Here is a 72,089-nt window from a genome sequence, read left to right as displayed (position 1 = left end):
TTAGGCGAAACTTCAAAATGGAGCCTTAAAAAAAAATTTAAGTAAAAAAAAAATATATTAATATTATTATTATATTAATTAAACACTAAGATTTCATGACTTTTAAGTTTAGCGCTAAGATTTTTCAAGTCATTAGTTCCTTCATTATCTAGTTGCATTCTATTTGGTTTTGAATTAAACAACTTCTAAACAAAAACAAAATATTCTATCTAAATCTTTTGAATAGACTAATCATTTTCTATTAAGTTTCTATTTGATAAGTTACCATGGGCTTATTATATTGGGGCCTTATTAAATTAAGTCCTTTTTTAAATTACTTATTTAGAGGCCTTAAGTTTTATGAATTTTTTTTTGGACCTTACTAAAAAAATTTTGGGCCTTAAATTAAAAAGAAAATTGGGCCTAGAATTTTTTTTTTTTTGGGCCCTATCAAATCGGGGGCCCTAGGCGAGTGCCTAACTCGACTAGGCTTTGAGCCGGCCCTACCTGTCGTGATTGCATATAATGCAATCGGTCGGTAACTGATTCCTCAATTCTTTGTCTGGCTCGGGGAGGAGAACTGTCTGAAGACATGGTTTCTAAATAAACAAAAAAAAAATCACAGACACAAATCCATGAAAGCATTAATTCCTGTTAGTCCAAAAAAAATTTAGGCATTATAACGGCTGTAAATTGGACTATCTAAAAATTTACAACATCAAGAAAACACAAGCCAAACATTTTGGAGAACCAAATAAACAAATCTCAACCCAACTAATAGCAATTTTGAGGAATAATACATATTAAACTCAAAATAGTAGAAACTCCAAAAACAACTTATTTTAATCATAGGAAGATTAAAATAAATTAGTAAAAGAGTACAAGAATATACCTGGGGTGGAGATAAAATCCAAAGACGACACGTGCACGTGAGAACTATGCATAAAAAACACTGAGAAAATGCACAAGACGACAAAAACTAACCAAAAGAGGCGAAAAAGTGGGCTGCGGCGCGGGGAGAAAGCAATTTAACCCTACAGGGTTCACCGTCCGGACAGAACATAAGTGACGTCCAGACGTGGTGCCATGTAAGAGATCGCAAAAACATGGCCGTCTGGACAAGAACCGTGAGTGTCCAAACGAAACACCCATATCGTCCGGACAAACAGAATCACCGTCTGGACATACAAGATAACCATCCGGACGCTTCACACAAAAAAATCTGAAAAAGAGAGGAAAAAGAGTAGAAAAATATTTTCCAAATAATTTCCAGAGCATGCATGTATATAACACTGATATCTTAGTTCAATTAGCATTTATAAAAAGTCAAAGATATAATTGAGAGTTATGTTTTAAACTCCACAATAATTTCCCTGTGGAAGAACATTTCAATAGTAAACTTAACTCAAGTAATGCGTGTGTGTGTGAAGGCTTTTTCAATAAAGTATGAAGTATGCTGATATGAATTAAAACACCCTAATATTTTAAAGAAGAGAGAAAATCAAGGTTAGATCAGTCAAAAGTCAAACTTTATTATGCTAGGGCCTAGTTAACCTCATCTGATACACTCCCTCTAAGCTACAACACTTTTCTTTTACTATGCCCTTTAGTGACCGTCTTTTTCCTCAATGATGTGGTCACTGACTGTTTCTTTAGGGACAAGATCAAGAACAGATTTAGCATAAGCAGTGGATCTTTATATTTATCCATTTGTATTCAGTTTTGAATGCCTTTTATCTCTTGGTGCTGCAACCTAGAAAGAATGCCAGAATTTATGGGTTCTAGGTTCAACTAGCGAGTTAGTCAATTTGACCATCTTGGCAAAACAAAATCTCTCCCATTTAAAAGATCATAAGCTAAAAGTCAGAGGAGAGATGCATCTACTTTAGGGGAGCCTTGGATAGTGCACATTTTTCATTACAAGAGAAAAACAACTTTTAGAATGGATGCCACTAGAAAACTTCGTAGATATAAAAAAAAACTCTCAGTTATATAAAGGCAAATGAATAAATGCATCAGAAACTGAGACATCAGTTAAACATTCATAAGATATCTGGAAGTTATAAAATAATAAACTTCTGCATCCTTTTAACCTTTTTTTTTAAAAAAAATAAAATAAAAAATAAACATGCTTTCAAAATAAAGAGAGTAGTGTTGACCAAGCATGTATAGTAAAAACAAACCTGACTCTGGGAGAGAGGCTTGACAGTAACAAGATAGAAAAAAAAAACAGCCGCTCAACGTGCTTTTACTATCATCCCTATTTAATACCTGCAGAATTTCCTTAAGACAACCCAAGAGGGAATATAGGGATAGAAAAGATGGTTCCATAACAACATGCAAAGTATTTATAAGATGACAAGACAAATTAAACTATGCAAGTGTACATGTCATGCTCTAGGATTTAGGAACCAAAATCCTAGGCATGTGTGACCTTACCTACTAGGTAGGTATGTTCCCCCTCGGGGAGTGGGTGTCCTTGTACTTGTCTTGTCCTTCGTTCTTCACCTGTAGTGCCAGAAATCTGACCAAATCTTGCATGAAGGAACTGGCGGAAGATGTTCCTTCATCAGAGATTTCCCTTATCCACTTTTAGGGGTGGAATATCGGGAATAACTGGCTTCACAAAAATGGTCTTGGAAGTAGAAGGAGTATCAGAAGTAGGAACATACCCGAGTCCGGTCTTGTCAATTGGGCACTTCTGAATGGAAAGCATGTGAGTGAGTTTCTCGTCTGAGACTCTCTCCAGTTGTAATTGTGTCTCCAATAGCCTCTCTTCTAACTCATTGATCTTTATGAGCATAAGGGTCTTTTCAGTTTTGAAACTTTTTAGCTCTAGTACCCGCTGCTCGTATTTCTCCCTCAGCTTTAGAAACTTTACATATTGAAGTTGATAGACTGACTGCATATCTTCTTCTTCACTGTTCTCAGAGTAGTAGGACCGAGAATCCTCCTTATCTTAATGTGGGGCCACGAAGGCCAGGAATTTTTCTTCCTTAGGAGTTTCTTCTTCCTTCTCAGACTCATCATTGAGAGTTGCATTAAAGGCTTTTCCTATTTGTTTCTTCAGATTTGCACATTCAGTCCTGATGTGCCCAAATCCTGAACATTCGAAGCACTGAGGACCCCTCGGATCTTTCTTCTCTGCTTCTTCTGTATCAGCTATATGAGGAGCCTTTCTTAATTTGTCAGAGAACTTGCTTTTGAATTTATTATTCTTCATTAACCGCTCGAAGTTCTTGGCTAACTTAGCCACTGCATCTTCATCAACATCGGAGTCTTCGTCAGATGAGACTACAGATTTCTTCTTTGATGCCTTAGATGCCATGAGGGCAATTGTCTTTGCCTTTCTGACCGGAAGTAAGGAATATTCGTATGTCTGAAGAGATCCTACTAGCTCTTCAATCTTCATTCCCTCCAGATCTTTACTTTCTTCTATTGTTGTCACCTTAATCCTGAAACGCTTAGGCAAAGATCTTAGTATCTTTCGGATGAGTTTTACATCCGAGATTTGCTTCCCAAGACTCACCATCGAGTTTCTTAGGTCGCTAATCTTAGTGTAGAACTCTCCGAATGTCTCATCTTCTAGCATCTTAATTTCTTCAAATTTAGAAATCAACATTTGAAGTTTGACAGATTTTACAAGTTTTGTGCCTTCATATGTTGTTTTTGGAATTTGCCATGCATCTTTAGCAATTTCACAATTTGAAATTCTCGCGGATTCAGATGGTGAAAGTGCTTGACATAGTGCATGGAGGGCTTTATCATTGGAAAGCCTTGCGCTTATTTGTGTAACAGTAATTTCGTCTGCTTCTTCTGGTTTAATCTAGCCAGTTTCAACAATTTTCCAGACGTCAATTGATTTTAAAAATAAGCGCATGCGGGCTTTCCAATAGCCATAGTTCGTCCCAACAAAGGACAGAACTGAATTAAGATTTTGAGACATAATAATCAAAAACAGAAGTCAAAAGGATACACTCAAGAAATAAATCTAAAACAGAGTGTACCAAGTTCTGATACCAATTGAAAATAATTTATTGACTTCTTAAACAAACCAAGTGTGTGTTTGTGAGCAAACAAATATCTTAAATGCGGAATTTAAATGAGACAAGATATTTGTTACGAAGTGGAAACTCTATGAAGAGAAAAAACCACTCCGGGGCAGCCAAACCCAGGAAATTCACTATCCAAAAACAACACTAGTTACAAGACACTCATACTCACACAACCCTATGCAGTAGTCATACCTTTAACTCTGACGTTTAGCCCAACACGAACACTTACCAACTTGATCTTCCATCTGAAGGGGTTTTTGATGGATTCCTTTACCTTAGGGCCGACCCCTGAGATAGACTTCACACGAACACTTGAGCACACACTGGCACCGGCTTTAGAGCTAGCAGATCTTCGATTCTCCCTAAACACCCTCTCAAAGCACTATGGAATTCACCACCGAATTCTGTACAAATATAGACCTAGAGCCCCGTATTTATAGGCTTTAAGAGACCTCAAAAACTACTGAAAATCGGACTCTGTCTGTCGAGCGTCCAGACGAAAGTTTGCCACGTCTGGACGGATTTCTGCGATTTCCTTCAAAAACAGCTTAATTCTATCCTTATCAGATTCGCATCCGGACGGCTTGTCCGAGCGTCCGAACGGTCTTCGCTAAAAACCTTTCCGCGTACGAATGAAATTCTGGAGTTATCTGAACTATTGGATATCGTCTGGACAGATTACAGAGACTTCCCAAACAGTGTCGACTTTTGAAAACAGACTCTTTGTTGAATAGTGATTGACTGAGCGTCCAAACGGTGTTGCTCTAACATCCGGACGTCTTCAATGTTTATCTGTAGGACACTGCAGGGCATCTGAACGCCTTAAAAGGCCGGTCTGGACGGTTGCACAGGAACTTGCTGATTTGTTTTGGTTTTTGCAAAGGACTCTTCATGGATAACTTCTAGAAGCTTGTGAACAGTAGATGTCTAAATATATGAAGATTCTGATTTGAAAACTGTCTGTCCGAATACATGAAGATTGAAAAACCGACTGTCTTGTTAAAACACAACCATTACATAAAGTGTTTTTGTTTTATCCAGAATGTAGCCAATAAAAATACTAAGATAGAGTTATTGTGCTGAGTTAGTCTCTCTTAAGCTGTTTGTTGTGTGTACTGTTGCTGCGTTGATCTAAAGTCTATCTTAGGGGTTGCCCTTAAGGTAAAAGATTCCATTGAAGACCCCTTCTGGTAGGAGACCTGGTTGGGAGGCGTTCGTGTTGAGTTACACGTTAGAGTTCAAGGTACGACCATTGCATCAGGGGTATATGAGTACTACTACTTTGTAACTAGTCTTGTCTTCTGAATAGTGGATATCTTGGGTTTGGCTGCCCTGGAGTGGTTTTTCTCTTGACTGAGTTTCCACTTCATTCACAAAATATCTGTCTCCTTTAATTTCGCATTTTGATATTTTGTTGCACACTATTGCACACACTTGATAAATTAGAAGTCATTTTAATATTTCAGTCTGTTTAAAGCTAAGTACACCTTTTCTTGAAGGTTAGGAGTCAATTTATAGAGACCAAGAAAGGCCTAAAATCTATAGGAATCCAAGAAAAATTGGAACTTAGTCTCTTAGTCCAAGTAAGAGATTGAAAATTCAATCCAAGTGGGAAAAGGATTCCAAATTCGTCCAGATTTGTGGTCTTTTATTGCGTGACAATTTTGCATAGGAAACGTCCGAATTAGGAAAAATATATTTATGATATATTTGTTGAATTGTTTATTAGCTTTCCAACGCCAACAATTTTATTTCAATCCGAGACATGAGAAGAAAGTTATCATCAAAACACTGAGACATGTGCAGAATCCAAATTTGAATCTAATTCGATTTTGACTATTATTGGAGAAATTCCGATTTAATCATTTCCTTGATTTGATTAAACTTAACCACATCTTCTAGGTCTTCTATTATGATTGGTTAAGCTTAACCATATCTTCTAGGTCTTCTCAAAGTGTGCTTTAAGCTCAAAATCAATGGAATTAATTGCATGTTTATTTAAAACCTGAAAACAATAAAACAACATAAAATCAAACAAATAACAATGCTAAAGAATTAACATATGCAAGTTAAGGAGCTTGAATGTGCAACATTCAACACTTATAACCAGTCTTACCATAGATAGATAGATAGATAGATGTCGTGAGACTTTAACTCGTGATACGGTCTAATCATTGCCGTGGGTATTTTACCATCTCCGGTCTTACCATAGATAGAGATATTTAGGTGCCATGGGTCTCTAACCAAACCGGTCTTATCCTATTTTTAGCGATTGCTGCCTTGGGACTTAAACCCTTAGTCTTTGCCATGGGACTTTAACCCTTAGTCTTTGCCTTGGGACTTTAACCCTCGCTCTAGCTGATTGATTGATGCCTTGGGACTTTAACCCTTGGTCTTATTTATTAACAGGTTCATAATCCATGGCAGTGAAATATGCAAGGTCAATGTATCACCAAGTACATTATTCATGACAATAAAATAGGCAAAATTCCAAACAAAACATATAAAATGCCAAACAATACGCATACAATTAAATAAAGTAGAAATCAAAACATTATTAAAGACAATCATGTATCATTCCCAGTGAGTAAGAAATACTCACTTATTAGCAGGTTCACATCTCATGACAGTAAAATATGCAATGCCATTTCATTAGCAGACTCACAATTCATAGCAATAAAATATGCAGAGTCCCAAACAAATCACATATAATTAAACATAGCAGGGATCACAAACCATAAAAATCAATATCACCATATTATGGAACCAGTATCACTCTCAGTAAGTATTCTAGAAATACTTACTTACACATATACCTAAACAAATGCATATCATTAAATAACCCATAAACCACCACATTAAAGAACTCAGTATCATTCTCAGTGAGTAGAATACTCATAGTTCTATCCTGCTTCAAACAATATTCACATAAATGCTCACTGCAATACAATTTTGTACATGTGATAGTGTGTTAGTACAAAATTGCTAAGAAACCTATTTTATCACGTTTATCACTTTTGTCTTCTAACCACTTAATTCAGTTTCTAATGTCGCTTAAATATTATAACGGCATATTAAATAAATCAATTATAATACCACATATCTAATGTGGGCATTATTACGGCGTTTATTAATTAACGTCTAAAATATATTTAAATTAAAATGGGCATACCACCGCATTAGTATTAAAAGCTTATATATTTTTTTTTCAAATAAACATAATAACTCCATTAATATAAACAATGGGTTTTATATTTTAAAATAACTGGATATCACAACGGTATAAATAAAAATAATCCTTATTTTAATCTTATAAAATTTGGACGGAGTAACGACGCTTTTGTAAAACATTACTTTTTACTAGGGCATCACAATGATGTGATTTATTATTTAAATACGCCACTTGGAATACCCTGTTTTAAAACACAGCTTAAAACATTAGAATACTTTAAAATAATAAAAACTATAAAATTACAAAGCATTAAAACAAAGCTAATAACTTAGAAATTACATAAAATAAATCAAAGTCTTATTTGGAAACTTACCGAATATCTCAAAATGGTATTTTGAGATATTAAAGGGACTAGGTTGGGATTTGTTCTTCTTTTATCCTATCCCTTTATTTCATTCCTTTTTATATTTTCCTTTTCTTTCCCTTTTATATTTTAGGATCCAGAAACTTTTTTCATTTTTTTTTTCTCTTTGTTTCTTTTCCTTTTTGTCTTTTCTTTTTCTTTCTTTCTATCTTCTCCTTTTGCTTTTTTCCTTTCCTCTTTTATATGTGTTGACCGAGAGAGAAAGGAGGAGACTTTTGAAAAGTCCTCTCTTTTCTTTATTTCCTTTCTTCTCTTTATCCTTTTTTTTTCTCTCTTTTCTTTTCCTGGACAGCCGTTCTTCTTTCTATTTCTTTTCTATTTTCCCTTTTCTTTTCTTAGACAGTCAGTCTCACTCACTCACACACACACACACACACACACACACACACACACACACACACAGAGAGAAAATCAGAGAGTTAAGAGAGAGACTTACCATGAGAGGGAGAAGAAGAGAGCTTTGGAGAGGATTTTCTTTCTTTCTTTCTTTCTTTCTTTTTTTTTTTCTTTTTTTTCTTTTTCTTTTTTATCTGGAGCTACTGTCCGAGTGAGAGTAGGAGAGAATTGAGTGTTTCAACAGAAGAGAAACAGAGAAGAAGGAAAAAGAGAAGAGAGCTTCTGCATCTACCATTTTTCTGTTGCACTGGCCGAAAGCTCTAAAGAAAGAGAGAGCTTGAGAGCTTCTCTTCTGGCTATTTGATAGACTAAGAAAACTCCATAGAGGAAAGAGAAGAGTTGCTTCTCAGCAAGGAGAAAAAGAGAGAGAGTAAGGAAGAAGAAGAGATGATGCGTGAATGAAGGGGGTCTGCCTCTCTATTTGTAGAAACTTTGAATGGGTGAGATCACTTTGGGCAAAAATGATCCAACATTTGGGAGCATCTCCTTTGGCAACAAGTTGATGAGTTTTGATGTGCTGAAAATCTAACGTAGGGAGCAAGTTTGGATGTTTGGAAAACAAAGTACAAAATATCTCTTATTTCTATTTAACGAATATTTAGTTTCTTACAAGTTTTCTTATTTGGTTACATATTAAACTGGGCATCTCCATGTGTGTCGTGTAGGCTATGTTCATTGTATGGCCAAGCTGTCTAGAGGTAAGTATTTATTATTTGCTTAATATCTCATAACTTTGAGTAGCTAAAATTGAGTTTAAATAAGTTTATAACTATACTAACTAGATTACATTTAATTGTTTTAGCCTTAATAATATTTAAGGGACGAATTGGGTTCATTTGAACTAAAAATCATCAATGGATAATGATGATTTTATTAAAAATCAGAGGCCTATTAATTAATCAATGAATATTTAATCTTATAAATATTTATATATATTCTTTTGCCTTTTTATTAGATCTTAAATTCTATTTTAAGAAGTTATATTTTATGTCTTAAAATCTAGGGCGCTACATGAGTATTCAACTTATTAAGAAAAGATACTATGTTTTGTGGTTTTAGAATATTACAAAATGTTATATTTGCCTAATCTTGAAGCGATGATATTTTGTGATATTATATGCTTTATGAATGCTTTCGATCTTGATGTGGTATGGAGTCAATAATAAGTAAAACCACTCACAATAGAACGAATCCTTGTAAGATAGGTCTATGTGAGGGTGTTGAACATCAACGATTGTTTGATTGTTGTTAAGTTATTGAAACTAACTCTAATCTAATTCAGAAAATATATTTGGTTTTTGTTATGTAATTGAAACTAAGTAAAAACATAAACGTACGATAGTATGAAGAAGATATAAGGGATTGATTCACCTCTAACCTCATCATAATGGTAAATTACATTAAACATGGGAATTTCACGTACATGAATATTAGGACTCGTGATTGTGTGTCAAGCACCCAACGATGTCATAAAGAAAGTACTTCTATTAAGAAATAAGCATAGCTCATCGATCAGCAAGGTATGAATCATCTACCTAAACTAGGGTGTAGAACAATTCATCCTTCCTAGGCATGAGCTATCAAATCAATTAATTAGCATACATATAATCAATGAATAAGCAAAAAACTCATCATTCGACAAGAACAATTTGATTTACCTAAATTAATAACTAAGGTGTAAACCATTTTATTCTTCCAAGGCATTGCTTATCAAACCCTCAAGATTTAGTGTCTATTAATACTATTGTAAAACCATCATTAACCCAATCATAGAAAATATGAACGTTGAGTTCAATCAAAATAAACAATTTTCTAAGACAAGATAAAAGGTTTATTAAAATCGAATTTAGACATTAAGAAATATTCTCAAGATTAAACAACTAATATTCATGATATGAAATTCTCAAGAGAAAACATAATTACACCATTACCACTTGGAAAGGACTATATCAATACCCTATGGAAGAATTAGCCACTCGTGGAGATGCTGAAAATCATCTTTGTTGAAGAGAAATCCATCCCAAATCATTGCTGGAAATTTGAAGCACTTTTCTCCTAAAACCTAGCCACTAATCCTATTGATTTATATTATGTAATGTGGCATACCCTTAAAGCACGAATTAGAGGTCCATTTATTGAGTAAAAGAGCAATCCTAGACGGATTTGTGCATATTAGAACATCTAATCCAAATAGAAATCATAAAACAATTCCTAAGTGAATTTGATATCTTGCTGGCAGTTTTGTCGTGCGTGTGCACTCGAACCCAGGTAGTTGGTGCACTCGAGCTCGGTGTTGCACTCAAGCCTAGTTGCTTCTACGCTCAAGCCTAGCTGCTTCTGATAAGCTCGAGCCTAGATGATGTGCGCTCGAGCGGAATGGTCCTACGCTAAAGTGTGTTTGGCAGTGCAAAATGCTGAATTGATTCTTGTGATAGATTTTAGCCTTTAAGTCCAGATAATTACTTGTGTTTTTCCCTTTGGTCTCGAGAATACCACTAACATAAAAAACATGCAAAACATCATATCACAACAAGCCTAAGAGGCTAATATATGTAAGCTAAGGGACTTGAATATCCAATATTCAATGTTCATCATACCCCCCAAACTTGTATATTGCTAGTCTCTTAGCAATACAAAACAAAACTTAAAGGGATAAAATACAACTACACTACTTCCTCTTTCGTGGGAACACGATTGTATTTAGCATATGCAACAAGCCATTTAAACTCTTAGGACTCCCTAGTGGACGAGTAAATTCTCATGAGGGTTTGCCACGGATGCTACCCACGAACATTATGCAAATCATGCTTTTCCTAAGAATAAAGTGTCATGAAAGCAATGAGTTTCTATTCATTAGCAAGTTTAACAAAATAAACTACATCTTCAAAACTTTTAAGAATTCCAAAATCTAAATATTTACCAATGGCTCACTAAGGCAACACAAGTTCAAATTGGTGTAAAGTGAACTAACACACAATTATAAGGCTTCAAATTAATTCCAATGTACAAGATCCAATATCTCAAAATTTACTGGGATCCTTATTAGATGAAATAACCAACGCATGATGATATTATTCATTGATTTCTTTTTTCTTTCTTTTTATTAGGTTGTGCAATGCTTAGATCACTTAAGCTTTCTAATTGACCCATGTATCGAGTGTTAAGCTAATGACTTCCAAACAAAATGGTTTTAGAGCACGAGGTGTAAAACACCCTAAAGACTTACTAATTCGAGTAAAAAAGGCTACAGAAAATTAAAAAACTTCTAATTTGCCATGTGTGTGTACACAATGTATAACAAAATATAGTAAATGCGAAATCTAAAGAACACATATATTTTGTTAACGAAGTGGAAACTCAATTAAGAGAAAAACCACTCTGGGGCAGCCAAACCCAAGAAATCCACTATCAGAAGACAAAGCTAGTACATAGACAGTAACACTCACATACCTGATGCAACGATCGTATCTAGCATTCTGACACGTAACCCAACGTGAACGCTTCCCAACCAAGTCTCTTACTTGAAGGGGTCTTCTACGAATTCCTTTATCTTAGGGCTCCTCCCTAAGATAGACTTCAATTATGAACACGGTAACAGCACCACAGCAACGGCTTGAGAGTTAGCAGATATTCACAATTTCTCGCTAAAATATACTCTCTAAGCTCTAGAGAATTTAATACTGAATTCTGTAAATAATACATGCCTAGAGGCTTCTATTTATAGGCTACAGAAGACCTAAATTGACACTGATTCGATTTTCTCTAGGCGGTGTCCGGACGGAAGCTGAGGCCATCCAAATGGACAACTATGCAACCGACTTTCCATAACGCCCTTCACGCAATACCATATCAGGGCTGCGTCCAGACAGTGTTGCCCTAGCGCCCGGAAGGTTGCACTTCTGCTACATGTAAACACCATAATAAGGACCGCGTCCGGATGGTGTTGCCCTGATGTCTGGAAGGTTGCAATTCTTCTCCACATCTTGCCTTATCAAGGATAGGGTCCGGACGGTGTTGCCCTGTCGTTCGGACGGATGTAGCTGTCTTCCCATATTTGTGTCTAAGAAGGAAATTCGATTTCTTGTCAAACTCTAATGAGCGTCTGGACATGTTGCCATGACGTTCGGACGGATGCAACCTTGGACTGTTCGAAACTTCTAGACACTGATGGGCGTCCAGCGCATGTCTGGGCCGTCCATTGGGATCCGACTTCTCTGACTTGGAATCTGAACAAAATTTTCTTTGAGCACCTTGAACCACTTTTCTAAAACGAAGACTCTGAAATAAACGGCATCCTTGATTATGTAGCAACATTACATAAGAGTGATTTTGTCAGACAGAATGCAGCCAATTACAAACTAATAGCTACGAAGCTAAACTTAGCCATTTTATTGTCTTTTGACGTGAATACTCAATGCTGAATGAGGCAAGCGGTCTAGTTAGTTAGTATTTTTTTTTTTTTTTCATGCCAAGGTCATTTTTCTAATAAGTCATCACTTCGTTTTAAGATATTGAAAACAGAAAATCGGTTTCACATGTCATACCTCACAAATTGTGTGCTAATGTGCTTGTGCAAATTCAAAGTGAAACATGTGAACTCTCATGTGCCAAAGGTAAATGCCAAGATCTAGATTCCCTAATGAAATGATCATGTGTTCAAAATTTTAAACTCCGCCCAATGAAATGCAAATCATAGTCAAAGTTCAATCAAAATCTTAAAAATAACATGATCAGGCATTCACAATATCTACAACAAAACAACAAAATGTTTTTCCTTACCCCCAAACTTAAACAATACATTTTTCCCATTGTATAGATAGAGATACAATACCGGGTAGAAAGGAAAAAGTGGGACGAAAGTACTCCCCCAAACCTCGACACAAGAACGCCTGTCCTGAAAAACAAAGCACTACTCCAGTTGTGTAATAAAAATAGGCATTATGAAAAAAAATAGGAGAAGTGTCATTAAGAAAAACTAAAAATAAAAATACAAATAAAAATAAACAAAAAGAAAGAGACAGGAATAAAGTGGGTTGCCTCAACAACCCTTAGTCAGACTGTCAGGAAGTGAATCTTCAACAAATTGTTTCAGTATTTCTAGGAAGAAACACTCATTCTTAGACAGTGGTGGTTGGGTGGCATGGAAGATGTTGAGCTGTACTCCAACTTTCTCAAAGGGCTCTTCGAGATGTTGAAGAAATGGATATTTGAGCTTATATTCCATCTCAAGAGGTACTGGGTATAGAATTGGATCTTCCAGGAGTTCAAAGTGCTCATTCTTCCTTTCCTCCATCTCGTTGTCAATTATCCTCTCACTCCTCAATGCGTTATTGGCCTGGATTAGTTCATAATGAGAACTGCTTGAAGTATCTTCGTCAATCATGTATTGTTCTTTAGGATTGGCCTCTTATTGACTCCAAAGCTCCTTTTCTTCTATCTGATTGATTGCATTAGCTATCTACTCCACTTGGAATTCGAGCTTGGCTAGGGATTGAGATTGAGAATTCAGCAGCTGCAGTATTTGATCATTAATTGCAAAAGTCTGGGGAGGAAGAGGGCCTGACTGACACTGATGGCTATATGGCAATGAATGCCATTGCAGGTGGTGAGGATGGAAGTCGGATGGTGGATAGAAAGCTTGATTGTTGAATTGCGGATTTGCTTGATTGTGCAGTCTGTGAGAGTATGGAGTTGAATTTCTCGTGGTTGGACCTTCCGAGGAGAAATTACAAGGGTTTCTCCATCCCGGGTCATAATGATGGTAGTAAGGATCATTCACCGGTCTGGAGAAAGCAACTGGCTCTAAATCAAAGTGATGAAACTCAAAGTGAGTTTGATAACCGTCATATGGGTCCATAGCCATGGTTTTAAGTCAATGTGACAAAGATTAATAGAAGTGACAAAGCATAGTGACCAATCATAACTAAGTAAAATAAATACAAATAAAAAATAAAATAAAATTTCAGAGGTTATAGCTTTTCATGGTTGTCACTGGTCTACTCTAGGCAATTGCGCTCGAGCTCAAAGGGTCTGCACTCGAGCACTTCTATGCAGCAGTGATGCGCTTGAGCTCAATTGGTTGCGCTTGAGCGGTTTCTGACAGTGCTGTATATACTAGACAAAAATATGGAAAATCAATATCTACAATATTCTAAACTTGGAATCAAATTAGATTCAATCCCAACAAATTAACGACTTAATCGTAACAATCTCAAACAACGACGCCAAAAATTGATGTGGTGTGGAGTCAATAATAGAACGAATCCTTGTAAGATAGGTTTTATGTTAGGGTGTCGAACCTCAAGGACTGTGTGGTCATTGTTAAGTTATTGAAACTAAGTCTAATCTAATTCAGAAAATATTTTTGATTTTTGTTTTGTAATTGAAACTAAGTAAAAAAATAAAAGTCAGATAGTATGAAGACTAGATATAGGGGATTGATTTCACGTCAAACCTCATCATATTGGTAAATTACGTTTAATATGAGAATTTCATGTACATGAATATAATAACTCATGAGCGTGTGTAAAAGGAGCTGAAGTTGCCTCTATAGTAAATAATATGAGCCGAAGTTTCCTCCTATTATGATGACATACATGGCATAAGTTTATGAAAAAGTTATGATGATGATTTATAAGGCTTCATGCTTAGATGTGCTTATATGCTTGTATTCTCCGAAGTTGTGGAATTCTTGCATTTGATTATAACTAAGTTATGATGTTGTTTGTTTCTATGCTAGATATGCATGTATGCTTGTACTCCCCGAAGTTGTGGAGTACTCGTATATGTGTATAGCTGGGTATTGTGATATCTATATGGCGCTGTATGGTTTCGTGCTTAGATATGCTCGTATATGCTAGTATTCCCCGAATTTGTGGAGTATTTGTGTACGAGTATAGCCAAGTTATGAAGTCATTCGCTTCTATGCTTAGATACGCATGTATGCCTGTATTTTCCCGAAATTCTTAAAAGCTTGTATATGAGTGTAGCTGAGCTATATGATACACTTATTTGTAAAATGTAGATGTGCTTATATATATGTGCTACCAAGCGGGAGATTGGAACATTTATATATATTCACAACTACGTAGTATGATTTTATTTGCTTATAAAACACCAATGTTTACCTTATCAGTTATGAAATATTTTAAAAGGGAAGTATTATACTAATGGTAGCTGTTATTGTAAACGTATGGTAGAAAGAGAAAAAATTTAGTAAGTTTTATACTGCTGAGACCATGGACTCACTATTCCACCTATGCGGACGTGGCTAACACCACGATCGTGTAAATGTTGTTTATGTTACAAGTTTAGGCATTATATGTGGTAGATCGTGTGCGAGCTTAGAAGGAAGTCACTGAAGGGATTCCTTCGTGATGCTGTTTGGTGAGACACTGACTTGACCTAAGTGAGTCTTTCTTTATACTGTAGTGACTTGTACATTATGATTGTAATTTGAGATGTAATGATTTTAGAAGTTGTTGGTTTGTAATTGGCTGCATTCTGTTGGACAAAATCACTTTCATGTAATGATGCTTTTATCACGGATTCAGTTATTTTCAAAGTCTTCATTTCAGTGTTACTTCTAAAAGATTTTGCACAGATTCCAAGTCAGAGAAATCGGATCCCTTGCATCCATCCGGACGACGTGATATTCCATCCGGATGCTCGACTATCAAAGTAACATCGGTCCGGACGACGAGAACTTTCCGTCCGGACCTTCCTCTGTGTCAAGAACCTTCAAACTATTCTAGCTTGCATTTGTCCAGACTTCTCAACAACATGTCCGGATGCCTTTCAGTGTTCGACAGGTTGAAAAATTTCTTTCCAAAACACAAATATGGGAAGAAAGCTGCAATCGTACGGAAGATGTGTGTTCCTGTTTGGACGCTATCCTTGATAAGGCAAGTCGTGCATACAAAGGTCAATCGTCCTGACGTTAGTCTTCATGGTCCAGACGCTCAAGCTTCATATATGGAAATTGTGTCCATCAGTTCAACCATCCGGACGTCAACCTTCATAATCCGGACGCTCAAAGCCTTGATATGGAAATTGCGTGCAGCTAAAGTGCGACCGTCCGGAAGCTAGAGCAACACCGTCTGGACGCGGCTCTATTTAGGAAAGAATTTCAAGCAAATTTGGAAAGCCAATCGTACAGTTGTCCGTCAGGACGCCTTCAACTACCATCCGGACGCCGCCTAGGTAATTCAAGTCAGATGCGAATTAGGATTCCTATAGCCTATAAATAGAGGCCCCTAGGCATGTTGTTTGTATGAATTCGATAGTGAATTCCGTAGAGCATAAAGAGTTTATTTTAGAGTTATTGTGCTGAACCATTCTCTCTGAAGCCGTTGCCAAGTGCTGTTACTGTGATGAACTGAAGTTTATCTTAGGGGTTGGCCCTAAGGTAAAGGATTCCATTGAAGACCCCTTCAAGTAGGTGACTTGGTTGGGAGACGTTCGTGTTGGGTTACACATCAAAGTGCTAGATACGATCGCTGCATCAGGTATGTGAGTGTTACTGTCTATGTACTAGCTTTGTCTTCTGAATAGTAGATATCCTGCATTTGGCTTCCCCATAGTGGTTTTTCTCTTAATTGAGTTTCCACTTCGTCAACAAAATATTTGTCTTTTTAATTTACGCATTGTGATATTTTGTCTCTATTGCACACACTTGGTAAATTAGAAGTCATAATAATTTTCAGAATTTCTAGTTAGTTTATTAGAAATTTTTATATGTCAATTCAAAGACAAAAATTATTCAGGTTTTTTGCTACGATGATTGTTTAAGGATTTAGAAGTAGCGTTTCGTGGTTAATTGATTAATTTTCTGTAATGTCCAAGAAAGTATAAGTGATATTTTAAGTTATAATAATAATAATAATAAATAAGTAAATAAAAGAAAATTGAAAAGAAAATTTGGAATAATAAAAAAAAAAGAAGAAAAAAAAGAAAGAAAAGGAATTAGAAATGAATTAAAAAGTAAAATAAAAAAAAAAAAAAAAAAACCAAGGCCTCACGGCCTTTGCTCAAAAGGCCATTCAGCCGTTTGAGCAAATGGCCGTTGGCCATTTTGTTTATGAAGGGCCTGATGGTCCTTCATTTAAAAAAAAAAAAAAGAAAAAAAAAGAAAAGAAAGAAAGCAAAGAAGTAAGTGTGAGGCGCACATGCGCCTCACTTAAACAAAAGGGGGAAAGAGGCCCCCTGCCTCTTTCCCATTAGTGCTGAGAAAAAACAAAAAAATTGGGGAGAGGTTTTTCTTAAGTCTTTTATATACGAAAATTGTGATTTTCGAAGATCCAACGGTCCGATCTTCGATCCGTCTTCGGGAACGTGATCCTTGCACTCAGATCTACATTCCTACCGTTCGCTTTGAGGTAAAACACTAAACTCAATGTTTTGTGATTTTTGGGTAAAATCCTATAAATGAGTTTAATCCTCTATGTTCTTTAGGTATTTGGGCTTGTTGGAAATTTCTTGAAGCTACCCAAACCATGGGTTTTGGTTTGGTGATCTTGTGGTGAGTTTTCCTCAAACCCTAACTTTAAGTTATTTGATTTTAGATGTATTTTAGGGGATTAAGCCTTAGTAAATGTTATGGGTTAATGATATTGTGATTAGGGTAGTGTTTTATAATTATGGGTTAAGTTTAGGAAACCCTAATTGAATGAGTCAAATTAAATTGGGGGTTTTGAAGTGTTTAAAACATAGATTATGAATTTATGGATTAATTGAATTAAAAGTGTAAATTAATTTCAAATCATCTATGGGTTTCATGAAAAATAGGCATTTATGAGATTAGGTTCTAAAAGTAGTAATTAGTATAAATTGGAGATTTTAATTGTAAATTTAGGAATATTTTTATGTATGGGTTTAGTCAAATAATGGGTAACTTCGTGTTATAGCATTTGAGCGATTCAAAGTGCTAATTATTATAGCTATTGGTTAAATAGCTAAATGGTGCATTGTGTTGTGATTAGAGCGGCACTTTACGGGTCAAACCTAGGATTGTTGAAATCGGGAGTACTAGCGATCCAAGGTGAGTATTCTACTCACTGAGAAACTATTATTTTCATATATTAATGAATTGCAAAATATATGATGTTTTATAAATCCGAACCAATTGTATGTTGATTATAATTGTTTTGGTTGTTTTAAGTACTTTTGAGTATATTGAAATTATGATGATGCTTTGAAGTAGAAAAAATAATATGTGGAGCTTGGAATGATTTTTGTGACCGTATGTTTGGTTGGGAATTTTGTAGACTATGGTTGCATTGTAAATGATTGGAATTTTTAGTGTGAGTTATAAAATTGGGACATGGTGCATTGCGTACTTAACGGCACAAACCTTGGGATATGGTCCCTGTTCTTTGGAGTTACGGACTCGACGTTAATATGGGATACGGTCCCTGTTCCATTTGAGTTATGAACTTTATGTTAACTTGGGATACAGTCCCTGTCCTTTGGGATACGGTCCCTGTTCCTTGGGATACTGCCCAGTTCGCTTGGCATATGCCTACATATATCATGGTGTGTTTGTGTGTGCTGTTTTTATGATATATATATATATATATATATATATATATATATATATATATATATATATATATATTTCTTGTTGCATGATTTAAAGGCATCGAGTTTTAGTATACCTAGATTGTACGCTACTGGATTGGGTGATGTAAGTGTCTTGCGACATGAAGTTACCTACATCTGGCAATGATGTTTCTTTGTATTACTGAGTAAGATGCCATTGTTTTACGCTTGATGTACCTAGATTGTACGTTACTAGATTGGGTAATATAAGTGTCTTTTGACATGAAGTTACCTACATCTGGCAATGCTGTTTCTTTGTACATTTGAGCCGCCATTTTTTTATGCTTGATGTACCCAGATTGTACGCTACTGGATTGGATAATGTAAGTGTCTTTTGACATGAAGTTACTTACATCTGGTAATGCTGTTTCTTTGTACATTTGAGCTGCCATTGTTTTATGCTTGATGTACCTAGATTGTATGCTACTGGATTGGGTAATGTAAGTGTCTTTTGACATGAAATTACCTACATTTGAGCCACCAAATACAAAAGTATTATAGTAGGTGAGAAGGTATGTAGTTGCTTCCAAGGTGGGATGACTGGAACTTCTATATATGTTCGCAGCTACATAGTATGCTTTAAATGTTTTCTATTAGTCGGTGTTTGCTATATTAGCTATGGAGATTTTCAAACAAAAGTTTATAAATTGGTAGCTATTATAGTGTATGCGAGACTAAAAATGAAAGGTTGGTTCTTTGCGAAAGCTCAGTGAATAGTATATCTCTAAGGTCTTAGTGTAATCATTTATGCTAAGACGGTAGGCTCATAATTCCACCTGTGCGGATGCGGTAACCCCCGCAATTGTGCAAATTTTGATGCTGTGACTGCAGGTACTCCTGAGCTAGATGATGACCCAGTGGTTTTATATTTGGGGTATTACGATTGAAGCCCACAGTGACGATCAGAATGTGTTGGACTATGGAGTCCTCTGTCTTTTGGATATTTTTGTATATGGCTTATGACGCATGTGTCACGTATTTTTGGTATAGCCATTCTTTTGTAATCGTAGTATATGTTGTATGCCTTAAACAGATAGACATGGGTAATTGGCTCTTTTGTATGGACCACAGACTAGTTATAGATGTGCTTTCCGTTATGATTGATTGGTATTAATATATTCTGCTGTGTTAGATGTTACTCTGAATATCAGGTACAGGTTATGAAACGTGTACTTTATGTTGGCTGAGCGACAAGTAGTCATGAACTGTGAGGATCCATTTTACGCTATATGCATGTTTTCAAAAATATATATATATATGGGTCGTCACAATTTCCCACTCCGTCCTTGAATTTAGGGCGGGACGTTACAGCTCATAACAAAATATTTATGCTCGAAAATATTAGTTTAATAGTTCACGTGAGAATCTACTCACCAAGCTCGTAATATCCCTCAAGGTTGTTATTTGTGTACTTGTCATCTCCATCGTCTCCTCCAAAAAAAAAAAAAAAAAACCCTCTTGTTCTCTTCTCTCATCTCCTCTCTCTCACTCAAGGGTTTTGGAAGGTTGGGGGTGAGCTAAAGGGTGCTTTTAGGGTTTTCCTCCAAAACATTTTGCTGAGGTGGACCATCACGACATCCTTTGGATCATCCAAATGTCTTTCCTATTTTCTCGTTATCTACCGTTTAAATGGTTTTCACTGGGAATTTTTCCTAAGTGTTTAAGATTACATTTTCTCATTCTTTTGGGATTCATGACTAATCCAACTCTACTATAAAACGTTAGGCACTAATTATGGTGTCCTTAATCCTATAGTAGTGTGGGGTATTACAAGCAAAATCTCTAATGAAGGTGTAACACCTTGCAGATGATTATGACAAAATTTGTTATAAAGAGTGGCAAACATCAGGTAAAAGAAGAATTTTGTGTCCTTCCTTCTAACTCTATTTTGCTTTCTCTACTAGTATTTCCATTGATCCATATTGACTTAAGCATTAAAGCTACCTCCCGTTTGGCCGCTCTGGCAAGATCTTTCGCTAATTTCTTCTTTCCTTATAGGAATTTTCGATCATTACCATGGCACACGGTCAATTTTCAAACCCCTCTCATTTCATTACATATTTGCCACATAATTGGAATCATGCAACCAAATATTTTTAGTATAATTTTTGGAAATTTGATTAATGCAGAGTGTTGTGTTTCTGATAGCTGGTGCGCAATTGCTGCACTGCCTAGTGTTTCAATGATTGAATCAGCTACATCTTACTGCTAAATGTTTTCTAATTTAGCCTATTAAGTTTCATTTGTTTTTTTAGGACCTGGGTCACTTCTAAAAATATTATATCATATGTAGGAATATGTTAATTTATTGTTTATAATTTTCTCCCCAAAAATATTTTACATTTTTAATGATTCTCCAATGTTCAGGAGAATAAGTTAGTTTATTGCTTACAATTTGTTTTCATAATTGTCAGTTGCACACTCAATTGAGTAGATTAAATGACTATTCAACAACCTTTATACTCAAGTGTTTCTGCGAGAGCTCGTTTACCAATGTGTATGTTTTTTTATTTTTTTGGTCATGAGATTTGAAGGGTTAGCTTTGTACCCTTCGCCTATTTCGACAATTTCAAAGGTTGTTTACAAATGAATAGTTTTCTTCAATTTACAAGTTATCTTCAATCGAATCAAATAGAGTCTTGTAGTTAAAGGGAGGCAAAATAGGCTTTAGGGTGCAACCAAGACCTATAAAAAGACCTCTCTCCATGAGTTCATGTTGAAATGGCTCTATTTGATTCGAATGGAAATTGTCACAAGTCGGACATTTTATAGTACTATTCAAACATGTTATATTACCGTTCGAATGTTTTGTTGAGTTGTACCATTGTACGGATCCAGGGAATGTTCGAATGATTATCTTGTTTCATCGTTACCCACTGTTTGAAAGCTATGCACATAAATCACCCTAAGTGTCCAAAAACTCAATTTTCTCCCCCTTTTGAGATTTAAGGCTAAACAAAGTCTACCAAACACACTTAAGCATAAATTAAAGTATCCTTAACCCTAATTTAGTATGGTGTGTTACATGGAAGGGGACTCTCTAGAAGTGATCCTCTCCATTCAGCATAATGACTTAACCAGAGATTGGAAGATAGCTCCATTGATATAAGACATTCTGGGACTACTCATGTAGTTCCCCAGATTATTAATAGGATTAAGTAGGTCTTCATTGGAAATTAGGACTTTTGACTTTCTACGTTGACCAAAAGTTCGCTGAGAACAATGAATGATCGAGCACAAATTATCATTCTTCTCACTTCGAACGATCGATTTTCGCACTCCGAACGATCATTTTTTCCACCACGAATGTTCGATGACGTGGTGTACTTTATGTCAAAAGGTACATTCCAAGCCGTTGGTATGTACGACAATAGTACACGAACGTTTGAGGATTGTACAATGAACGTTAAAAATAGTACACGAGCGTTTAATACCCGAGTACCAAACGTTCGACAGGTGGATATCAGTTCATCCTTATCCTCTACGATTTCTCCTCTATAAATACTTCCACACCCCTTCATTTTATTTTGTGTAATCCTACCCTTGGAGTTGGTGTTACTATACTGAGAGTGTGTGGGAGCATTTTGGTGTAAGGAAGAAGTGTTCACACTAAGAAGGTAATGCCCTTAGCATAAACTCGTTATTTTGTAGCCGTTATACTGTCGATTTATGTTTATAACCTAGGTTTAATCCTCTAGTCTCTATTGTGATCTTAATGCTAGCTCAATATTAGGTGTAGCATTTTGTTGTTTTAGGCGTTGTGTTTATTGCATGACATGGCGGTGAGGCTCAGGGTCGTATTAGTAGTGTTATAAAAATCGTAGGCCTTTCTTAGTAGTAGTTTAGATTAGATTTAGTTCGAATACAATTTCTGCTAGGGACGAATGTTCGATCCCCTTGGTTGAATGTTCAATCTCTCGTGCTTCAAACGATCGTTCCTCAAAGTACGAACATTTGAGTACCGTATCATGAATGTTCGACCCTTGAGCAGGAACATTCGTGGGTCAGGCAAAATACCTATTTTGACCTTGTTATGGCATAGGATTAGTTTTTAAGATGGGATTAAGGCTAATGTTAGGTTTTTCTCAGATTTAAAGGTTGTGGAGCCCAAGGAACAATTTTCGGAGGAGCTTTACGATACAAGTGAGTAAAAACTCATATGGATACTTGTTATTTTTCCCGCACAACATGATTATTTTGTATACTCAAACATGCATATTTACAACTTACATGAAATATACTTTTGAGTACTGTGAATTCCATTTGTAAAAATGAATGGTGCTTAATGGAATAATGAGACAAGAAATTATAAGAGTGTGCATGTAAAGTACATAAAAGATTAAATTGCATCGTATGACATTGTACACCGTCTTGTGCGGAATAACGGCTATGGGCTTATTATTATATGGGTTATTCTTTACGGTAAAAAGTTTATGATATGTCATGATGGGCCTTGGATCCAATGATTGTTATGGTTACCGGCGCACTATACTTGAATAGGGGTCACGGTTACAGCTTTGTTTGTAGTGTGGGCAACTCGAGGTCAAACTCGGCTGGGATTTTAGTATATGACGGTATGCGTACATATCCGGGCCACCAGTTTTGTATTATAGGTCCCTCGGGACATTGCCAAACTTGCCGAGAAGAGGTTAATATCCTATGTAGACCATGTGGAATTGAACTATGCCATGATTCTTGTTATAAGCATGTAATATATCTATATTGCATACACGACCATGTTATGAAATGAAGACTTATAATGATATTCTAATGCATGTGCCTTACATCTTAAATTGACTTTACCATATGATAACATGTATATCATGCATATTATTACTCTCTAAGTCATGGACTTAAACCTGTATCTTTCCACCTATTAAACATGCATTGTTTTGTAGATAGTTTTATTAATGACAACATCGGAGTGGCATATGATAGATAGATCCTTTTTGATTGGTTGGGATGTGGAGAAGAGATAGTGAATCTCGCCGAGATATGATAGATATTATATGTACTTTACCTTCTTAAGTGTAGGACTTGACTTTTGATGTTATTATGACTCTTAGATCTTTTGGCTCTGAATATGTATTATATTTGATGATTGGTCTTTTAACCGTACTTTAAGAGATTTGGCTATCTATGTTATGATGTTTTAGTTTTACCTTAACTTTTATCGTTGTGATTGTGGATTTTAGATTGCTACATTTTGTTTAAGTGAAAGTCTTCTGCTTCAAACTCTCTTCGAAGAAGATGAGATCTGTGTGGTCTTATTCTTCCTAGAATAAGTCTGGAAGATGAACCATGGAATTAGTTACCAGTTAGTTAATTTCACTGGAGCGTTACAACTTACCACCTTCAAGTCCTTGTCATTTTTCAAGGTTTATAGGAGCGACAACCTGTTTGCTTCTAATCTAGATAGATGGGCCACTTCGACCATTTCCCTAGCATCATTGTATCTAGCATGTTCCCCATTAGATCTTTCCCTTGATAGTGGCAACAATGCACCGTTGTAAAATGTACTGTTTGTACTCAAATCTTTTTTTTTTTTTCTTTTTTAAGAAAAAAAGAAAAAGAAAAAAAGTGCAATAGCATTTACAGGGATCAAAGGTTAATCATACCACTTGTTCGGATACAGAGAGACGATGACATAAAGCAGGAGCTTGTCCTTTCGATCCGATGGGCATAAGCTAGATAGATTGTTGGTGTTTGCCTGTCAATTAAGTTGCTGGCATGGCTTTTGATGGGCAATGAAGTGTCCCATACATATAGCCCAGCAAGTCATAGCCTATGAGAACAATGATAAATTGGGCATTCCATGAAGAAAATTTTGTGGGTGTGAGTTTAATTAATGGGCAATTGTTCAATAGCATTTGTAGAGACAAAAGGTGGATTGTAGGAGTTGGTGGGATTTCAGCCATAACAACCTTTCGGGACATGGTCTGAGTATTCTCTGCCGTGAAGAGTGCATCAGGATCAATAATCTTGTGAGAGAAGATGCTCTATTACTATATCAAATTTTAAACAAATAAAAATAATTGAAGGAATTTCCTTTCAAAAATTTGATTCTCTGTTAATCACATGTACTTAATTATAATTACAAGACGTGGGTATGTATAGGAAAGTTCAAGACATAAAAATTCTATTAAAGGATTCATACAATCTCAATCAAGCTGATTTATTGATATTATGTCTAATGATCCGTACTGACTTAAGCATCAAAATTATTTTCCGATGGTCTGCTCCAACAAGCTCTTTTGTCAATTTCTTCTCTCTTTACAGACATTTCCGATCGTTACCTCGACTCACGGTCTACTTTTCTACCCCCTCTCATTTCATTACATATTTGCTACATATTTGAATCATGCGACATACTACTTCTAATAAAAGTTGTAGCCTAACATTTATGCAATTGTGGTAGTTATAACTTAAGCCAAGCTGTAGTTATATTTGCTTTATATCACATCTATCACTTTTTATAATTTCAAAATTAACAACCTACTACTCTATAAAGACATGTCAATTTCCATTAAAGATGTGTGTACTGGAAATTGTTAAAGTATTTTCAAAATTAATATGTATATATATTTATTTTGTGTCTTGGGAATGATTTAAAAGGAAGGTGTTAAAGAGCATTAAATGAAGATAGTCCCACATGGGAAAAAGAGAAACTGAAGTTGGCATTTATAAGGACCAACACACTTTAAGCATTTAAAGTAATGCTTGGGTGTATACTCTAGTACGGTGCGAAGCACTGGACGCACACGCACACGCGCGCGCGCGCGTGTGGCAGTGGGCTGTAGGGCGCTAGTGGCGCTTTGATGGAGCACTTGGCACTTAGCACGAAGCATCGGAGCTCGGAGCGATCTAATCATGACCTTTTGATTTTGGATGGTCCTGATCAATCGATCTAGTGGTTTAATCTAAACCATAGGATGCTTCTTAGGTAAATCCAGTGGTTGGATTTACTGGACAATCAAATAAATAAACTGTAAGGTCAAATCACATTTGATCTAATGGTTGAGATTAATAAATAATTACAGAAATAACTGCTGTACAATGTTTAATAAAAGAAATAATAAAATTTCTTTTATCTTCAATGCCTTTTTCTGATACCTTTTGTATTTAAAATTAAAAAGTCTCTGTCTGTCTCTTGATATAATAGAAAAATCTGAAAGTGTTCGGTTTTAATTTTTTCGTAAGTGCAAAATGAGATTAAAACAAACAGAGGTTTCTGGGCTCCATTGTATCCTGGAGAAATATTTGCTGTAACCTTTTTGCATACTTTTCTGGTGGGGGCAAATAATTTCTTAAGGAAAGCGACGTTGTAACGCGCCTTAGGAGCATTTCGTTTTTCTGCTTTCGTTTATATTTTCTAACAATCTTAAGAAATTATCTTTGCTTCAATGGCACCACAATCTCTGAAAGAACTTGCTGCTGATTTCATCAAACTCGAAAGGTTTGATGGTTCCTCGTTCAAGCGATGGCAGAAGAAGATGCATTTCCTCCTTGCTGGACTGAGGGTGGCTTATGTGCTTACAACTCCCAAACCTGTAGCGTATGAGAACGAGACAATTGCTGATACTTGAACAAGGATGAAATGGGAGCAGGATGACTACATCTGCAAGGGCCACATCTGCAATGCTATGGTGGATTCTCTGTTCGACATCTACCAAAGCAAATCAACGGCCAAAGATGTCTGGGATGCACTCGAGGCTAAGTATCTTTTAGAAGATGCTACAAGTAAGAAGTTCTTGGCCTATAAATTTATGAATTACAGAATGGTTGATGCTAGACCTATTGTTGAACAATTTAACGAAATTCTGCATATTTTGAGTCAATTTGGTCAGCATAACATGAAAATGGATGAGAAAATTGATGTCTCATCCATCATTGATAAACTTCCTCCCTCCTGGAAAGAATAGAGAAAGATTCTGAAACACAAAAAGGAGGAGATAATTGTTGATCAGTTAGGCCAGCACTTTCAGATAGAGGAAGAATTGAAAATCAAAGAAAATGAAGAGCAAGGAATTCTGTCCTCGAAAGTGCATATGGTGGTGGAAGGAAAGGAAGGGAATTCTTCAAAGAAGCCCTCTCAATTCAAAAAGTCCAATCAGAAGAAGAGGAAGAACTTTAAGAATCAAAAGCCGGACCAGAACCATGAAAAGAAGAATAAGGGTGGTTGCTACTATTGTGGCAAGCCAGGCCATTTTAAGACAGACTGCCGTTTTCTGAAAAAGAAACAGCAGGATTCTGACTCGAAAGAGTTTGTGGCAATGATTTCCGAGGTTTTTATGCTCGAGGAAGAGGGTTCGTGGTGGATTGATTCATGTGCAACCAGGCACATATGCAAGGAAAGGAGTCTTTTCAAGACCTTTGAAACGGTGGAAAATTGTGTTCTCTTTATGGGAAATTCTTCCACTGCCGTTGTCAAAGGCAAAGGAACAGTGAATCTTGAATTCACTTCTGGAAAAGTTCTGTCTTTAACTGATGTTTATTTTGTACCTGAAATTAGGAAGAACCTTGTGTCTGGAGGTCTTCTTAATAAATTTGGTTTTAAGGCTGTCTTTGAGTCAGATCAGTTTGTGCTTACCAAAGGAGGTGTTTTTGTTGGGAAGGGTTATCTGTTTGAAGGGATGTTTAAGTTGAACCTTATTAATAAAGTTAATAATTCTGCTTACTTGATTGACTCAATTTCTTTATGGCATAATAGATTAGGCCATGTTAATACTAGAAGAATGCATGATATGATTGTTTTAAATTTGATTCCTAAATCTGTAAATGATATGTTTGGTAAGTGTAGAATTTGTATGCAAACAAAAATTACTAGAAAACCTTTTCCAAAAATTGATAGATCTTCAATTTTGTTACAACTTGTACATAGTGATGTTTGTGATATGCATAGTAATCCTACAAGAGGAGGCAAAAAGTATTTTGTAACATTCATTGATGATTTTTCAAAATACTGTTATGTTTATCTTATGTTTTCAAAAGATGAAGTTCTGGAAAATTTTAAAGTTTACAAAACAGAAGTTGAAAATCAATTTGACGTTAGAATTAAATGCCTCAGATCCGATAGAGGAGGAGAATATTATTTTCCTTGCGTATACTCCACAACAAAATGGAGTTGCAGAAAGGAAAAACAGAACTTTAGTTGAAATGGTAAATGCCTTGCTTTGTAATTCTGGACTAAATAAAAGTTTTTGGGGAGAAGCTATTCTTTCTACGTGTTATATTTTAAACAGAATACCTCAAAAGAATTCCAAGGTTACTCCATACGAATTATGGAAGAAAAGAAAACCCAACCTTAGTTAAACCTTAGTTATTTTAAGGTGTGGGGGTGTAGAGCTATTGTCAGATTACCTGAGCCAAAAATCAGGAAATTGGGACAAAAAGCCATTGAATGCATTTTCTTGGGTTATGCACAACATAGTAAAGGTTATAGGTTCTTAGTAGTTGAACCTAATCTTTCTGCTGAGGTAAATACCGTTATAGAATCCAGAGATGCGGAATTTTATGAACATAGGTTCACATCAATTCCATCTATTAATGATAAGATGGTGGAACCTATAAAAAATAACAATGAATCTGGTGAACCAAGTGAACCTTCTGAAATAAGGAGGAGCAAAAGAATGAGAAAAGAAAAATCTTTTGGACCAGAATTCATTGTATATTTGGTTGAAGGATCTAGAGATTCATCTTGTAAACAAAAGATGATCTCACCTAATATAGAATCAGATCCTTTGACATATGAAGAGGCTATGAAGTCTCAAGATTCTGCATTTTGGAAGGAAGCCATTAATGATGAAATGGATTCTATAATAGGTAATAACACGTGGATTTTAGTAGACTTACCCCCCGGTTCCACTCCTATTGGTTGTAAATGGATTTTTAGAAGGAAATTGAAGGTAGATGGAACCATAGAAAAATTCAAAGCAAGGTTAGTTGCTAAAGGATTTAAACAAAAAGAAGGTTTGGATTATTTTGATACTTATGCTCCTGTTGCTAGGATTGCTACTATTAGAACGTTAATTGCTTTAGCATCTATTAATAAATTTGATATTCATCAGATGGATGTTAAAACTGCTTTTTTAAATGGTGAGCTTGACGAAGAAATTTATATGCATCAACCAGAGGGATTTGTTTTGCCTAATCAAGAACGTAAAGTTTGTAAATTAATTAAATCTCTCTATGGTCTTAAACAAGCTCCTAAACAATGGCATGAAAAATTTGATCAAGCTGTAGTTGCAAATGGTTTTAAAATTCATGATTCAGATAAATGCGTTTATAGTAAGTTTTATAAAAATAAAGGAGTCATTATATGTTTATATGTTGATGACATGTTGATTTTTGGTACTGATTATGATAGCATTGTTAATGCTAAGAATTTTTTGTCTTCTAATTTTGACATGAAAGATTTGGGTGCTGCTGATGTGATTCTTGGTATTAGAATTATTAGAAATAATGGAGGTTTAATTCTCACTCAATCACATTATATTGAAAAAGTTCTCAAAAGGTTTAATCAGTTTGATTGTAAACCTGTGACTACACCTTTTGATACTAGCATGAAATTATATCCTAATACTGGTAGAGCTGTAGACCAATTAGAGTTTGCTAGAGTTATTGGTTGCTTGATGTATGCAATGACATGTACTAGACCTGATATTGCATATGCAGTTGGTAAAATGAGTAGATACACTAGTAACCCTAGTCATATTCATTGGATTGCTGTACAAAGGATTCTTAAATATTTAAAGAAAACCATTAATTATGGAATTTTGTACCGAGGGTATCCTACAGTATTGGAAGGATATACGGATGCTAGTTGGATCACGGATAACGATGATCACAAATCAACCAGTGGGTGGATATTCACCCTTGGTGGAGGAGTTATCTCCTAGGGTTCTAAAAAACAGACCCTTATTACAGACTCTACAATGGCGGCAGAGTTTGTGGCATTAGCTTCTTGTAGCAAAGAAGCGGAATGGCTAAGGAATTTATTAATGGAAATTCCTTTGTGGCCTAAACCTATGCCTCCTGTTTCTTTACATTGTGATAGTCAGGCAACATTGTCACGGGCTTATAGTCATATTTATAATGGCAAATCGAGGCATATTGGTTTAAGGCATAGTTATGTAAGGCAATTACTCACTGATGGAGTAATTACAATTGATTTTGTGAGATCTGTTCAAAATTTAGCAGATCCATTGACTAAAGGACTTGCAAGGGATTTGGTGTGGAAAACATCAAAGGAGATGGGATTAAAGCCTTTAGATCACCAATAGTGGAAACTCAACTCAACACTTAAATTATTAAGATCTTGAGTTCAATGAGCTAAAGTACACTATATGATGTGATCGCAAGCACCCATATTCTATTAGTTTTTAAACTAATAAACCATCTCAAGGTTATTGTGCTTGGAACCTGTAATGTTAAAATGGAGGCTGTGCTTTTTGCACTTAATAGGCTTATAGCAAATTTATGTTGAAGTGTATTAGTTACAGGGCACTTCTGATAAGCTTACCTATATGAGTGTCGGAGGTGGTGCCGCCTTCTATGAGACTAAGGTTTTGTCTCTAGAGCTCTCATGAAACCAGGATATTGACACAAGGCCAATCCACGTGTCGGCTTCTAGAACTACTCAAAGAGAAGAAAAAGCATGTGTGAGATGTGCCCGGCTATTCAAATAGGATAACTGGTTCAAAGTTTATCTACCATGGTATTCTGATTAGCTCTGGCATATTATCACTAAGTAAAGGTTCAAGTCCTCAAGACACCTTCATTTATGCATGCTTTTTCCTATTATAGTCAAGTTGAGTTTTGATTTTGAAAATGGTGGGGGATTGTTAAAGTATTTTCAAAATTAATATGTATATATATTTATTTTGTGTCTTGGGAATGATTTAAAAGGAAGGTGTTAAAGAGCATTAAATGAAGATAGTCCCACATGGGAAAAAGAGAAACTGAAGTTGGCATTTATAAGTACCAACACACTTTAAGCATTTAAAGTAATGCTTGGGTGTATACTCTAGTACGGTGCGAAGCACCGGACGCACACGCGCGCGCGCGCATGTGGCAGTGGGCTGTAGGGCGCTAGTGGCGCTTTGATGGAGCACTTGGCACTTAGCACGAAGCATCGGAGCTCGGAGCGATCTAATCATGACCTTTCGATTTTGGATGGTCCTGATCAATCGATCTAGTGGTTTAATCTAAACCATAGGATGCTTCTTAGGTAAATCCAGTGGTTCGATTTACTGGACAATCAAATAAAAAAACTGTAAGGTCAAATCACATTTGATCTAATGGTTGAGATTAATAAATAACGATCTAATGGTTATTATTAATCAATCATAGACAGTTATTTGATCTGATGGTCAGATTTAAGTGTCTGTTAAAACAGCAGTTTATGACTGTTACTTAAGCAGTTATGGACGGTTGGATTAGCAGTTATTTCAATATTATACAGAAGTAACTGCTGTCCAGTTATCAGAAATATACAGAAATAACTGCTGTACAATATTTAATAAAAGAAATAATAAAATTTCTTTTATCTTCAATGCCTTTTTTCTGATACCTTTTGTATTTAAAATTAAAAAGTCTCTGTCTGTCTCTTGATATAATAGAAAAATCTGAAAGTGTTCAGTTTTAATTTTTTCGTAAGTGCAAAACGAGATTAAAACAAACTGAGGTTTCTGGGCTCCATTATATCTTGGAGAAATATTTGCTGTAACCTTTTTGCATACCTTTCTGGTGGGGACAAATAATTTCTTAAGGAAAGCGACGTTATAACGCGCCTTAGGAGCATTTCGTTTTTCTGCTTTCGTTTATATTTTCTAACAGAAATCTGCATGAACCACTTCTTTTCCATACAAATAGATATTGTTTTTTTTTTTTGAAGGACAAACAGATATTGTTGATGCTTCTTTTTGCTTTTTTTAAATTTGTTTCCCCTTTTAACCATTGATTGCTAACAGCCATTGTGCAATTGTTGCACTGCCTAGTCTTTCAAGTTTCAATGATTGAATCAGCTACATCTTACTGCTAATTGTTTTCTGATTTCGCCTATTTAGTTTCGGAACTTTGGTTAATGCGAGTGTTATGTTTCTGATAATTACACTTAAAAGATTTGCTATTAGCATTTGTTGATTGAATACTAGTATTATGATTTAGGACGGAGTGTTTGTCGTTCCCCATCAGGTGACCATCCACGCCAAAATTAAAATGACAATTGGCAATTACATATATAAACAAAATTTATTAAAAAAAAAAAAACAACAGTACAAAGTTATTACCAAATTCATGTAGTGGTTTCTGAGAAGAAGATATCAGGGATGACACCAAATGTCATCACTAATATATAATAACCTATCAGCGACGGCATAAGATGTCATCGCTTATAATAACTTATAAGAAACGATATAAGGTGTCGTCGCTGATAATAATCAATGACCAATTTAGTAGTCATCATTGATAGGTTATTATCAGTTACGATATGTTGATATCGTTGCTAATTAGGTTATCCGTGACAAATAATAATACTATCAGCAACGACAAAAGTCATCGCTTATAATAACTTATCAGTGACAACTTGAATTTATGTTGTCGCTGATAAGCTTTTTCAATGAGGCACTTTTAGCAAAGACATTTTGATCATCAATGATAACTTTTTATCGTTTGTTGATGACCGATATTTTTGTAGTGTATAGACGTTTATTCTCACCGATAAAACCTTGAGTAAGACTAAATAGGAGTGAAAGTACTAGAGCTTGTCGATATACAAGATGCACCTCTCATGATGACTTAACTTCAGACACTTAAAACCTATATTATTGCATGATTAATGCTACACACAATTCAATTTCTTCACACCCATTTTCACTCTCATAAGGTGGCTTTTTAAATTATCATTGGATTTTGGATGAATCGATCTTTATTGAATTTTTAATCCAATAATAGTTGTAAAAGCCACCTAAGTACTGTTAAATGATAGAAATCATTTGAGATAACTGTTGATTTGTTTCTCATTAATCAAAATATTTTGTTGATTTGATTAATTGAAATTAAGGGATTTGATTTGTATTTGTATTTGAAATACTTATTCAAACATTTGTAAAGCTCTATAAATAAAGCATTGTACTCAAATCATATTATGAAGAAAAGATGCATGTAGCCCATAAGGATTTAACGTGTGGATGTAGGTCATAGGCCGACCTACCTTAATCTTTGTGTTTTCTCTCTTTCTTTTATGTCTTTATTTTACTATCAGTTTCCATATGATATCAGAACTATAGGCTAACGCCAGTTGTTCAATCTTGGATTACAATTTTAAATTTTTTTTGTTACTTATATTTTGTTTCGGATTGATTTCAATCACGAAAATTCATTTGTTTCTTTTATTGATTTTCTTTAATTTTCTGTTTCTTTTTTTAAAAATAAAAAAATAAAAAAAATTGCCAGTGGCAATCACTATTCCCAAGTGAAAGAAGATTGCTCCCTAACATTAGATCTCTAGATCTCTTTTGTTCTCCGTCGTCCTTTTCGGTTGGTTTTTTTTTTTCACACGTGATAAGCTAAGCTAAGCTCTTTGCATGCTTCTCATTATATTCTTTTCCTTTTATGATTACAGAGGATTTGTTGTGCTATTCACAATCTGTAACAGATTGAAAGAAGTTTGTGTTTTAAGGAGTGAAAAAAAAAAAAAAGAAGATAAAGTTTAATTGTTTATGTGGTGATGCAAGGCATGAAAAAAGAAAAAGAAAAAGAAAAAAAGAAAATAAAAAGCCCATGAGGCATATGTGTGGCCCATGTAGCCCATTTTAGGCCCATAGTTGGCCCCCTTCGGGCCAAAAGAAACCGATGTCAAAATTTCTACCAAAGTAGCCAATGCCAGCCAAACAATCGCCGATGTCAAAATACCGGTTAAAGTAACCAATGCCGACCAAAGTTGCCGAAGTCTAAATTTCAGTCAAAGTAATCGATGCTGGCTAATGTTGCCGAAGTCAAAGTTTCGGTCATAGCAACCGACGTTCTAATTCAGACCATAGTAGCCATTCATCAGCCATTCGATGTTCAAGATCAACGATCACTAAAAGACCGTTCATCTTGCGGAGGCATGTTAAATGATAGAAATCCTTTGAGATAACTGTTGATTTGTATCCCATAAATCAAAAGATTTAGATGATTTAATTATATGAAATTAAGGGATTTGCTTTGTATTTGAAATTATTCAAACATCTATAAAGCTCTATAAACATAGCATTGTATTCAAATCATATTATGAAGGAAAGATGTAGCCTAAAGGATTTAACGTGTAGATGTAGGCCATAAGCCGAACCACCTTAATCTCTGTGTTTTCTCTCTTTCTTTTATGTCTTTATTTTATTATCAGTTTTTATACTAAGAAAGTACCGAAATGAGTATGAGAAAACGAAAATGTATGTAGCATTACTCTTCTTGCGTACGTAAAGAGAATTTGAATGCCATGTATAAGATACAAAAAAAAAAAAAAAAAAAGTCTGTAGTTAGTTTCAAGAAAATAAGAGCTTCATTGCGATGGCAATGGGGAACAACAATCCAACAGCTTCTGTTTTCGGAGAGAGATTTTAGAGAGTGAGAGAGAGAGAGAGGGAGAGAAACACTTTGGACTTGCCACGCATGAATGCATGAATGGGGATTATGAAAGGTCGTTGGAGGTTGATTTCCTGAATTTTTTTTTTTATTTTACAATTGGAATATTTTCAAACATGCATGAAAGGTGTCAGACTGGTTTACACTTAATTATCTTATAATTCGTCTGTTTGTTTAGCTAGCTCTTAAAATATTATATTATACGTATGTAGGAGTACTAGGAATAAGTTACTTTATTCCTTATAATTTCATCTCCAAAACTATTTGACATTTTTAATGATTCTCCAATGTTCAGGAGAATAAGTTAATTAGTTGATATAATATTGCTTATAATTTGTTTTTCTAATTGTCTTTTCCACTCCCAATTGAGTACATTAAATGACTATTCAACCACCTTACTACTCGATCAGGTGTTTCTGCGGGACCTCGTTTACCAATGTTTTATTCGTTTTGCATGAGATTTAATTTGAAGGGTAATTAGCTCTGTACTCCTCCCCCCTTTCGACAATTTCAGAGGTCGTTTTACAAATGAATAGTTTTTTTCAATTGACCACTTATCTTTATTAAAATAGAAGATAGAGGTTAAATCCTTTTCATTCTTTTGATTTTCTTAATTTCCTAAATCTTAAATATATGATTAATTAGTTGATTATTTAAACTTTCACATAAAAGTACGTTCTTATTCGCTAATGACTTGGTATAGAAGTACGTAGCAAGGTGCTGACATAAGCAACTAGGAGTAATTTATTATTGCGTTCGATCGCCTGAGTTGTTGCAAAAATCTTACCATTACTACAATTTAATTATCCTTGTCATTCCAAACTAAGGATGTAATTTTTTTTTTTTGATTTAAAATTTAGAATACTAACTAAGGAGGCTAGGTAATTTTATTTATCCTTAATTGTCATTCCAACTACAAATAATTTGTCCAGCATTAATCACATCGATCTCGCTTAACAAATATTTAGCTAAAATCTAGCTAAAGAACACATTTTTTATTTATTTATTTTAGGGTACCTAATTTTTCAAATCACCTACATCTGACTTACTACTTTAGCTATTTACTTTTATTATTTCAATAATTTTTTTTAATCTATTTTCATTATTCCCAAACACGAGTGAGAATCAGATTGAATTGAGCTACAGTTGCTCAGCTAAGCACAATGGCATCTAATTAAAATTTTAGACAAAGTAACTAGCCAAATGAAAGTGCCTTTTTTTTTTTTTTTTTTTTTTTTTTTTCATTTTTTACTATAGAGTTGGCCAAAATAACATTTTAACTCTAAAAAAAAAAAGGATTTTAACTATTTTTACTAGCCAAATATGAGTCCTAAATAAGACATTGATTAGTCATGCATGGTTCACACCCAAGAAAAGAACAGGCAAATGGTATCATATGGAAAGAAAAAAATTAAACGTGGAGAATGGGGATTATATATCTCTATATATATATATATATATATATATATATATATATATATATATATATATATATATTAATGGTTGGCTTTTGCCCATAATTTAGTAGTAACAATTAATTAATGGAGGGGCATGGTATAGCTGTTTTCTAGTAAATTTGCTTGTGCAAACGTATACATTCTTTGAGTATAGTATATATAAATAGATGATGATCTTGGCCGGGAGTTGAAAATATTGATGCATGTGGAAGACGAAAGACAGAGAATTAATAAGCTACGACGCACTCCACAACTCGGGGAAAGGGGGAGAGATCGATGGAATGGAGGAAATGTTATCTGGATGTGATTCTGGTTCCACTGGGATTTCTTTTGGCCCTCGCCTACCATGTTTGGCTCTGGTATAATGTTCGGACTATGCCGCTCAGAACCATCATCGGAAGGAATTCCAAAGCACGCCGTTTCTGGGTCTTCTCCATCACCATGGTACGTACGTACGTATATATTCTTTCTGCATGTAGATCGCTGTTCGATATGAAAAGTAGAAACTTTGCTTAATTAGAGACCTAAGCAGAATGTATTGGCATTAATTGTTTCTGTGATCAAGTGACGTCGAACGTGCATTTGGCATTCATTTCAATATTTACAGGCATTTATGCTTGATCTTATTGCAACGATAAAAACTTAATTTGGACGTCACAATTGTATGAGAGTTTATACAAAAAGAAAGAATTGAAGAATTTCCTCTCACAGTACTTCAGTAATCTCTTGTACTAATAATTACAAAAGGTGGTTTCTATTTTAAAGTTGCATACAAATTAAGCAAATGAAAATTCAGTCCATGATTCAGATTCGATTTGGTTTGATTTTGTGAAATTCCATCATCATGCAAGTGAACCGGATATATTTGGAATTATTTATTTCTTGAGATTCTGGCTCAGTTTTGGAGGTTTTGTTCACCATTAGGAAGGTCTCCATTAATGGAGACGCCGATATTGTATCTGAGAGATAGAAAACGTTGATGTGAGGAAGGCTATTTAAATGTTAGGTAGTGGCAATTGCACGACACTCTACTTCAGTAAAGAAGTGAGCAGCTGATTGCTGTTTAGTACAAGTGCACCAAGGGATGGGATTGCCACCAAGCAAGATGTTTTGCCGACATCCACATTCTCAAGAATGTGATAATTGAGAATCTGGATTTTCAAAAATATAAAATTCGATCTTATGTATGTTTTATTTTTAGGCTTCTTATAGGAATTATTTATGCTTCCCAAAATATTCTTATTGTTTCTTTCTTCAAGTGCATAAGACTTTCTATAAAAAAGTATATACATAAAAATTAAACTGAAAAATGTAGGGAAGGAAAATTCTACATAAAATTATCATTATTCTACAACAAAGTCACATCTTAAACCTTTTATTAACAAAAGCACACACGAAAATAAATACTAAACAAAAACTAAACAAGGTTAAATCCGCTAAATGTGTAATATTGATCAGCTCAAACATATGAAAAATATTTTACAAATAACCGGTTTGAGCATGCGAGTATACTATATAAGCTCTCTCTCTCTCTCTCTCTCTCTATCTCTTTTCAACACATATGTATGCTACTTTAAACATTCATAGTATACATAATATATATATATATATATATATATATATATATACCCTACTTTTATGCACAAGTAAAAGATAATATTGTATTTTGTAAAACACCCAAAAGAGTTTCAAGGTGTAAAAATGATTGGTTTAAATATATTGTGGAATTAGGGTTTTCAAAACACTTGGGTTTTAGGTCTTCATAAAAACGTTCAAACGATTCATGAAACGATCGAATGGCACCCTGTTAATTGTACACAAAGTTTGAACATCTCTTTAAATGACAAACGATGACGGTCTGCATATGAATGAAATTAGGCAATTTCAGCAAGAACTCGTGGAATATTGAGGGATCTATTTTAGGGCTAGATTGAACCCTAGGCTGCCATTTCATCTCTTTTCAATCACCAGACCCTAGAGAGAGAGAGAGAGAGAGTGAAGGAGAATGGTCTTCCTTGAGGGTTGTGCTCTTAGGGCTTAAAAACTCCAACCTATGAGGTATAAAGCTTAACCTAACCTTTATTTATATATTATTTTTCATGCTAGAGTTTGTTTTTCGTGGTAATTTTTATACTTGTTGTCTTTAATATTAGATTAAAGTTAGGTATTCTTGGTAGTTAAGACTGACCCTTGCATGAAAAGTTTGACCTTTAAGAACTAGCTTTCAGTTTGACCCTAAAGTAATGCTTAACCACTAATTAACCTTTCAACACCTTAGAGCATTTTCTTGATTTTTTAATAAGGGAAATGTGACAATGGAAAGAGAGTTAGGACCTTTGGGGATTTTCAGCTCTGTTTGTAATCTTCGTTGTTTTTTAAATGTTTGTTTTTATTGTATATACCCTTTAGAAGTGTTGTAATCTCTTGGAGTTGTGGGAAAGTGGTAGATCAAGTTTTGGTTTGGTGAAACTTAGTAAAAATACATTCTGAGCAAAATGTTGGAACGATGTTGAACACCATTCTAACTGTCCCGAGGAACGATCAAATGATTTTTAGGGAAGAATGTGCATATTAGGGTTTTTAAGTACAAATTAGGGTTGTTAGCGTAGTTTAGGGTTTTTCTTAGCAGCTTGGCTAATATTAGAGCATTGAAACGAGAAGTTGAATGATCTTTCAGAATGTTCGAGGTTGGATTTGAGCATTCGAGGTAAGTAGTCGCCTATGGAAATGCCAAAATACTTTGTCATTAAACATAAATATTTTATCTATAAACGGTGTAGTTAGATACACATATCTTCCCTAAAAATATGTTGTGAGCCTTAGCATTTTTAAATGTTGGTTTACAAATGCATTGATGGTCTACTCGTGAATTATATTATGTTCTTAACTAGAATTTATATTGACGTGGTGTACCACCATTGAAACTATGGGGGAAGAATCTGGGGTACGTACACACTGATATATGGACTTAACCCTATGACCCAAGTTTAGTTTAGTGTTAGCATCGCTAGTTGTGTGGATTACCCGAGGTCAGATTCAGTCGAACAACTAGTGGTGGCTAGTCATTGTGTCTCACAAGGGCATCGGTGTTGTACCATTTGTCTCACAGAATGCGCAAATCTCTTCATGAGAGGGATAAGAGTACGAATAGGACATATGCAGAACGGTTATGGAGTGTGAATTAATTATACATGTATTACCATTATTTTCTATTTTAAACTACGTCTTAACTACTTTATAAATGTACTATTTTTCTCTGCTAGCATAATTATGGATAACGATCACTAGAATATTTAATTTAGACATAACGTTGCTAAAATGCCCATTCTTTATACTTTTTCCAACTAAACCAGGCTCACTGCATGGCTAAGTTTCATTGGCAATTTACTTACTAAGTGGTAGGCTTACGGGGTTACTTTTCCACTTGTAAAACATCTTTGTTTTACAGCTTAGCAAAGTAATTCTAGGAATGCAAATTATAGATGTTAGTAAGGCTTGAGACGCTGAGTAGAGGCTTGTAGTTGCAAATTTATGTATATCATTTGTATATGGTTGTACTTAAATGTGAATATAACGTTTAGACCCCAAACAATATAAAGAATCACAACTTAGTAATATTTATCAAATAAAAACTATGTAGTGATTTAAATAATCAAGACAACAAGGCACAATAAAGCATCAACACATCAAACAACAAAGGTTTTGTTGATGAAGACGAAACCCTTTGACACTTAAAGGTAAAACCTATCCAGGACAGCCAAACTCAAGAAATCACTATAAAATAAGAATATAACACAGAGATAGACACTTATAAACCCTTTTGTAATGCTAAGACTATTTGTTTGCAGACAAGCTCCTCACTTGCCTCCCTGCTTCCCCGGCAGGCTCCAATTCCACATTGGCCTATCTTTATCTGATTCCTTTATTGACCCATCGGTAGACTTCTGTTGTTGTGGTTTGATTCACACTCCAAGAATATTCACTTCTTGCAAACAATCTTCTTGCCATACAACCCCAAGCACTATGTGTATAACAACAATAATAGCAATGCTTGGTATCCACTGGCTCTTCGAACTCCTTTGAGTTTTCTCAAAAATCATGCAAGGGAGAGTTAGAGAATAATGAGCAGAACAACCTTTAAAATATACTTCAAATTCGATTATGTGTGGCGGCGTCTGAATATGTTATTGGCATGTCTGTACATGATTTGGGTTTTATGCCTAATCACGCCTTCATGCCCGAACATGTGCCAACATCAGAGGGGACATGTGCTCTCCGACCTCTTCATGTCAGGACATCAGCTACAATGATGCCTTTCTAACCTAGGCATGTTCGAACATAAATGGGAACATGAGCTCTCAGATCTCCATCATGTTTGAACATCAATATCCATGTCCGAACATCAACTTCAGTAATAAGAGCATGTCCAGACATCAACCCATAAAATAGAGAACACAACTCTCTGGAAGTCTTCATGTCCTGACATCAGAGAACACAATAGAGAACATGACTTTTTGTAAGTCACCATGTCCGAACATCAGATAACGTAATAGAGAACATGACTCTTTGAAACTTGGGAATGTCCAAACATTAGAGAACATGACATTCTATCTTCATCATGTCCAAACATCAACTACAATACTTCTCTTCTTGGAGAAATCTTCAACTTCTTCAACATAAACCTAAGGGCATGTTTAGGTGTGCGTTTGAGGAGCTAAAAAGTGTGTTTAACACCCAAAAAGCCTGTTATGATAAAAGTGCATGCTTGGTAAAACATTTTCAAAGCACTTTTGAGGTTCCAAAAGCCCAAAACTACGTTTGGCCAAAAGCTAGAAATTGATGCTTTTTGTGAAATGCACTTTTGATAAAAATAAAAAAAATGAAAATAAAAAAGCGTGACGCATTTTACGTTTAATGAGATCTCACAATGTCAAAAACATCTATACAAATTTAACATAATTACAACATTACCAATATTTATACATCTTTCACCACACTTTTTTGTTTTGTGAAATTGGGGCTTCGAGTTTGGAAGTTGGACAGAGTCCAATCGCTTGTTTACCTCAGCTGGGAATTTTAGAAACGGAGTAACTTTGATTTCTCTTTCAAATTTCTTTTTTTATTTTGTTCTTTCTATGGGTTTTGGGGTTTAGAGAGATGAATTGATGGGTTGGGTCTTGAAGAAGTTGAAGGGAGATTTGAGATTGGTTCTGTAGTTTTGTTCTTGTTGTAAAGGAGTGCGTTTCTTTGAAGAAAAGCGTTTACAAAATTGTTCACAAAAGGAAGAGTGTTAACAGAACAAGGTTGAGAGAGAGACAAAGATTCTAGAAAGTGATGAAGTACCCCTTAAGAGTTGTGTATAAAGAACAAGAAAAAAGTGTGTATAGAACAAGGTTGAAAAAGAGACATTCTGGACAGTGTGTGATAAAATATGTTGTATTAGACATATATGTCCTTTTTTGTCATTTTTCCAACGAAAAGTACTTTTAAATTTTGTTACGAAACATCAGTAACAATTAAAAAGCACTTAAGACATGTAGGTACCAAACACGTAACAGCTCTATTTCCCAACACAATCCCAAATAGGCTTTAAGTACAACAATTACCATTGTACTATAAAACAAAATATATGTTTTGAACACCAAATGAGCCAACTAAAAAACCTAACGAAATAGAATAGTATATTTTTAGCAACTCTTGTACTTGGAGGCTTTGGTTTGTATTGAAAATAAAAAATATTACTGAGGTGTTTAGTTTTCTAGTTTAGATCAATAGTTCATTTTTCTTTGCATTTTAGTGTGACGGTTCCTATTATAGGTAGTACCTCCAATTATTGACCAGTTAATTAAATTGTGGGCGCTACGAGTAACACTCTAATTTAATTCCTATATAGTTAATTAATTTTGAGAGCATTACAAAATGAAACCAATATATTCCAAGTTTAAGGTATAGGGGTTACCTTCCTTGAAGATAGTAGCTCAAAACTCACCAAAAAACTCTCATTCCTTCTTCTTCTTCTTCTTCTTCTTCTCTCTCTCTCTCTCTCTCTCTCTCTCTAGAATCTCGTGGTTGAAGGGAGGCCAAATAGGCGTCTAGGGTTCAACCAAGACCCTTAAATATATCACCCTCCACGAGCTTATGTTGAAATGGCTCTATTGGATTCGCATGCAAATTGTCATTGTTTGAACGTTCTATAGTGTCGTTCCAATGTTTTGCTGAGTTGTAACTTTGGAAGGGTCCAGAGAATGTTCGAATGACTATCATATTTCACTATGACCTACCGCTCAGACGATCTGCGCATAAATTACCCTTAGTGTCTAGAAATTCAATTTTCTCCCTTTTTTAAGATTTAAGCCTAAACCCACTCTACCAAACACACTTGGGCAAAAATTAAGGTGTCCTTAACCCTAATTTAGTACGGGGGTGTTACATGGAAGGGGACTGGAAGTGATCTTCCATTTAACGTAATGACTTGACCACAGATCGGAGGATCGATTCATGGATCTTAGACATCCTTGGACTACTTACCACCTTCAAGTCCTTGTTAGTTTTCTAGGTTTATAGGAGCATGAACCTCTGTGCTTCTAATCTAGCACGATGGGCCACTTCGACCTGTTTCCTTGGCATCATTCCCTTTAGCATGTTCCCCCATTAGATCTTTCTCTTGATGGTGGCAACGATTCACCATTGTAAAATGTAATGTTTGTACTCAAATCTCATCTAAAAAAAAAAAAGAAAGGAAATGTGCAATGGCAATTACAGACACCAAAGGTTAATCATCCGTAGCAATGAGTAAAACCATCAGGTCAGATACAGAGAGATGATGACATAAAGTAGGAGCTTGTCCTTTCAATCCAATGGACATAAGCTAGATATAGCCCAGCAACAGCAAGTCATAGCCTGTGATCGAGAACGGTGATAAATTGGGCATGCCATGAAGAAAAGTTTGTGGGTGTGAGTGTAATATCCAATTGTTCATTTATAGAGACAAAAGGTCGATTGTAGGAGTTGGTGGGATTTCGGGATCAATAAAGAGTGCATCATGAGTGTCAATAATCTTGTAGAGAAGATGCTCTATTACTATAGGGTAATATGTTAAAGACTATCTTTTTATCCTTCCAAATTGATATGACTTTTAAAGCTATAATTGAATTGAAATTGATCACTATTTTATTTTGTTCAAATATATTGTTGATCCACTTTCTGGGTGTCAAATTTCATCATTTTGGTGGTTGTTCTAGAGATTTTTATAGAACACTGTGATGCTTGTTTTTGTTTTTATTTATGTTCTCAAGACAAATATATTAACAAACAATTCAAAACTCTTAAAATAAAAAACAATATTCACCTTTATGTCACATTAGAACACCTTTTAAAACGAAATTAAAAAACTAAATACATTAACAATTTTTATTATATCTTATTTTATTTTTTAATGAGGCTGTCTTTGTTGTTTCTTTAAATAAATCCTCGTTTTGGATATTAGTAATGTTTTTGAATTTCTAGGCGATTTTTTCTAGCATTTATTTTATGTTTAATTAATTTTATTTGTTTATTTCTCTATTACAATACAGATTGTAAGGACATGTTATCTAATTTCAATAATCATATCTTAAAGTACTTTTCTTTTGTTTCGATGCACTTGAAAATTTTCTTGATGGATTTAAAAATTTATTGCTTTCTCAATATCATCTTGTAATGATTAGGTTATTTTCGACTCTTGGATGATTGAGCTAGCTTTCGTATTAATTTGAAGGCTTAAAACACCTCTACACCCTGTGGTGTGATGTAGTCTATTGGTACATTTTAAGTTTGTAATTTTCTTAATTAGGACAATTTTCTTCGGCATAATCTTGATGTCATGCACATAGAAAAAAATGTCTTGGACAATATACTTGGCACTATTTTGGACATCAAAGGGAAAACGAAGGACAACTTGGTAGTTCGGCTGGACTTGCAGGAAATGGGGTTGAGACCTAAATTGCACCCGTTCATAGCCACAAATGGTAAAACATATATGCCCCCAGCTTGTCACACGATGTTTAGGGAGGACAAAGAAAACTTTCTAAAGGTTCTTCGAAATGTTAGAGTTCTGGATGTCGGATATGCTTCGAACATTTAATGGTGTGTTCGGCTAAAGGAACGTACAATTTCAGGGTTGAAGAGCCATGATAGCCACATACTGATGCAGCAGCTTTTATCGATTGTATTACGCCAGTCATTGCCAGATAAAGTGGTTAGACCTCTTGTTGAGATGTCTGCATTTTTCAGAGGCATATGTTCAACCAAGCTAACACAAGATGAGATGGACCGACTGCAAGGTTTCGTCTGTATCACTCTGTGCAAGTTGGAACAAGTATTCCCTCCAATACACGTGGCCAGGTGGCCACGAGTATTGTGGTACACGCGGCAAACTGTTAACTACGTGTACTAAATACACGCGGCAAAATGTGCATTTAGTTACAACCGAATTTAACACATGTCCATTTACACGTGCTAAACTGTTCGCCACGTGTACTGTGTTCGTACACATGGCGAAATGCATGTGGCAAAATGCAATTTTTTTTGTAGTGTAATTACACTCTTTTGATATTCAATTGTTCTAACCAACCAAAGCATGTATATATATATAGCATGCCTCCCTCAGTTGGTACATATGTGTATGCAAGACTTTGAAAACGATATGTAATTTTTGGCAGGACATTGACAAGAAAAACATCGTGGCCGTCCAAACCCTTCGCAACATGATCATGGGGTCAACCCTAATGGCTACAATGTCAATCTTTCTCTCCGCTGGCTTGGCAGCAGTGGTAAGCAGCACGTACAGCGTGAAGAAGCCGCTCAATGATGCTTTTTATGGAGCCGACGGGGAATTTATGGCGGCTATGAAATATGTGACAGTCCTTACAATCTTCCTATTCTCATTTTTCTGCCACACTCTGTCGATTGGCTTTCTTAACGAGGTAAGCATCCTGATATGCACCCCACAGGAGCCTTTGTCGATGCTAACGCCGGAGTATGTGTGTGAACTTTTAGAGAAGGGCTCCGTCTTGAACACTGTGGGCAACAGGCTATTCTATGCGGCACTTCCTCTTCTGCTCTGGATCTTTGGGCCAGTGCTGATTTTTTTGTGCTTTGTCTCGATGGTCCTAGCACTTTACATGCACGACTTTGTGTCCGGTGGGAGTGGAAGGGCCAAGACGGTTGGCAGTGCAATTAGGGACTTCGTTTGAGTTTGGAACATGTGGCTTCAAAATACTGTATTATTGATTTATGTTTTTTTTTTTTTAATTTTCCACTCCTCTTAAATACATAGTAAATAATTTAAGATACAAAACACTCTTCAAAATATAAAATTATTATTATTATTTTTTATGAATAGTTTTCCTTACCTTGTTGTAGGCAAAAAATATGCTCAACTTTTGTAAGAGTTTGAGTTAACTTATTATTTAAAAAGAATAAAAAAAGATTAAGTATAAGAGTGGGGTGGACGGAAGACCACCTCTTTCCCAATTAGGTGGTTGCACAACCACCTCTATCCTAGTCATAGGTAGCTATACGACCACCAGAACAGGACAGGGTGGCAACATGGCTACCCCAACTAGGATAGGGGTGACCATGCGGCAGTCTGGCCAAGAAATGGACCGGGCCAATAGTTTCTGGCACATTTTTCAAGAAAGGGACCTTTGAAAACGACGATTTTTTAGGCAGTCTAGTAGATGGATTGCGTGAAGAAAAGCCTACTGCAACAAGAAGAGAACCTACTAGCCATAATAGAGGGGATAATACTGATAATGATTGTACTAGAGCCCTCGTATCGGAGTATCACTATGATATCCAACGAGGGAGGTGCCCGCATTGGACACTGGGTACACATCTCATCTTGATCTAAAAGCTTCAATAGACAAAAGAGGGGCATTGGCTATGGAGATCCAAAAAGAAAGTGGAGAGCTAAGGATCTGCCAAGGAAACAAAAAACGGCAGATTGAAGCAGTGATGGATAATACGTGTATTGCTTTTTATACGCGCTAGGGTGGTGCGAGGGTTGCATACACGGTAGATAGGAGCAGTGATGGATGGACTGGAGGACGGCAAAGATGATGGAGAGGCATGAGGGCGAAGGAAGGGACAAATGTATGATAGATCTGGCTTCCAAGACTAAGACAAAAGAAGAAAACATAATATAGGAAAATGAAGAGGATGAAGGAGAAAGAGAGGGGGTAGAGCTCTTCCCTCCTCTCCTCCCTACACTCACTAGGGAGAGAAAATCCTCTCACTAGGAGCTCGAGAGTCTTAGTAGGGGGAAAGGCCAGAAAGGTTCCATGAGGGCAGTGTGAGGACATGGTCAATCACGAGGAGGGGTAGAGGTGGAGGGAGGAGGCAGAGCGCTATTCCCTCTTCCCCTGTATACACCCACTAAGGAGAGAAAGCCTCTCATTTGGAGTTGGAGAGTCTCCACATAGGGAGAGGAAAACAAGAATTAGCAATTTCTATTCATTACTCAGTGTATGACTAGTCCTCAACGCAAACAAAAAAAAACAAAAAATGGAGTACATGAATGGAAATAACCATAAATTACTTTCCTATGACATGGGATAAGATTCGTTTTCGAACTTATTTTGAATCTACATAGACTTTAAAGCCTCAGTATCCACATATATTTGTTTTTGTGCTCAAATCAAGATTCATTAAACAAAATAGCTGGTATAAGAAAGGGGTAATGATTGGGACTCTTCGCAAGAATATATGGATCAATCACGACACCAGCAATTCATTGGGCTTGATTCCCATGCATGACACATAAATTGGTTAAACAAACAACAATAGCAAGCTTGAGAAATAGGCTATGAAAGATGTGGTCCAATCCAACCGACCCTTAGCTTGCTACTTGTAGATGATTAGGTGGACCAGTTGATGGACCAGAGATGCCTCCAATTTAGGCTAGGCATATGTTTGGATCACATCTGACTACATCCATGATACCCAGTCGTATAGTAGGGCCACTGAACGAATACAACACCGTTGAATCATATTAAAAATAATCAATTAATGTTGCACGATCAAAGGAATGTTGAACAATCGTGATCCCGTTAAACAACAAACGAGGGGCCTATGGCTTGGTTAAAGTGCAATTACTGGCGAGCCCGTGATGCAAGTAATCTATTATGATTATAAATCTTTAAATTAGGCTCATAAAATACTACTGTCGATAATCTATGGCTCAAATTATATTGGACAATTGACAAGTATATAGCCATGTACCCTAGATCAAGTTGTATTAGGCAATGGACCAATATTTGGTCATGTACGTATATATGATAGATGCTAGACTAAATTATATTGGGCAATTGACCATGCGTGCGGTCATGTACCCCCACATCGAATTACATTGGGTAATTGGCCAGCATGCAACCATGTACCCATGAAAAAATTGTATTGGGCAATTGACATATGTCTGGTCATATACCCTAGACAAGATTGTATATATTAGCCAATCGACTAATAAATGGTTATATACCCTAGATCACATTATAGTGGGTTATTGGCCAATATATGGTCATGTACCCCGAAGCACCCCTCACTATAAGAAGCCGACCATAACATGATGGGCGGCCATAACAATGGCCTTGAGCTCCGTATTAAGTGATTGGCTGCCCTATACAAAAAGAGACCATTGGTCCCTCAATTAGACAAGAAATCCGACAACTCAATATGGGCATCCAAAATTAACTATGCAATTACGACTGCCATGCTAAAACAGTGGTTATGTTCATAATCTTACACCAAAAAAGGTGACATGAGAGGCACACGATATCATAACCAGGCCCGAGACTAGGAAGGCCGATTAAAATCCTAGAGGCCCAACGGCGCCTCTTTCCATATGAAGCTACTATATATAATAATAATAATATAACTCAGTGGAAAATATATATCATGTACAACTTTCTTTTTCTTTTTTTCTTTTCTTTTTTTGACATCGCAAACTCATCTCAAAACCATGATGTACTAGAGCTTCTAAATAAACTTCACCTTATAAACATATTGAACATTGTGATTATTAACTTAATATATACATCCAAACTTTGTTTCTAAAAAGTGCCACCAACGACAACTCAAAAATATACTAAACTGATCAACTATAGTAAGTCAACTCTTCGAAAAGCTGAGGCTTCCTGTTAGTCTCATGAACAATAGTTCAGACATGCATACGGGTCTGCATCCTCTTCTTTCTCAGCCACATCTGTAAAATTATCACAATTTTACATTTGGATGTGTGAGTCCACAACTAAGCAAGTTTAAGCATACTGACCATTTTATAACTTGAGCCCTTTTCTATCTTTAAAAAATACCTCTAATTAGTGTTTTTCCAAACAGCTCTTTATGCAAGGTTTTCACAAAAGAGTTTAATAAATATTATGATTGTTTCACAAACCATGCACATAAAATAGAGAAGTTTATACAAATAATCAAAACATTCTTATTTTCATTTGCGTTTTCTTTACTACATAAATAACTCCACATCCCATAATATGGAATAGTGAGCAGTCCATATCATAATAATAAGAACAACAGTTTAAAACTTAACCGGTACATATGAGGTTACCAAATAGCTCTTTATGCAAGGTTTTCACAAAAGATTTTAATAAACATTATAGTTGTTTCTTTACTATATCTCATGTTTTATTTTACATAATACATACAGTACTAACATGTTTATCATTTTTCACATCCTCATGCTTTTCCTTTTCACATAGATAAGTGTGTACTATACTCCCACTTATTTGCTGGATTTTGCTAAGCGTATACCCATACTTAATTGTCATATTGTTATTATTTTATACATTCTATAGCTTCAAGGTGTTAAGTGTATAACAACATTTAACCGTCGAGTTCCTAGGCTCTTTATTTCCCCCTCCCTAACATCGAGGTGTTAAGCGTATAACTTTACTTAATTGTCGGATTCTCACATGCATGCTTTTCATAAAAACTTGTTTTACTTCCAAACCTTAACCTTTTCATAAATCATTTTTCTTGAAAACACATTTTTCATTTAACACCTATGTAAAACATTGTAAAATACATTGATACTTGTATTCAAATAAAAGGGCTACATAAAAACATATATACAATGCTTTTGTAAAATAATGCAGGGTCAGCAAGTTTATATTTACAACTTTGGCTTAATCTTCAGAAACAATCCATCGTAAACAGGCTCATTACTTTCTCTGCATTTATTCTGTATATAACGGTTAGATTTAAATCTTTATTTTAAAACCCTAAACCTTAGTTAAACCCTATTATCTTCAAATATCTAAAAAAATCCTCAGGAAAACCTTTAACTCTATGTTTTGACTAATCTCAATTGACCAAAGCATATCTTGAGACTCACTTAAATTTATCTGACAAGCTTGGTCGCTCGAGGCTTCTCCTGATGCTACTACCGAGAAGTCGGTTGGGGACCACGCCTCATGAAGCAGATGTCACTAGTTTGAATTCTTTCTCCCCCTTCTTATGTGGACATGTCAAAAAAAAAAAAAAAAAACTACGAAAAAATCCTAAAGTTTTTGTAACTAGCTCAGTCAATTAGGGTGAAAACAATATTTAGACCTAGAATGAAAATATAAAAAATATAACTAGCTTGGCTCTCCTTCTTATTAAGAACGTGTGCCCAAATCTCAGATAAAAGGCCCAATAGTAAATATATACATATATACACTTATGTATATTTACAATTAATTTACTATATTTTATTCACTTATATAGGTTAGTACTTATATGTTATACTTATACACTTATCTTGTCACATCCCCGTTTTAGGATATAAGGGGAAATACGAACTTGAGTGTTAAAAACATTTGAATAAAAGTGTACATTTACAACATATAGATTGTAACTTCTTATTATATTATTTATGCCTATCAATAATAAAATAGGCAACGAAACAATCTTCCACATAGAAAGCCCACTAAAAAATGCTAAGATTGGCAATGAAAAAATCTTCCACACCACTCGCTGGAAACCAACCTTTAACCCACCAGAATCGATCCTTCTAGCTTCGTCGGCGTCGTCAGCTCCGACCCACTCCAAAATTAGGCCGAGCCTCTTGATCTCTTACTCGATGAATCTCCCTCTCTCTCTCTCGAATCAGCTCTCTCACTCTCCTCTTTCTCTTCTTCTCTCTCTCTCTCTCAGTCTCTCACTGGTCTGTGGGCGCAAACAACCCCAAAAAGAGAAGAAAAAAAAAAAGAAAAAAAAGAAAAAAAGGAAATTGCCAACTTGTCTATGTCTGGGTGTGCATGTTTGAAACGTGTCTATGGAGCAAAAAAAACTCAGTGACACGTCTAGGACATGTATCATTTCTTCGACACGTTTAGGCTGTTTGGAAGAGAAATCTATTATTTCTAGAGGCTTCTTGCCACATTTTTTTTTTTTTTAATTTTTTTTATAATATCATATTAAAATTTTATACAAATAGCTTGATACCATAATCTCATAAAACTCCTAAAAAAAAAATCTTACTAATCTCTTCTCATCTCTTATAAAAATTTTAATTCCTTTTAATCTACTATAAATTTTTTTTCTTTGAGTTCTCTTTAATAAAAAAGAAAATGCTAAATTTTTGGGGGTGTTACATATCTATTATTAATATATTAACATATTAATTATAGTATGACATATACAAATTATATATATAAAATAATTAATATGTTATTAAATGCATGCAAAATTACTAAATTACCCTTAAAATATTTAAATATTAGTGGGAACTTCACTTAAGTATCTGAACTTCCATGAAATTCACAACTATCTCCCTAAATTTCAAAAACTCTCTATTTAATATATCGAACTTATAATTTTTTTTAATGTAACTCATCCGTTAAAATTTTCTGATAAATCCTAACAGAGGGGGTAATCAAATTTTTACAAAATTTTAAATTAAACGTAAATTTGAAATTTTAAGGTAGAAATATCATTTTACCCTTTTTACTGTCTGATTCAATCACAAATCCTATTAGAAAGGTGTCATTGCAAAAAATTAAAAATTAAAAATACTACGAAATAGTTGCAAATATCATGAAATTCAAGTGTCTTAATTAAGTGCTTTCCCCTTAAAAAAAAAAAAAAAAAAAATGAACGAGGGCAAAACAGACGTTTCACCAAAATTTTGGTGTTGGCGCCTATATAGATTAGAGAATTCACCCGCGGCTCGCCAAATTTCCCAACATCTCGTTTCTCTTCACTTCCCTCCCTCCATTTCTCTTAATTAATTTCTCCTCATTTCTCTCAGAAATGGACTTCTCTTCTCCTCCAAATTTCGTTATCGCACAAATCACTGACCTCCCTGCCGTCAGCCCGTCTCAAATCGCTAGGACTCTTGTCATGGGAGCACAAATCACTTCTCCACTGTTCTGCCTTCTGCTACCGTATATGTAGAAACAGATTTTTTACATGTGATTGTGCGGAAACCAATCGAAAATAAGACCTTCGCGTCGCCGATTGCTGTTCGGTTTGTGTCTTGCTAAGGAGGGATCCGCGTTGCTGCTACGCCGTTGCGTCCGGTCACAGCTTCGTCCGCTCACGGTAATTTCGTCATCCTAGCTTGGTTTTTGTCTCGGTTTTGGTTTTTCATTGATTTGGGGATTTTGAACTAGGGTTTAGTTTGAGGTTGATTTTTTTACGTGAAATTTAATATAAATTCTTGTGTGATTTGAATCTTTTGGGGGAATTGTTATTGTTTTCGGACACAGTTAGGGACTGTATCGGTTTGGAATTTTGGTTTACGTGGAATTGATTTACTAGTAGTCTTAATGTTATTTGATTTGATTTGGGTTTGTTTTGCTAATTGGGTTCGGTTTGTTCCTTGGCAATGGTTGCTGATTGGGTATGTTCTGCTTGGTATTTGTATCTCTTATTGATGGGTATGTGTTGGTTGCTTGATATGGATCACTGTTTGGTATAAACTTCATATGGGTTTCCATATATTTGCTGCGGATTGGATTTTGCTGTTAGCTGAGAAGTTTCATAGTAGGGTAGCTGTATTAATTCTAATGTATTCGATGGTTGTCAAACATCCAATCCTGTTTTAGTGTTTAAAATAGTAATTGTTAGTGTAATTCTGTTACCCGAGTGGTTTCATAGTATGATTCTGTATATGCATTAATAGTTAGTATGTTTGAAAACGAGGGAGAAAGATATATGAGTTGGTTGGTGATGCAGAACAAGGAAGATAGCTAAATTGGTTTACTTTCTTAGTATGTCAATGGTTACTGTTTGAAATGTTTTCCTTGACACTTTTTTTTTTTTTTTTTTATTTATAGATAGACACCCTTATTTCTGATTGGTTAAAGAAGCAGTAACATACAGTTTTCTAGATTGGAGGAATTGAAAAGACGACTAGAAGCCTTGGATATGCGAGGAAGAGTACGAAGAAACTGAGCCCCCTAGGATATGCGAGGAAGTTGGACCGTCTAAGTTTTGCGAAGAAACTGGTCCCTATTGGGTTTGCGTGGAAGTAGGGCCCTCTGCGACGGGTTCTGAGTAGGGAACTCACTCGTCTTTTGTTGAATCTTCATGACGATTCTAGTGATTCTGAAGAAGCCGACACTACCACTTATGATGTTCCGATGGATGGCGATGGGTGGCACGGTCACGTAAAAGTGCCAAATTCCTAATTCAGTACTTCTTTAGGTGCCGCCTAAGGATGAGATGGCGTCTTCTACTACCCGTCCGGGTACGGTGTATACGTGAAATCAATCATTGCTGGGATGCGTTTTCCCAGCAATGGAGGTATTACGGTACCTTCGATTGGCACCCACGCATCTCACTCCCAAAGGATGGAAGATTATGCTCAGTTGTGCCATTGTTTGGCAATATGCTTTGGGCAATGAGCATCGGATGTCTGCCCTTGAATTTTTGTACTGCTACTATCCCACCCCGGAAGGGAATGGGGTCTGGGCCTTGGGGAGTCGGAAAGACGGGGCTGCTCTTGGCTCCCAGATAGTAGCAAGTAAGTGGAATGATCAATTTGTGCTAGTAGACGGTCTTAATTGGGTGTTCAATGCACAAGAAGAGGGGAACAATTGTAACGCCCAGGCTCAAAAGAGCCTAGCCTGTTAGCCCTAAAGCTTCAGAGTTGCAAGATTACATATTAGGACGCTATATTACTTGTAAACTACTATCATTCATACCATGAGAAAATAATATTTTTGCAGAAGCATAAGTTCTTAAACATAAAGAGTGCATAACAACACGACTTAACAAGTTAAGTGATTCATTTTTTTTTTTTTTGTCTGTGCGTGATGCACTTACTAACATAACACATAGTTTGACAGAATAGAAATGCAATAAAGTAACATAGTGGATGATATGATGCCCCCCAAAAGCCTAAGCATTCCGACCACCTAGCCATTTGCCTCAAAACCTGAAAATGGGGAGAAAGTAAGGGGTGAGTGAAAAGCTCAATAATTAATATTTTCAACTGAGTTAAAACGGTTGAAGTTGGGACCTTTTGAAATAAAGTAACATTACAGTTTGAAGGTGAGACTTAAGCATATAACATAAAGCAATTACTTGAGTTAAACTCTATTTTTCTGTCTTCAAAATAATTTTCTTTTCACTTGTCATTTATGGTCTTGCATACTATTACGCCCTGCATGCGTGGGGCTATGCGATCCAACCTTCGAGGATCAAGCATCACCCGTGGCCTTGTGGTGTCCTGGTCAGCTGATTAACTTCTGGGTATACTCAGCATGACATTATTGATGACCACACCTTTTCGAAACAGTATTTCAGTGTAGTGCACTCCATCTAGCTCGGTACCGTGCTTCTTTTCTTAAGGCCAAGTGTCTTAAAACCTTCATTTACATAATTTCGTTTCACTTTACATATGCTCATTCTTTACTTCCTTAAACTTTTAATAATAATTTAACTTAACATGTGAAAATGGTACTTCTTCCTGTAAAACTTTTCTTATTAGGAAAGTTTCTTAAAATGAAAACTTTCCTTAATTAGAAACTTTTCATAAATGAAAAATTTTATTCATTTGGAAAAATCACTAAAATAGAAGCTTCTCTCATTTGAAATCATCATTTTGATACGGAGCATTTATACCCACTTTTGAGTGACAACTTAATTATAAATCATTATAATGTAATGAGCTTTTTAAATCATATGATGACAAAATATATATATATATATATATAAAAAGCACTAACAAATTAAGATAAATGCCATAACAAGTACGTGTCATTAAAATATTTAAGGCAATAATAAAACATTACTTTCCAGGGTAATTTAACTTTCAAAATAATCCATCTTAACATGTATAATAATAATAATAAAAAAAAAAAAGAGTTGAGAATCCTTGGAATTGAAATACATTTGGAAGTGGAAGTGGAAATGAATACTACTTACTTCGCTACTGCGGTAAGGTATGCGAGGATCTATTAAAACCTGAACAATAAAGTTCATCTGGGTTAACCGAGAGCTAGCTACTCAAATACCCTAATTAAGAGTGTGTCATCTCTTACACAACCTTCCCAACCCTTTCCCCCTATTAAAAGATTTTTTTTTAAAAAAATAATAAATAAATAATTAACCTTCTTTTTTAATATTTTTTTAAGAGTCTCAAAATTGTTTTTATGGGGGCTTGGGTCAAGAATGACCCATTTGGACATCCTCCTAACTAGGTTAAGCACTAAGGCTTAAAACTCATTAAACTAGTGCTCTTCACTTAGCCTACTTGGCAGTCTTGGCCCATTGCCCTAAAACACATATAAAACTATTCACTTAATAAATTTTGGATCAACGCCTACTCAAACATGCAATGGGAATAAATTTTTCAAATTTAATTCAAAACCTTTTTTATTTTTTATTTTTTATGTCATATATGAGAAATATCATATTTTCTTAAAATAGTTTTAACGTCACTTTTAAGTGTTAATGTTTAAAAATAATTTATCACTCAAAAGAACCATACTATAAACTTTTTGGTTATAAAAGATCATGACCCAATCTAAAATCCAATCTTATTACTGATTTTTAAAACCATTTTTCACATCATTTTACAACTATGAACCTTTTGTATGAATCCTATGTCATTTCCATGAGGAATATTACTAAAGGGTCATTATGAAGTCTTCTTTATAGCAAGGTGGTGTTCATGAGTTCATACATTTGGTCATTTACAAAATCTTGGTCATCTAAGATAAGGTAGATGCAATTTAAGAAAATAAAACATAAGGTACATAGGTTTGGGTACAACACATGCTTTTATGAGGTCTTTTTAACATGTGTTTTTATGATATAAAAGAAATTTGACAATATATGGGTTAAGTTACCTAATAAAATAGTATAGTCTTATTTTCATGGTTTAAACAAATATTTATATAACATAGGCAAAATATATCATCTAGGTTGAAGAATGATAATACATGGTTTTAAATATCAAAATAAAATATAAATACAAGTTAAAGTATAACATAAATGGTAGCTTGAAAGAGGAGATGATGAGTTACTTACAAGGTTAAGGCAAAATCACACTAGATTTCAAAGGTTTTTCGAATGAAGGAGTGGGATGAGCTCTTGGAGAAGTTGAGAGGTGAAAAAAAAATGAAAGAGTGAATGGAGTGAAATGGGAGGGGGATGGACGTGTAGATGGAGAAATAGGGGTAAGAAACAATCTTCTTTATTTTGGAAAAGCAAAAAAGGAGTCTTGTTCTTCCAAATGAAGAAAAATTGTTCCTGTTGACTAGTCCATTTCATGTAAAGGTCACTTTTCCTTTTTTACTTAGGCGGTCTTATGCATGGAGCAATTTGTCGTTTCAAGACCACTTAATTAATAAGGATCACCTATAATTTAACATAATTTGAAGATAGTTAATGCAAATAATTAAAAGAAGTCATGTTACATTAAAATCACAAGGTTTTATTTCATATTGTTCTCTACGGCATATGTTATAAATTAATCATTAATTTATGAAATCAAGTATTTTTCATGATCTCCTTTAGAGGACTTGATCCAATCTTTATTAAGCTTACTAGGCCTAATGACACAGTTTCTAAGTTTAGTCTCAAGACCTTGGTCAAATTCCCAAGTACAAACATGAAAGTGTTACAACAATCCCGACAAGTTGAAGCCTAATTTGGTTAGGAGGGGATGGGGGGCCGTCTTCCTAATGCCCGTGCGGATCCCCCCCGTATTATCAAATGAACAACAGCAGAGGGTTGATGGTGTAATTTCTTGGGCTGGCAATCATTCGTTTAAAACGAACTGTCAGCAAGTGCTTGTGCGTGAGGGACTATTTTAAGCCATTGGAGAATGGAACAACAAAGTGTCGTAAAACAAACTGTATAGAAGCCGCGACGATGAGGATGGCAAGAAGAAAATGGAAAAGGAATTCAGGAATTCGCGAGGTATACTTAAATGGCTGTGTGACTCACCTACGAGTGAAACGAGTTTGTCCAGTGACGAATCTATAAAAAGCTGCTATTGAATCACCCTATTGGATAAAATGCCAACCGTCAAGTCTTTTTAGTTGCCAAGCAGGCACGCACATCTTAAATGCACCACTTCGACTCCTCAATGAGCAAGACGCCAAAAAGTTCGATTATTGTATTCAATCCAATCTAGGAATGGGGGACAACTTGTGTACCATACCATATAGTAAACCTCTTATGAAGTAGGCCTTCCATAGTTATTGGACCGGCCCACCTTTGGTATGACCTTAAGCCAGGCCTAGTGGCAACAAGAATCATTAGCCGGCTAGACGTCAGCTGTATCAAGCAGGTCAATTAAGCTTGATGATATTAAGGCTGGCTAAACCTAAATTGGCTAGGATGGCCAGACCAAACCTATCAAGAATTAATGAACAGTTGCAAGGGGCACCAAAGAGAGATGCCTCTACAATATTTTAGCCCCTGTCACCTGGATTAATAATTACTGGCATTCCGTTACAACTAGAGAATGACAGAAGCATGAGCTAAGGGGGTGGAGGCCAGAGAATCAAATTCTGTTAAGCCCCAAACCTCCCCTAAAACATTAATTATGCGTGGAAAACACTATAAAAAGAAAAGGGGCTAAATCGTTGAGAGGTACACTCATTTTTTATTCTAGCTAGCCACTCTTGCTTTCTCATCTTACTTTCCCTTTCAAAGCCCATCACTAACTTAGATCCCCCATTGGACCATTGGCGGGTCACTTTGACTCCTTTTTGTTCTTCATCTTGCTGGCATTGTCAATCTGGAGCTCAGCGTGCGACCAACTGACATCTTCACTCAGCAACCCTCTTTTTTCTTGCAAAGTTGTATCATCCACAAGCTAGCTCCTATTTCTAGTACCTGCTCGTCTTCTTCTTTTTATTGGAATTTGGAGCGGTCATCAAATTTGCCTTGTGTTTTTGAGAAATGAATCCGTAAATTCATCTGGATGCATGCATATATAGCAATAGAACTCTTTAGATGGTAAAGTCTTTTCTATAATGGACCACATGATTTTTTTTTTTTTGATAAGTAAAGTATTTTTCAGAAAAAGCGCAAACGGGTGCATCTCAAAGTACACAGAATGTATACATAATATCCTTAATTCAAAGGGAAAGAAGAACACATGTCTAAAAAATCAGGATAAGAACACTTAGACATAGACTGTATCGTCACCCTCCGCATACACAAGGTTTGTATTACCAACTTCTTTAAGTTAATCGAACCAGTCACAATCTTCAAAACTTCGTGCATTTCGTTCCTTCCATAGACACCACATCAAACACAATAGAGCTATTCTCCAAATCGGCACCAACAACTGGTTGCCCCTTTGCCCCCTGGCCCCCAACTCCCCAACATCTATTTCACCGATCGTTACATTACCCACACAACGCCAAACAGCTGCAATATCGTACTCTACAATTCTATAGCAACCATACAATGCAAGAACAAATGATCAATAGACTCTCCACAAGTCTTACACATATAGCGCCACTCAATCACAATACTATTCCTCTTGCGTAAATTATCAAAGGTTAGAATTTTTCCTAAAGTCGCCATCCACACAAAGAAAGTCACTCTCGGAGAAATATTAACTTTCCAAATACTCTTCCAAGGAAAAGAAGACTATATAGAGTAGATAATACCTTATAGTAAGTTGTCACTTCAAATGATTTCCTTCGCGATGAAATCCAACAAATTTTCTCCTCTCCTCTTTCCCTTTCTTCTCTCAAATCAAATCAAATAAAATATTAGTTTCTGTTCAACTTGTAACTTTCTTATCATTGTTTATGTAATTTCTCATTTGTGTTTATCTTCTTTGTGTTTGCAGGTTTAGCTTCTCTACTATGTTTTTTAGCATATAGTAAGTCTTTCTTCCATTTTGAAATTCTTGGACCTTAATGGTAGCTTATTCAATAGAGAAATGTTTGTTTTCATTCTCCTATCCATCTTTTGTTCATCTTTATATAAGAGATATATAAATCCACCATTGGGTCTTTAGAACTTACATGTACGTAGGTCCTACAGATTTAATAATTAATTTTTTTTAAAAAAATATGGACAACATATGTATAGGAGAATGACACGAAACATATCTCTATTCAATAATGCCAATTGTGGATTTGTTGGAATTTTTCAGGAGAAAATACAGTGAGCATTCAGACATTCCAAGTAGGATCTTTTGCCGGAATTTTTATTGTTATCATTATCAACTCAAGCTATACAGGAAGCCTGACATCAATCCTCACAGTGCAATGCACCATAGGATTCCAAGTAGGATCTTTTGCTGAAAACTATTTGATTGAGGAGCTCAACATCCCAAAATCTAGACTTGCTCTAGGCTCACCGGAAGAATATGGTGCTCCCCTCAAGAACAGTACTGTTGTTGCTGTGGTTGATGAACGGCCATATATAGATCTCTTCTAGTCAGACCGCTACATGTCTCCATTAGAGGCCAAGAGTTCACCAAAAGCGGTTGGGGATTTGTCAGTATATCAACATGGAGTTAAATATATATATATATATATATATATATTTTAATTTCTACACTTGTGTTAATATAATTAGTTTGTGATCTTTCAGAAGTACTTGGCTTTTAATAGAAACTTGAGGAAAATTTTAGATGTATTATTGGACTTGTTACTGGTGTTCTTGATGAACTAAAAGGTTTGCTTCAGTTATAGTAAGCGTGTAAGGCTATCTCCAGCAGTTAAAGTTAAAGTAGCTACTCAAAAACTACAAATATTTACTTTAGCTACTCTAACAGTTAAAAACACTCCAACAATACTCTTTATTCTACTCTTCATTTCATTAAAATATTGTTTTTTAATCATTTTCTTTTATTAAATGATAGAGAGGGAGAAGAAGAGAGAGAGAAAATATTAATAAAAAATTTATAAACAGGTGAACAGTGAATAGCCAGTGTTGACTATTCACTATTCAATGTTGAAGATAAAAAGTTATAGTGGCTAATCTGTTGGAGGGGAAAAAATGTTCAAAATAGTCATATTTGACTATTTTGGTTAAAATAACTACTCTGTTGGAGATAGCCTAAGTCTAGGCTATTTACACTATATGAAGTTGCCTTGTGCTTCTTGCTTAAGAGAGTCGTCTATTTGGATTGATAAAGTTTTTTCTTTTTCTTTTTCTTTTTTTTTAGAAAAAAAAAAGAGATTGAGTTATTGATTAGAAAGGAAAGAAAAAAAAAAATTATTATTTTAAAAATTTAGTGGCGTTTTTTACAGAAAAAATGCTGCTAAATAATAGAAAATATTTTTAGAAAAATATATATATTTTAGTTATATAAACAAATTATAAAAATGAGCAACACCCCTTAAAAACGTCGCTAAATAATAATTTGTTATAAGTAAAATAATTTTAATTTTAAAAAAAGAAATGCAAAGGGAGCAGCATTTTTCACAAACATGGGGAAAAAAAAAAAGCCGGTAAATTCTCAGTTTTGTTTTCTTGGCTCACAAATGCTGCTAATGACCTTGCCGGCACTTTTAAAACGCCAGTAAAAACTGCCGTTATTTATTGAATTTTTCTGATGGTCACCGATACTAGAAAACGCCGTTAAAAAATTCCTCAAAGTTTTTGCCTGCATTTTTGGGAGCTTTAAACCGTACAAAAAAACTGTATCATGAAGGTTCTTTTGCTGTAGCCTTTGAATAATGATCCCACGATTTTCCCCACGAAACACAAAAAATATGACATTACCATTCAAACAATCTATTCCAGTCATTTTTGCTTTTTTTTATTTTTTTTTTATTTTTTATTATTTAATTTTATAAAAGTTGTCACAGAAAGATGAATGGAATATGTATGGAATTGGATGGGTGGAGGGATAAGATAAAATTGAAGCCACAAAGAGTGACTTGAAAATAGCTTAAAATATAGGGGCGAGAGGAGTAAATTGTTTCCATATTAATTATGGTGAATATGAGAGACAATGGAATAAATGTAACAAGGGATTTAATATTGTCTTCCTTCTTGTGCTAATGTGCCTAATCATGCATTGTTACTTAGTGGGATATAAATATAAATATAATTATTACTTGAACTAGAAATATATATATTCCACGAATTTCATACCTCAGCCATACGCATGATCCCACATGTCCGTCACACGTCGGATCCATCTATAATTTTTTTTTTTTTTTTTACAAAAAAAGAAGAAGATATCTTTGGCGTATACTAGACAAAACGACAATCTTGAACAACATCGTCGTTATTTTGTCTTTAGTGGTCTTAGTATTTTCTAGTTGAGTGGAGCACCATATTCAATTCCTTCCAACTTTGACTCCATCGATCACCAGCACCACCAATACTTAATTTCCATATGCATTAATTAACATATATTTGTTACAAGATTCCACTTCAATGGCGATCGAGGAGCAGCTAGAACTCAAATATCCTTTCATATATATATGTATGTATGTATGTATGTATGTATGTATGTATGACCTCAAATTTGCAAGTTATAAGAAATTAATTTTGTGATTTAAATCTTTTGTCCATTATTAATTCACATGCATTCTAGAAACCTAGCTAATTTACATACTTCAGTTTATCTCATTAATTATAACCATCCAAATATCAAATTCAAGACTTATAAAAAAAATAAAAAAAATAAAAATCAAATTCAAGTTACTTTTTAGGGTACATGCAGATTATATGTATTGCGTGTATATATAATCTGTACCCTAAAAACAAAATCATATTGGAAGTTTAAAGAAATTGTTAACACACGATAAGTTAATGTGACAGAATTTCATTTCTCGTCGCTAAAAATAACTTTTGAATACAAAATAGTGTGGTTACTAAAGCTGCATTTTCTTTTAGTGTTTGCCTTTCGGAAGCAAGAAGGTGGACTTAGGGTGAAAAACTTGGCAACGTGGAAAAACAGTCGATCTAGTCTAATTAAGATTGCTCCAACCACATTTGAAGTAGGAATTTCTAAGAGTTGAGACACCTTGGTGATTGTTCTTGAACATGAGAAATTAAAGTTGTTGAACTTGAGAAGTCTTGCCCACACCACTTTGTCCCTCTATATCTTTTGTCTTTTGTTTTAAGTTAGCTGCCCATGGCATTTCTCATATATTCCACTTGTTGTGTTCTTTTCTTACCTATTCTTGTCTACGATTTTGCTCTCCCTTCGTTATAAATGCATGTATCCCTTGGGCTGAAAGTCATTGGGAGGGAACAGATGCTAGAAGCTTCGAAGGTAGTTCTCTTCTATATATTACATTGTTGTCAAGCTGATGTTTTGTGGCTGCAAGTGTAGCCTATGTTTTCTCTGACATCCTCTTTTCAATCAAAATCAAGGATGGACTTGTTGTATAGATCGATCAGTTGGTTGGGCCTTCCCTTTGTGTTGCTGGTGTAGCATGCATATATATGGCATGCATGGCCAATTGTTTCTTGTTGGTTACTTTGTTGTTCGAGGGGTTCTGGAAGCTTGATTGCATGTGATGCATGTAATCTTTGTATGCTGGTTCACTCAAGTTGCAGATGGAAAATTTAATCATAAAAGAAATTCAGAAACATGTATCGTCCTGCACCTTTAACATCAACAATCCAACCTTTAACAAAGAACAAACCTGAAGGGTTAAAAAGGGGAGAAATTTTCAAATAGGATTACAAATTAATTTGGAAAGCAAATCCCACAACTTCGTGTCAAGTCTTAACAAAGCTCACCGCTTATAATTGTTAATACTTTGGTTGCAAAAGTCTAATTAAGTCTCTTTTTTAGGGTGTTCAATACATTTAATAATATTTACTTATTACAGCATGATTTTCAAAACAAACAGGTTTGAAGTAATTAATTAATTAGGTTGTTACATGCAGATGTTTTAGTCCTAATTAAACCTCATATATATATATATATATATATATATATATATATATATCATCTTCTATTAATTTTAGGTTTAATTTATATTGCATTCCAACTCACATATATATAAGCTTGTCAGTTGTCAGTGTTATATGTTTAATTATTGGAGCTAGCACTACACATCTGTCGAACTTATCTTCATCTCCTAATTAACCAATGTCCAGGGGGTTGTTGGCCACCAAACGTTTTTTTTATTTCTATTTTTGTTCATCATGAAAAGGGCACTCATGTTTTTAAATGGAAAAATTTGTTTGTATTGAATTTAGGACATCTTTTGTCGCTTCTTGAATTTTTATCGCATGCGTTGAAATTTTTAATTTAGATATCATTAATTTTTCTATTCCACGAAAACCCACATCCTAGTAATTTCTTTGGCTCGACGAGGGAAAGGACAAGAGATATATTGTTATTTGCATAATAATTGTACAATAATATATATTGATGTGTTTAAAATTTTTATTTTTATTTTCTTAAAAAAAATGCTAGATATATCAACATTGTTGTACAATTGTTGTGTAAGAGTTGTGAAAATAACATATTTCAACGGACAACGGTAAAATCAAATCATTTTTTTTAAAAAAAAAAAAAAAAAATTATTTAGTCCACTGAACTAAAAGCCATTTTCGATTAGCATATGAATTGACAACTTACATGATATGGCACTCTAAACTGTCAATTTGATATAATGTAGACACTTTGTTAGCAGATTCAGTCCCACGCCCATGACCACTTGGGCCAAATTTTTTTTCATTGTGCCCTTGTTGGGATAAAAAAAAGACAAAGAAAAAAAAAGGGAAAAAGCTAGAGGGTGGCTGCCACCGAGATGGGGTAGCTTGCAAGTCACTCTCAAAGGTGGCGCCGGCCTCCTCTGGGGTCGCTCGCCGCCACTCCAAGAGAATGGGGGTGGCCGCACTCCACCCCCGGCCCCATCTAGGTTGGCTCAGCTGATGGGGGTGGCTTGTACGCCAGCCCAACATCTGGGGTGGCTTGTGAACGACTCCAAATGGAGTTGGGGGTGGCACGCGGCCATACCCATGCGCCTAGGGTGGATCACGGGCCACCACTTCCCCCAAAGGGGGTAGCAGCCACCCCTTGCTTTTTTCTTTTTTTTTAAAAATAAATTTAAAATCTTTATTTTTATGTTTTATATATTATATTTTTAAGATTTTTTATTTTATTTTATTTTATTTTATTTTATTATTAAGAGTGACGCATGTCATCATTCTCTGTCAAGGGTTTTGACGGAATTTGACTAGATGGACTAAATTGTTATTTTGGTCTATCCCTAAGATTTCTAAATTAATTTTTATTCCACTACGAACAATTTGTAATTTCGGCCAAGTCCAAAGAATGATTTTGCATTTATCCTTAGATTTTTTTATTTATTTATTTTTTTTAAAAAAAAATATAGATTTTTTTCTTTCTTTTTCTACTAATTAATAAATGCAAATTGTAATTTTGATTTTTCAATAGTCAAAATAAGAGTATTTTCCTACCATTTTATTCAAATTTATTTCCCATCCAAGCTAACGGTTAAGACCAACGGAGGGGGCTAAATTATAACAGGTTGGCAGTTTAGAGAGCCATATCATGTGAGTTATCAATTCATGGTGCTACATCACGAATGGCTATTAGTTCAGGGGGGCTAACTAATATTTAACCTTTTTTTTTTTTTTTTTGCTTTTCTTTTCATCCATGTAAAAAGGGATCAAATTAAGTTGAAAACAAAACATACAAAAATCATAGCTTCATCTTTCGCTTTTGACCAAAGGAACCTTATGTGCTTTTAATTTTATTAAATAAATTTCTGTGATTGAAAAATTTATCAAATAAATCTTTTAGTCTATGTTTCTAACCGATCGCGAATGCTTATGAAATATCAATTATACCCTCAAAAAAGGTAAACAAAAACAAAAACAATGGGTTAATTACACTTAACCCCCTCAATTATTACTCATTTACATGTCTCCATGAAACCAACTGTCACACTTAACCCCTTTCAACTACCTATCGTTGACAAAACCCCTTCCGTTAGTCAAGGTCGTTAAGTGTGACAAAAAAAACCACATATGACATGTATGTGCTCATTTTTCTATGAAATCACAAAAATGCCCTTAAGTAAAAAAATTAAAGTTCAAGAAAAAAAAAAAAAAAAAAAAAAAAAAAGGGAACAAAAAGGTGGTGGTCGTCGAACCACCTCTAGGGGTGCCATGGCTACCCCATAGGAGGTGGATCATTAACCCTCAATCACATCGGGGTAGATCAACTACCATCGAAACACATGAGCAGTGGTCGAGAATTGGAGGCTTTTTATTTTTTTATTTTTACTTTGCATTTTCTTTTTCTTGTTCAATTTTTTTTTTTTTTTTTTTGAAAAAAAACTTTGAGGGAATTAAGTAAATTTAGTTTCTAAACTTAAGGTATTTTCGTCATTTTACATCTAAAAAATGTACATGTATGGCACGTGATCTAGAATCCATTCGTTTAATGATATGGCCTAATAGAAGGGCCATTTTTCTTTTTACCAACAAATAGTAGTTTAAGGAGATTGAGTTTGACAGGTGGTAGTTTGTGGGGGCAATGTGTGAATGAGTGATAGTTGAGAGGGGTTAAGTGTGTTAGTTTAAAGAAATTAGCTTTATCCGGTGTGTCAAAACTAGTCATGTTATTCTTTTCATATAACAAGGGTTTAGTGTGAAAAATGTTGATTTTTGAGACTTTTGAGTGTTTTCGTCATGAAGCCGTCACGAGGAATCATGCATGGACGTGTGTTGAAGTCTCAGTAAGCTTTCCTCATGAAGAAGTTAGGAATATGTCATGACGACCCAAATCTAAAAGATTGCTGAACTCTCGGTTTGCTTTCGTTAGGAAGCCATCATGAACTCGTTTTGATGAATTAGGTCAATGAAGGCCTTGGAACTATCAGTGTAGTTTCAAGAAGCCGTCATGAACTCGTCATGAGGAAGTACGTCAAGGAAGGCCTTGAAACTCTCGGTTTAGTTTTGTTAGGAAGCCTTCATGACAAAGTAGGTTACGGAAGGCCTTACAACTCTTTGTGAGGTTTCGTCATGATGAAATAAGTCAGGAAAGACCTTGAAAATCTCGGGAAGGTTTTTTCATCACTTCGTCAGAAGGCCGTCATAACTGAAGTCCCTGGACCTGACAAGGGTCATAAAGTTAGCGATTAAACCCTATCATTTCGTCATGACAATGCACAACTGCCGTCATGGCAATGACTTAAAGAACATTCCGTCATGAAGCCGTCATTACGACATCCCGTAATCTGCACTAAGACTGAAGGGTTTCCAGTGACTTTTGGGATTCCATATAAATAGAACATCATGCCATTTTGTTTAGTAAGCAAGGTGACTAAGTCTAACCTAGATTGAGCTCTAAAGGTGTTCTTGCTTCGTTTCCATGAGATGATGTACTAAGCTGAGAGCTTCCCTTCTGTAATGTAACAATCTGGAGAATTTTAGTCTTGTAAAACTCATTTTGTAACGCTTTTGTCTACAAAATTTAGCCAATAATTAAAAATCAACTCCCCCTTTAGCCATTCTGGGATCAAAACGATTACAACCCAGAAATAAAAAATACTCCCCATTTTTGTCACAAAATGACAAAGGGTAAACAGAGTAATTAAACCAAAGAAATATAAGTCACAAATATCCCAAAAAAAAGAAAAAAACAGTCCAGAAAAAGCTAAAGATAGCTTATCAACTATTACAATTTAATAAAAACAAGTGTCATTGCACTTGATCTCACTGGTCTTTTGGAACTACATGATGGAGAGTGTTTCGTACATTTATCTTGATCTGAGCCACGTCTGCCTCCATGAGCTTAAAGCACTGATCCATGGTCACAAAACGATCATCTATTGAGATAAGCATGTTATCCATGGATTGAAACCGATCAGTCATCCGGGTATCTATAGATTGCAGTCGATCAGTTATTTGAGTTAGCATACTCTAAACAGCATCACCTGAAGGCTCAACATAGGAAGAAGAAGTAAATGAAGGAGAGGAAGAAGCTGGATCATCCTATTCCTGGAATAGGTAAAGCTAAGCATTGGACTTCATTACGGTCTGCTTCCCAAAAAGTCCTTCAGGCATATCCACTGGCTCATTAGCAGGGATGTTTGTCAGCTTCTTGTTGAGGATATTCATGATGAGTCCTCCATAAGGTACTACAATCTGATTCCCCTCCTACATTTCTATCATGGTCATGATCATGTGCTTGCACATGCAGAATGGAATCCGATTGATGATGGTGAAGATCATACACGCCCTGTTCAGTGAAACGTCACTGTGGTGGGAAATTGGCCAGATATTTTGCATGACAATCATCACTAACAGACGCTGAGGAGACTGAAGAAAGCCGATGGGAATACTATTCTTGCTTTCTTCCCAAATATTTCCTCCTCTGAGATCAAAACAGCTCATAAGCTCCTCCCTTGAAGGCGGAGTCATTGAGTCAGGAAAAGGAGTACCGATGGCATGAGAGAGCGAAATGCCGGTGACTTCCCTAATTAATTCGGTATTGATGTGCAGTGTAGTGCCCTACACTTTTGTTTCAAGACGAGGGGACTACTGATGCATGTTAACAATCTTCAAGTTTCCTATAGAACTCATACATGAGCCTCGGGTAGATGTTCACTGCATCAAAAAGGCTCAGCCACCCATTCTGATGAAAAGTTTGGTAAATGAAATCAAACGGTGCAACCCGGACATCAGGCTTCAAGACACCATGCTCAATTACTTTGGTCCTAGAATTGATGCGTTCAATTGCAGTAGCCGCTTCCTCCCTAGTCCTCTTGCGGATGCGACCTTGAGAGTCGGTGTGGAGGGTAGAAATATCTGAAAACATACAAAAAAAAAAAAAAAAAGTATACCCAAACACATGCAAGACCATGATAAAAACACAAGTTAATCTCCAAATGGGATAATTAAGCAATGAGAGCCAAAAAGAATGCCAAACTATGAAGAAATTTACATTCTGGCATTTTCTCGAACACTTGGTGTGCACATGCTATTTTGAGAAAAACAATATCATGAGATAATCTAATAATGCCCAAAGAAAAGAATAAGCAAATAATGAATTTCCAACCCCGGAGTAATAACTAGCAATTTGGAATCATCATAATCCAACAAGTGAGAAATCAAAGAAATCCAAAAACCTTAGAATTTCATAAACCCTAGAGAAACCTTAAAAACAACTCAACCAAACTCAAAATAGAAGTTTAAGCCAATAAAGCACACACCTTGATTTGAGGAAGAAGAAAAAAATTGCAAGAAATCCAAGTATAAAGCACTAGGAGTACCGGAGAGCCAAAAAAAATACTTAAGCCAAAAGAAGTGCCAAAAGAGAGAAAAAAAAAATCGCAAGTTTTAACAATTCTTGACGCGTGTCCAGACGCAGGGAATGCGTGTCCAGACATGCATGCAGTAGAGCAGTTACTGACTATCATGTCCAGACAGTGGTCAAGGCTGTCTGGACGCTTCACACAGAAATACAAAAATTAGGCAAAAAAAATTGCAGAGTGAAATTTTTCTAAAGTAAGCTCCAAACCACTCATGTATTTAAAACTGAGAAAACAGTCAAATAGCAACTCAAAAATATCCAAAAATATGAATGAGATATAAGTAATTTATGAGCAAAATTTCTCTGCAAAAATATGAAACTAGAGTTTTCACTCAATTCATGTCATGCGTGTAGTGTGTGAAAGCTTATCCAATTAAGGCAAAAAGAACACTAATTAGGTTAAAACACCTCAATTGCCTTCAAAAGAGAATACAAAGTTTGATGAGTTAAAAGTCAAACCTTATTTTACTAGGGCCTTGTCACCCTCATCTGATACACACCCCCTAAGTAACAGAACTTTTTCTTTTACTCAATCCGTTAGTGATTGTCTATTTCCATGATTTGTTCACTGACTCTTTCTATAGAGACAAGTGTAAGAACAGTTTCAGAGCATATTCAGCAGTGAATTTTTTTATCTATATTTTCTAAGAATTTATTGCTTTCATTCTTGGTGCTGTAACCTAGAGAGGATGTCAGGATTTTTAGGTTCTAGGTTCAACTAGCGAGTTGGTCAATTTGACTATCTTACAAAAAAAAAATCTCAAAGGAATATTCAGAGTAAAAACCAAAGAGAAAATAAATTACTTGAAAGGAGCTTTTGATAGTGCACAAAAAGCAATTGCATGTGGAGAATAAACTATCATGCTTCACATGCAGCAGAAAAACTAAGCAAATATCAAAACTAGATCATCTTAATTATATGTAAAGATATTTTATCAAAAAGAATGAGATATCAGTTAAAGAGACATGAGATATTTGAAAAGCTGTCAAAAAAAAAAAAAAAAACTGCATCTTCCCCCCCCCCCCCCCCCCCCCCCCCCATTTTTTTTTTTAAAAAAGCGCATAAACAGAACAACAAAAAAAGAAACATGCTTTCTAGAGAAAAATACTAAAGAATAAAGTCTAATCCTAGCATGTGAGAAGATTCAAACTTGCCCCCATTGAGAGGTTTGATAATACTTGTGAAGTACCCTAAATAGAAAAGCAGCCGCCCGACGTGCTTTTTTTGTCATCCTCATATAAACCTGCTAATTTTTCTCTTAAAATATGATCAAAACATTAAGAAAATTTTGAGGATAAAAAGATATCAAGACTAGATACAAAGCATACATATATAAGACAATAAACACAAGATGGAATGCATGGAACCCCACATGCTCTAGGATAAAAACAATAACAATGATCCTAGGCATGTCATGTGACCACCTAACTTTAGGTGAGTCCACTACCACCCAAGCCTTCTTAACCCTAGGTGCAAGGTTGTGACCCTTGCCCAACCTATCCAACCTAGTCAAAACATCCCTCATCATATTGAATGACCCCTTATAAATATGATTATTTTTAGGCTCACGGGGTTTCACGTTGAAGCAGCTAGATTGCTTATGACCAATTTTGCCACAGTGATGGAAAGTAGGGACAAACCTTTGAGAAGCTTGTCTCTTTTGCTGGGGAGCATGATGAGTCATGGGAGGCCTAGTACTAGATTTACCTTTCTTAGGATCATGCTTCTTAGTCCAAGGTCTCTGAGAGTGAAGTTGAGGATTAGGGGTGTGCAAAACCCGCATGACCCGCACCGACCAACAGCCCCCGCCCGGCCCCGCAGAATTACGAATTTCTTTTTTTTTTGGCAGTTACGGATCCAAAATTGGTATACCCATGAGGGGCAAGGTAGGTTGTGGGTTGGGTTGTTTAAAACCTCCGTGACCCGCCCTGCCCCACAGGAAGGAAAAAAAGAAAAAGAAAAAAGGGAAACCCAATAAGTTGTAACCCACTTTTCGCTTCTCTTCATTTTTTTTATTTTTTTTTATTTTTTCTAGAGTCTTCATTTTAACCTAGCGCAACGCACTTTTCTCTTCTAGACTCTTCTCTTCACAGAATTCAATTCAGCCTCCCCTTGTGCTACTCTTCATCTTCTTCAATCTGGGTGGGGTCGGTGAGAGCTCTGTGAATCGTGATAGGTCGGCCGAGGAATCGACAGTGATGGAGTAGAGTGGCGGTGATGGGAAGAAGAGAAAATAAGTGAGCTCAGAGGATGAGTCCTTGATGATGCTTTCAAACTAGTAGTGCAAATGACTTGGTTGGTCTCTTACTTTGAGTGTTCAGTTTGATTTTCTTAGTTTAGTTCTCTGTTTGGTTGCCAGGAAAATGGAAATAATTAAGAAAGAGAAGCACTCAGTTCTGAGTCTTAAGTTTTATGTTGTTTTGGTTTCGATAAAGTGGGTTGTCTTTCATTTCTCTCCATTTCCTTTCAATTCTCAGATACCAAACAGAGAGAAAGAGGACACTGGTTTCATTACTAGACTCTTCTCTTCATGCCCGCCCCGCACGTACACGCACCGCACGGTTTCACCCTTAACTATGCGGTTGAAAATACACAACCCCCAGGGTTACAGGGTGGGGGTAAAAATGGCATAAAACCGCCCCGCCCCACCCCGTGCCCACCCCTAATGAGGACAATGTGGTCGAATATGACCAATGATACCACAATGATGACATGTAGGCATGATTCTAGATTTAGAATGCTTCTTGACAGGTATATTAGGTTTAACATGCTCATGAACAATGATATTCTTACCTTTATCTAAGCATGCAACATAAGGCTTAGAAATTTCAGGCTTAACAAAAACAGTTTTAGAAGTAGAGGCAACATGTGAAGAAGATGCAGCAAACTTATCAAATCCTAAGCCAGTTTTGTCAAATGAGCACTTTTGACCTTTTAGCATTTGAACAAGCTTATCATTAGAGAATTTTTCCCAATTGCATCTGTGACCCAATCAATTCATCTCCTAGGCACTTAATCTTTTCAATCAATTTGCTTCTTTCAATTTCAAAATCATTAAGCATTTTCACATATTGTTTGTTAATTTCTATAGTTATAGAGAGCATGGACTCATTAATCTGTTTGTATGAACATGGTTAAACCTACTATTAGTATTTTATATTGGCTACATTCTGGATAACAAAAAACACTTTATGTAATGGTTGTGTATTAACAGGATGGTCGGTTCTCAATTCAGAATCTTTATGTATTCAGACAGTGTTCAAATCGAAGCATGTGACTGATCACAAGCTTCTAGAAGATGTCCATGAAGAGTTCTTGCAAATTCCAAGCCAAATCAACCGGTTCCTGTGCAACCGTCCGGACGAGCCTTTGAAGGCATCCAGACGCCCCGCAGTGTCCAGCAGTTTTGCTTTGAAGACATTCGGATGACAAAGCAACACCATCCGGATGGCTAAGTCAATCAGTATTCAACACGCAGTTGGATTTTAGAAGTTGACACTGTTAGGGAAGTCTCTGCAAGTCGTCCGGACGATGTAGCAACACGTCCGGACACTGTCCAGCATTTCAGAATATTCTAGTGTTCCGTTCGAACGCAGGAAGGAGTAATAGCGAAGACCGTCCGGACACTCGGCCAAGCCGTTAGGACGTGGACCTGATAAGGATAGAATTTCACTATTTCTGAAAGGACATCGCAGAAGACCGCCCAGACATGGCTAACTTCCGTTCGGACGCTCGACAGTCAGAGTCCAAATCTCAGTAGTTTTAGGTTTTCTGTAAGCCTATAAATAGAGGGCCCTAGGCTTGTCAATTGTACAGAATTCGGCATTGAATTCTCTTAGCTTTGAGAGGGTGTTTAGGGAGAATCGAAGATCCGCTAGCTCTCAAGCCGTTGCCGGTGTGTGCTTAACAGTTTGTGTGAAGTCTATCTTAGGGCTCGACCTTAAGGTAAAGGAATCCATCAAAAACCTCTTCAGGTAGGAGATCTGGTTGGGAAGTGTTCACGATAGGCTTCGTGTCAGAGTTAACGGTATGACTATTGCATAAGGGTATGTGAGTATGAGTGTCTTGTAACTAGCTTTGTTTTTGGATAGTGGAGTTCCTGGGTTTGGCTTCCCCGAAGTGATTTTTCTCTTCACAGAGTTTCCACTTCATAACAAATATCTTGCCTTATTTAAATTCCGCATTTAAGATATTTTGTTGCACACAAACACACACACTTGGTTAAATTAGAAGTCAATATTTATTTTCAATTTGTATCAGAGCTTGGTACACTCTGTTTTAGATTTATTTCTTGAGTGTAATCTCTTGACTTCTATTTTGTTTATTTTTATAAATGTCTCAAAATCTTAATTCAGTTTTGCCCTTTGATAGGACGAGCTATGGCTATTGGAAACCCCGCATGCGTTTCTTTTTAAAATCAATTGACGTCTGGAAACTTGTTGAAACTGGTTGGATTAAACCAGAAGAAACAGACGAAATTACTGTTACTCAAACAAGCGCACGGCTCTCCAATGATAAAGTCATCCATGCACTATGTCAAGCACTTTCACCATTTGAATTCACAAGAATTTCAAATTGTGAAGTTGCTAAAGATGCATGGCAAATTCTAGAAACAACATATGAAGGCACAAAACTGGTAAAATC

General features: G+C 35.5%; 1 protein-coding gene across 1 annotated transcript; it reads left to right on the top strand.

Moving 5' to 3' along the window:
- Positions 1-35,883: 35,883 nt before the first annotated feature.
- Positions 35,884-45,081, top strand: LOC133866836 (uncharacterized). The gene is made up of 2 exons (XM_062303487.1): positions 35,884-36,150; positions 44,406-45,081. The coding sequence occupies exons 1-2, from the start codon at positions 35,983-35,985 to the stop codon at positions 44,937-44,939; spliced, it is 702 nt and encodes a 233-aa protein (XP_062159471.1). The 5' UTR covers positions 35,884-35,982; the 3' UTR covers positions 44,940-45,081.
- Positions 45,082-72,089: the final 27,008 nt, after the last annotated feature.

The sequence above is a fragment of the Alnus glutinosa genome, chromosome 4 (genome assembly GCF_958979055.1).
Source record: "Alnus glutinosa chromosome 4, dhAlnGlut1.1, whole genome shotgun sequence".
NCBI classification, from domain to species: Eukaryota; Viridiplantae; Streptophyta; class Magnoliopsida; order Fagales; family Betulaceae; genus Alnus; species Alnus glutinosa.
Note: the sequence above shows the minus strand (reverse complement) of the source record. Positions and strands in the feature narration are given on the sequence as shown.

Excerpts from the sequence above, each read along its gene's own strand:
- LOC133866836 (XM_062303487.1), top strand. The coding sequence starts at position 35,983 with ATGGAATGGAGGAAATGTTATCTGGATGTGATTCTGGTTCCACTGGGA. Across the intron at positions 36,151-44,405 it reads GGGTCTTCTCCATCACCATG|GACATTGACAAGAAAAACAT; the intron begins GTACGTACGTAC and ends AATTTTTGGCAG.